Source organism: Felis catus, chromosome A1 (genome assembly GCF_018350175.1).
Source record: "Felis catus isolate Fca126 chromosome A1, F.catus_Fca126_mat1.0, whole genome shotgun sequence".
Classification (NCBI taxonomy): Eukaryota; Metazoa; Chordata; class Mammalia; order Carnivora; family Felidae; genus Felis; species Felis catus.
The window spans coordinates 236,675,222-236,747,310 of record NC_058368.1 but is presented as its reverse complement, the minus strand read 5'-3'; the positions used below and the strand labels follow the sequence as shown (position 1 = coordinate 236,747,310).

The 72,089-nt window shown below is 47.4% G+C and overlaps 2 long non-coding RNA genes across 2 annotated transcripts; one reads left to right on the top strand and one right to left on the bottom strand.

Annotated features, from left to right (window-relative positions):
- Nucleotides 1-51,131: 51,131 nt before the first annotated feature.
- Nucleotides 51,132-54,155, bottom strand: LOC109493157. Its single transcript, XR_002147229.3, has 2 exons — nt 53,975-54,155; nt 51,132-51,395 (listed from the first exon to the last, which is right to left on the bottom strand). It is a non-coding gene; the product is annotated as an uncharacterized LOC109493157 (long non-coding RNA).
- Nucleotides 54,156-54,220: 65 nt separating this feature from the next.
- LOC109493156 lies at nt 54,221-58,645 on the top strand. The gene is made up of 3 exons (XR_002147228.3): nt 54,221-54,384; nt 57,630-57,806; nt 58,409-58,645. It is a non-coding gene; the product is annotated as an uncharacterized LOC109493156 (long non-coding RNA).
- Nucleotides 58,646-72,089: the final 13,444 nt, after the last annotated feature.

Sequence of the window (72,089 nt, the reverse complement as noted above, 5' to 3'; positions counted from 1 at the left end):
CTTGTTTCTCTGTAATTTTCCTCCTTTCAGCTAAGACACCCACGTCCACTGCTTTGTATTTTTAACTCTCGCCTGGGGCTCATAGACAACTGTGTTGGGCAAACAGTGCATAGACCCCTTTATCATGACAAACATTTACAAACAGTAAAGTTATGGCCAGAAATAGGACTGTGGCTATAGCACGCCTGTGTTGCTGATGTGGCCATGTGCCGGGGGACCCGTGTCCGCCACCCAGAAACCCCCTCCAGCCTTCCCCGAGGCCCGCGGAGGACCCCACAAATGTAGTTCTTCTGCATGTTAACTAGGACATTTTTTTTCTGTTGTATTTGACAGTAAGTGACACATAAAAGTTAACCGTGTGTTTGCAATCGGTTACTGCTAGGCGAGCTGATGCAATCGTCGAATGCATGAAAAACAATCCTTCCTAAGAGAGGCTGCTGGTCTCCATGTGCTTTGCAGTTACGATGCCCTGAATGTTCTGCTTCCAGGTCGTGGAAACACACGCTCAATGAGCAGATTGATTCTTAAATATTCGTCCGGCATATAACGAATGGGACATGCTCTCCCAGGAACGGAGGGATCAGTGACAAAGGAACAACAGTTCCTACCCTCAACCAGCCGGACTTCCATGGAGAGAAAGGCCACGGGCAGTTGTCGCAGTCTGGGGAGTCATGCCTCGGGCCGCGTGGCGAGATACACCCGGACAGGCGCGGTTCCTCGGAGAGGGAGCTGAGGTAGTGCTAACCGGGGCCAGCATGGCCGAGCGCTGGCGTTGCTGGATGCCAAGACTGCCGTTTTTGGCCAGCGGGAGCCTCTGCAAGCTGGCTCTGATGTCCTTGGGACACGGCCTCCTTTCTTGCGGGACGAGACGTCACACGCTCCTTCCGTCCCCATCTTAGCCCAGATCTGAGGTCAGCCGTTTCTCCAGCAAGCACGGCTCCATTGTTTGAATTCTGCAGCATGTGGAGATGCGACCGTCAGGGTTACATGCTCTTCCATTTCAAGTGTGAGCATACGTCTTCCCGTAATTGAAAACACAGGAGTTCAGTAAAAGGCGATTGAATGTTTGGGTAGAAAACGTAGTGCTACCGTGGAGCAGATCACCTCTGCATTTAACGGTGACTGCATTTTACCAAAGTCAGTCCTTCCCGAGGCTTCAGCTTGTCAGTTTATCTTAAATATTTTAATTAGCTCCAACTAATAAAGCTTAAAGTTAAATAAGCATTTAGGAAGTTAATTACTTTCCACTTAAATCAGGAAGAGCCACACACTATTCCCCAGGCAAATGTGTGCATTCTAGCAAAGCCATCAGCAGGCCGGCCTACAGATGAGGATCTGGGATGCCGTGCAGTGTGGCCAGGCTGAGTCCCCGTTCGGCAGCAAGCGGTCAGAAGCTGAGGGCTCTGGGACAGGTGGCTTCCTTTTCTGAGCGTCATCTGAAATCAGCCATGGCACCATCCCCTTGAGAGATGGCCGCAGGACTGATGGGACCGTGTTCCTGTTTGACACACAGAAGCACTGAAAGGAATCAAAACGCTCCTGGAAACACACGGAGAATGTGACGATGACTGGTAAGACGTGGGATCTGATGCTTGTTCTGCCCTTACACAGCAACGAGGCTGTTGACCCATCACCGGGTCCCTGGGATTCAGATTCCACATATGCGGAGCGGTGGGTTTGAGCCACCGCATTCAAGGGTAGAAAGACCCTTATGGGCTGTGTGTGTGTGCGTGTGTGTGTGCGTGTGCGGTATGAAACGCGCTGTGACCGCTGACAGTTGTAGTTCTGAGATACTTCTGATCAGAATTGCACTGTGCACAGTCTGCTGGAGACCGGTCCGGAGTGAATGCAAACCACCGGACTGTCAGCTGGTCGGAAGGAAACTCCCAGAGCAAATGGAAACCTGTGGAAAGTCGTGAAAGCTGCTAATTCTTAATTTTTCGTTGCCTGAAATACAGCCTGTATCCGTTCCTTTCTTTTTCTCTCCTTCGGAGGTGATTTTTTGGGGGTGTTGTAAGAAATCCACAAGAACAGCAGTGGATATTGAAATCCCTTTTTTCTTCATAAAGCAGCAGAACTACTGGCAGCTGTAGAAAGCAAAATCTCGTTTCCCCCTAGAAAAAGGGGTCCCTAGAGTGATGTGGAGGAATATTTGGCAGAAAAATGTCTCAGCCAATCTTTGATGCCTCTGCTCTCTATCAGTCTCTTTCTTGTTTCTGCTAGCACTAAATCCCTAAATAAGATTTTTCCTACATCTTCAAGTCAAAGGTTATTGGAAAACCATCCGTCCTTAAGGCCGCCATTTTGTCTCCCTAATCAATTAATCTTCATACTCCAAATGAAAAAAAAAAACCTATCTTGTCTGCTGAACCCTAGGGAGGAGATATACATCTTACATCTCCCTTGATGGGCTGACTTCCCAGCGTCTCTGGCACTGGGTGACTCCCCCCAGCTTCTGTTGGTGACAATAGGTAATTTACAGAATGTGAGCCATGCCCAAGGCCATGTCTGTTAGCATGATGTGTGCGACCTTATTGCCTGCGTTCCAGATGTCTCAGTGGTTTGTGGTCCCTCTGGGGAGTGGTGGCACCAAGCAGGTACCGAGCTGGAACTCATTAATTTAGGATTAATTAAGAGAACTTTAAGGTCTGTATCTTCATTTCTTACTGCCTTTCGGAGCATTAAAAAGAATATGTTATTTGTTATTATTTTTTTCATTCTCAACATGGCTAGTAGTAATTCTTTTGGTAGAAGATCATTTTAAAAGGGCAAGTTAACGACATGTTAGAAGAAAAAAATGGACAGCCGATGTTCTTGGCTGTAGAATCGCCTATAATACTGACAAACCGAGGCTGGGGGCCAGCGTGGAGGTCGAGGGACATGTGAATCCGAAGTCCTTTTCAGACCATGTAAGATTGTAAGAGGCAGAGCAAACAAGCGTTTGAGTTCAGTTTAAATTTTAGAATATTTGTGTATTTAAGCATTATGACCCATGGATGTATTCAAGAAGCTACATGCTGGATTTTAAGATACTTGTAGACATTAAACTACTGAAATACGTTGTAGTTCATTCAGCAAGTATTTTGAGTGCTCGGTGTGTGGCCGGGAATGTTCTGGACACTGGAAATACGCCAGTAAAGATAGAGATCCTTGCCCAGTAAACGTGATGAGTAGTAAATTGTGCAGTCTGTTTGAAGGTGCTGTGGAAGATGCAGGGCAAGGATGCAGGGTATGATGGAGAGAGGACCTGCCTACAAGGAGTTGATGGGTCCAGCGTCACCGAGAAGGGAAATATGCACACAAATGAGAAAAATGGGGAAACAGGCCCCGGGGACACCTGCAGGGGAGAGTCTGAAGTCAGTGCATGTAGGTCAAGGGAAGAGCCAAGCAAAGGCCGAGGAAGGAGGGCCCCTGGTGTGCCCGGGACAGCAGGTGACCCTGTGGCTGGCACAGAGGCATAGGCTAGAGAGGACATCTCAGAGCACCTGGGGCTTGGGGCCACTGTGAAGACCGGACAGCACTGAGTGGGAAGGGCCCTGGCTGGGGTTGGAGTGGAGACAGACAGACCTGACTCAGGTTCTGAAATGGATCGGGCTGGCTGCTGGGCTGGGTGTAGACTGCAGAGCCTGGGAGAAAAGCAGAGACCCCCAGGGTGGCTGCTGAGGGGTCAGATGGGAATGGTGGCCACCGGTGGCCGCGGGGCTGAAGGGGGAGTGCCTAGAAGTGACTGTGGGCCGGACCTGGACAGTTGAGCCAGGGAGGTTTCCCAATCAATGAGCCATGAGATGTGAGAGAAAGAGCAGAGTCAAGATCGATTCCAAATGTTTTGGCCCGAGCTACTGGTTATGTCTATGAGCCAGAAAGATGGCGGGTCTAGTGGGTTTGGGTGTGACTTTCAGAATTCAATTCAGAACATGCTCCTTGGACGTCTGAGTCGAGATGAAGAGGTCGAGGGCGGTGGGGGGTGGATGGATGGATGAAGAGTTGAAGACGGTTCAGGCAGGGATGCACAGGGGTATCTGCCAGAGTAGAGGCAACAAAGTCAGGAGATGGGAAGAAATCATCAAGGAGGTTGGAGAAGAGAAGAAATTATGTCAAGACCCCAGAGAAGATGAAAATTAAGAAAAAAAAAAGATGACCCATGTTCAAGAGGATTTTTTAAATTTTTTTTAACATTTATTTATTTTTGAGAGACAGAGTAAGACAGAGCATGAGTCAGGGAGGGGGACAGAGAGATAGAAGGAGACACAGAATCCGAAGCAGGCTCCGAGCTGTCAGCACAGAACCCGTTGCGGAGCTTGAGAGATCATGACCTGAGCTGAAGTTGGAAGTTGGACAGACTGAAACACTTTGGCGCCCCATGTTCAAGAGTATTTAATGTCCTGAGGCACCCGGGTGGCTCAGTGGGTTAAGCGTTTGACTTCGGCTCAGGTCATGATCTCACCATTCGTGGGTTTGAGCCCCACATCAGGCTCGGTACTGACAGCTCAGAGCCTGGAGCCTACTGTGGATTCTGTGTCTCCCTCTCTCTCTGCCCCTACCCCACTCCTGTTCTGTCTCTGTCTCTCAAAAATAAATAAACATTGAAAAGAGAGTATCTAATCTCTCTGTCCTCTGTTCAATATTCTAATAAAACAATATTGGACAAGATTTTAATTTTTTTTAACATTTTAAAATTTTCAGGAAAGAGCAACCACCCAAAAGGAAGGATAAATTCCTCAACAAGAAGGATATGGTGGATACTTGCCGTCTAGACGTCACAGCTTATTGTGAAGTGCTAACAATTACACGTGTGGTGTTGCTACAGAGGTAGATAAATCCACCAACACAGCACAGTAGAAAGCCTGGTATCAGCCCCACAAATATATGAAAACTTGATATTTGACTATAGCTTTTTGAGATATAATGTATAATATTGTATCTGTGTCTTGTACTGCATAAATATCAGTTTCCTCCGTGTTGTTATTTTCCCGTACTCTCAGTTTGGGATATTGCGTGTGACCTCCCTTCTGGAAAATTAGGATTGAGACTCTTTTTCTCTCTCTGAGCCCCCCTCCCTACCTCACGTAACCCCACACTTTCTTCCTCCTTCACCATCCAGCCAGTACACGTGAATCATACTTACGGCTGAATCATTCTTTTTTTTTTAATTTTTTTTCAATGTTTTTATTTATTTTTGGGACAGAGAGAGACAGAGCATGAATGGGGGAGAGGCAGAGAGAGAGGGAGACACAGAATCGGAAACAGGCTCCAGGCTCCGAGCCTTCAGCCCAGAGCCCGACGCGGGGCTCGAACTCACGGACCGCGAGATCGTGACCTGGCTGAAGTCGGACGCTTAACCAACTGCACCACCCAGGCGCCCCAAAGGCTGAATCATTCTTAAAATGATATAATAGTATTTAAAGCTGAGTCATGTCGTATATGGTTGTTTTCTCTTTCTTAGACAACTGTTGTTTCAGCTAAAAGCCTCTTGTTTTTTAGTTGGTTTATTTGGCTGTGTAGTGATCACTAATCCATCTCCAAACTGCGCTGGCCATCAGACCTTCCTCCATGTATCGGAACACCTGGGCGTCTGGGTGACCCTCGCGATCCTCCCCACCTGAAGAGCCCCCTCGGGAGACTTCCCACCTGCTCCTTGGGACCGCAGGGGCCCCAGGGCTTCTCCGCAGGGTCTCCCGCTCCCACCCTGGAAGGATCCTCCTCTGCCCTTCTCTTGTATTGGACCCCGTTTCCCCTGCTTCTGTGTGGACCTCTTTCTTGGTTTACTTCTTCATTTTCTCGGTGTCAATTTTCCAGCATCTTTCTTTTTTCTTTTTCTTTAATTTTTAAAGTTTATTTCTGTATTTTGAAAGAGATAGAAAGAGTGAGCAGGGGAGGGGCAGAGAGAAGGAGAGGGAGAGAATCCCAAGCAGGTTCCGCACCGTCAGCACGGAGCCCGGTGTGGGGCTCGAACTCACGAATTGTGAGCTCATGACCTGAGCCCAAACCAAAAGTCAGATGCTTCACTGACTGAGCCCTCCAGGTGCCCAAATTTTCCGGCTTCTTGCTGATTGGGAGGGAATGATATTCGGGATCTAGAATGCTTCAAAGTGTCTTTTGGCTCCCCTCTTTATTTCTGGATAGTTTTTCTTGAATATAATTATAAATATATGATTAAATAAAGTTAACTTAATTTAAATATAATTTAAATAAATTTAATAAATTTAAATATAAATATAATTATATATTTAAAAATGTGTACTTATTTATTTTGTGAGAGAGAGAGAGAGAAAGCGAATGCGAGCAACATGATTCTAGATTGAAAATCACATTCCCTTACAATGTGGTGACGTGTTTCCATCACTGCCCTAGCGAAGCCCAGAGCGGTTTTTCTTCTTGTGTATTCTCATGTGACCTGTTTCTGTATACTCCCCTCTGGAAAGTGCTCTTGGAGCTGGTCTGTAACCACAGTGTTCTGAATTCCACAATGCTAGGCGTGGTAAGACCTATCCAGGATGCTCCTGTCACACATGGACTTCCTGGCCTTCGTTTAGGGGATCTTCTGGAATTATCTTGGTGACGATTTTATTCTTTCCACTTCCCTCTTTTCCTGTTCTTCCTAGTCTTGAGATGTCAGACTTTCAGAATGGTACTGTCATCATCATCATCGTCTTCTTTTTTGTTTTTGTTTTTTGCTGTACATTTCACTCAACTTTATCCTTCAGACCTATTTAATTTTCAGTTGCTACTTTCATATATTTAATTTACAGGAGGCATTTTTTCTCTATTCCAAATGCATTCCTTTTTCATAGTTTCCTTTTACCATTTCAAGCACATAGGGCTTCTCTGACCCTTGAGGACGTCACTTAGCTGTTTGTGGACATGTTATCTTCCTGAAATTTGTCTTTGTTTGTGGTTTCACTTCACACATGCACACACACACACACACACACACACACACACACTGTTATGTCTCAGGAAACAAACATGTGCATGTGTGTGTGTGTCTTTTCCTCACATTGCAGAAGCTCCGTGATTGTGACTCTCTACTCTGGTTTAGGAGGGACATGGGAATGATTCTGTGGTTCTGGAAGGTTTTGGGTGTGGGCTGGGCTGGCTCATCTGGCTGGCCTGTGTCTGTGGGGGCTCCTTTCCTCTTGGGTTGGTCGGCTCGCCCAGAAAAGCATCTGCCGGTCTCCTCACCCGGCCCATGTGAGTCTGGCCACTGGTAGCTGATCTGGGAAAGGCTGGGGGGTCTCACCATGACACAGGCTTCCACTCTATCCTGCTGGTTCAGCGTGACAGCATGCTGTGCCTCCTGCAGCGCAGGCCTCTTGGAGATCCTACTGGAGAATACGCCTCCTGGCTTCCACCAGGGTCAGGAGAGCCCGCCTCCACGGCCTTGTGGAGAAGGCCATCTGGGAGTCCAGCAGTCCTCTGAGCACTCTCTCCACCCTTCCTGTAGACTCCAGTCTGCCCTCATCCGCTTCCGGAAAAACATGGCACCTCCGGGTATCGCTGAGGGGCCTGACTGTGTCTCCTGTCGGCCAGCACCTCCCAGCTCACCCACCACGTACTTAGAATTTAGCACACTGTGTCATATTGACGTCTGCTCATCTGTTTCTCAGTCCCCATGGTTTTTCATTTTTATCTCGTTTCCATCTGCTTTGTCCTTCTATGCATCTCTTTAAAACAGTCCCTTAACTATCATTATGGGGAGATTGTGGATGGAGTCTGGCTCCTCATTTTCAATGAGATGTTCTTCGACCTACTTTGCTTTATGATCACAGCCAGCGAAGGTACCTAGGATCATGTTTTCGCTTTTTAATATTAATAAACAATTTCCTTCAAGCGATTCCACTGCAGACATCTATAAGGCATGCTTGCCAGTAGACAAGAGTCTCAGGGTTAGACGACAAGGATGGGAATGAGATAAGAGAATGCCCGCAGCCGAGGCTCAGCGCCGGAAGACAAGAGGACTGCCTGTGGGTGGGGGTGGAGAGACCCCCTCACCCGCCATGTTTCCTCCTCCAGCCGAAGTTCCACTGGAACGTTGACGTCCCCATGCTCACGCTTAACTCTCAGACTCCTGACTCTCGCTTTTTGGAGTCCAACGGTGCCTTTGCTCGCACCTTCTCCTCTTGCCATCCTCCTTCCTTCCTGACATGAAAACCCACACCACCACACCGAGCCCATCTGGGGATCCTTCCAGGAGCCATTCTGAAAACAGTTCGTGTGGTTCTAAAGGATTCTGATGGTCTCAAAGTCTTTCCTTATGTCAACCTAACATTTGCTTCCCTGTTACTTTCACTTAGTGGTGATGATTTTCCTCTTGGGAACGATACAGATTGGGTCCACTCTGCTGCTCTCTCTTAAAATATTTTCCCATCACGCCAGACATCAGACATTGACTTTGTTAATGAATTCCTGACATATTAGGGCTGTGGAATTGGACCAGACACTTACCTTCGTGTGTCTCAGTTTTCTGCCCACTTGAAGAGGGAGATCATGTCCTCTAGTGTTTCTGAATAAAGAACTGTCTGGGCAGCTATAACACTGTATGAAAGGAGACGCACTCTTGGGAAGTACAATTATCGGGAAATGGCTTCAAGGCTGTTCGGCCTTCTGGCCAGCTGCTCTCCACTGTTCCCACTCGCCATTATCCTTCGTGAATTTTGTGGCTGAGTGCGAACCAGTCCAGATACTGTCTGACCGTTACAGTTTTCTATGGGTTCCTTTTTCCTCAGCACACTGCTCCATATCACTCTCTTCCTGGAAACCTCCAGCCCTCGGAAAGCCAGGCACACCAGTCAGTCCTCACTCTCCTGTGGCAGGTAGCTGGCCATATTCCAGTCACCCAGAACAGTCTTGTGGGTCAGCTTATGCATCCTTGCTCTTTCTGATGCCCCCTTTGTGCCTGAGGATCCAGACCAAGCCCTGTCTCTCCGGAAAGTCCTCGTCTTCCACACATACACCACTGCCTCTCCAGCACAGCCCCATCAAGCTACAGGAGGGTTTAGGTGTTTTTCTCTTGAGGACAGAGATGAAGCCAAGTCTGTGGTTATATATATTCAAACTGTGGGCTTAATAGTTGTGATGGTTAATCTTAGGTATCAACTTGACCAGGCTTTGGGGTGCCAGACATTTCATCAAGCATCATCTTGGGCTTGTCTGTGAGGGTATTTCTGCATGAGATTAGCATTTAAATTAGTAGACTGAATAAAGCCTATGATCCTTCCCAGTGTGGGTGGGCCTCATCCAATCAGTTGGAGGCATGAGTAGAACCAAAAGGCTGACTAAGGGAAAGTTTACACACACACACACTCTCTCTCTCTTTCTCTCTGCCTAACTGTCGTAGAGCTGGGAACATCAGTCTTCTCCTGCCTTCAGAATGGGACTCAGAATGGAACCTATGTCACTGGCCCTCATGGGTCACCAGCTCACCAACTATAGATCTTGGAATTTCTTAACTATTATTGATTCTGTTTCTCCAGAGAACCCTGACTAAGACAAAAGATGTTTCTTTTTTCTTAACTTTATTCATTTTTGGGAAAGAGAGAGAGAGAGAGGGAATGAGTAAGCAGAGGAGGGGCAGAGAGAGAGGGAGAATCCCAAGCAGGTTCTACGGTGTCAGAGCCCAACACGATACTCCCAGGAACGGTGAGATCATGACCTGAGCCAAAACCAAGAGTCAGACGCTTCAGTGACTGAGCCACAGGTGCCCTACAATCGATGTTACTTGAGTGCTGATATGGTTTACCTGTTCCCTGAGTTGTTTCACAATTAAAAAAGAATCTAAGTTTTTTAAGATCAACAACTATAATTATACAATACATATGTTCAAATTTTCTTTCAATCAGATACCCCATAATCAAACAAAAATGTACAGAGTATCCAGCACATTCCTGAATTAACATACTCAATAATCACCAATTTTAAAAGCTCCACTCTACACATAAGGGAAGAGAAGATTATATTCACATGTCGATATTTCCAAACATGAGGATTTCTGGCATCTCAGGATGTAAGCCTCTAGAATGTTCAGGGCTTCTTGCTTCTGATATTTGACAGACTTCAGAAAGGTTAGTGTGTAATCAGTTAACAAAACACAAGCCTGTGCAGCTCTGGGTGGACAGGACTCTGCATTTAGGCCGTGCACTTAAAGCTAAGTGCATATTATGGCTCGTGCTCAAGAAAGAGATGAATTGTGTGGTCTCCGTCGCAGTAGGGCAGACCCACTGTTTGCGGTGAGGCCTTCAGGCTGCTCAGAGACAGGAGAGGGCCATCGGGGGGAGCTGGGTGCTGGGCGGACGTCAGTGAAGCCAGGGTTGTGCCAGGGGGCAGGGGCCCATGGGAGACACGGGAGCTGGGTGCAGGGTACTTACGCCGGGACTGTCCTTGAGGTGTTGGCCATTTCCTTGTTTCTGCCTTTTCGGGGCTGGACAGTGAGGATGGCACAGCCTTTAGGAAAGAGTGAGCCTCTATCAGAGAGGAAGTGAAAGAGAAACACAAGAGTGCTTTCTTTGTTGTTTTAAAGACAAAAGAAGCCAAAAAAAAAAAAATCCGCCAAGACGTACGTGTACAGAGAAACGGAATAAAGTAGAATTTCATCTGAGCTGAGTGCTCGCAGACGTTCCTTTCAGAGCTGCCCCTGACTCCTGTCTTCCCGACTTTCAAAAATGCTTTGTTTATTCAAAACCACAGGACAGATCTTTCCTTTGCCTTAAACCCATCTTCAAAATAAATAGAGAGTACAAAGAAGCAGCTATAAAAGGAGCCGGCCTCTGCAGTCAACCAACACAGACGTAGCAGGATGTGATGTCACAGCCACGCACAGCCTTCCCGGTGCTGTGTGGGGAACATGATGGGCGATCCCCGAGTCACACGCTGTGTCCCTCTGCCGAGGGCCCCGAGAACTCGCCCGTTCGCACGTCCTCTCCACTCGGTCTCGCCGAACCTCCCCTTTGGGAGAAAGGTTTGCTTTTGGAGACTGTGTGCCGGGAATGATGAGAACAGAGGACACAGAGGCATATGCAAACGAGACTCCCAGGTTTGGTTGAGTCACGCCCATGGCTCTCAAGTTTCCAGCCCCGACTAGGCGGCCCAGGTGCAGCGGGGATCCCAGCTCCCCTCCCCATACTCACCTCAACCAGGACTACCACCTGGGCACACAGAGCCGGGCCGTGCGTCATTCAGAGGCGCTCCTGGCCACATGGGTGGCGTTAAGCCAACCTTCCCTCACGACAAGCATGGGTCCAAGTGGATGCTAGTGACTTGGGGTGGTGCCCGGTGATTTCTCCCGTGGGGGCGACAGGGCCTGATGGAGGTGGGGCACGCGGAGTGGTGGCTGCACCCTAGCTCGCCCCCGGGTTCAGGGGCGTGGGTGTCACGGGCCTTGCGTCTGGGAGGGTGTGTTGGCCGGTGGAGGACGTGGTGCCGGATGACCCGTCGACACCACGACCCGTGCTTGGGAGATCGCTCGGGAACTGCAGAAAATCTGCCCCAAGAGTAGCCCCTTGGCTGAGAGTCCTCTGGTAAAACCCCAAGTTTCTCCCACCAGCCACTGTGACTCCCCTTTGAGGCTCCAAGTGTCAATCGTCAGGGTTTTCTGGTTCCGGAATTACGGGTTCCTAAAAGCAGAGCTGTCCGAGTCGTGTGTGATGGCCCCTGAAGATACAGCAGTGACGGGCGGGGCTACTTTTGGAGTCTGGGGCCTATTACAGGATTCCCCAGAGAACGTTCCTGAACACGGTCATTCAGTGCCCACAGAGTCCAGTGACGGGCCATGAGGGAGTCTCCCTGTGGACCGCTCACGTGCTGGGCACACGGCCTCCACGGAGGTCACTGGGCAGGGTCTCGTTGGTCCTCCCCTGACACAACTGTGGGGTCAGGGCGCCACCCCACACCCAGGGTGTCGCCACGCAGGAGACGGTAATCGGCAGGCTCCAAACGTGACACCCGAGATACAGCAAAGACTACAGCTGGAGCCAGACATTTCTTTCCGAAAATGCAAATTCTGCTAAAACATCTCTTCCATCTTAAGTGACAGTTACCTTCACAGGTACCTTTTGAGCCTGGTTACCCTGATCCGCAGTCCTAACCTGGCTCGGTGGGGACCGAGCACAGGGGAGGCCCGCCCACACCTCACCGGCCTCACTGTCCTGTGCTCCCACCACTCCCAGGGCGGGCGGGCTGAGCCTCTGCCAGCCCCCGGCCATGACTCTGGCAATGCCGGGGGGAGCCGGGTCCAGGACTGTCAACCAAAGGCAGACGCAAAAGGCAATAATGGGATGAGAAACACAAAAATGAGTTCTGTGGTGTCTAAGCGTTCCCGGAGGACCCCAGGGGCACCGAGACCCTCTCGTGCTGCCTCTTGAGATCACCTCCTGGGTAAACCAGCTACACCCGAGTCCGTCTGTTTCTAGGGAGCCCGGCCTGGGACACAGGCGGCACCCACTCAGTGCTCTGATGACTGGGGAAGGGGGAGGCTGGTGCTGGTTTTGCCACATTCACCCCACTGGAACTTCCCTTCCCACCCGTATCTTTCGGCAGTGGGAGAATGGAGCCTCCTCCTGGGGCCGCTCAGTGGTCCTCGTGAAAATCGCCCTGAAATAGAACATTGGGTTTTGTTACTTTGGGGCCACGTGGACGGACTGTGCCTCCCCCTTCTTCCTCTGCACCTTCCTCCCTGACCCTGCCAGGGAGGGAAGCCGGAAGAGAGAGGGAGGCAGCAGTCAAGGGTGGGCTTGAGGAGACTTTGACAAGGCGTGGTCAAGAGCTGGCCAAGGTCTTAAAGCCCAAGAGCTGTCCTTCAGCATCTGTGGGTAAAGCGGGCTTGGGAGTTGTTAAAAGGCAGTTGCCAGACTACAAGTAACTCTACTATGAGTGATGGCTCATGTTACATGTCAACTGGATTGGTCCACGGGACGCCCAGATATTCAGGTCAACATTATTCTCAGTGGGTTTGCGAGGGAGTTTCTGGAGGAGGCTAACATTTTAGTTAGTAGATGAAGTCCAGCATGCTGCTCTCCCCTGTGGAGAGAGAGTGGGCCACAACAAATCAGTTGAAGGCCAGAAGAGAACAAAAAGGCTCTGAGAGAGCGCTCCTCTGGCCTGGCTGCCTTCAGACTCGAGCTGATACATTAGCTCTTCCTGGGTCCCCAGCTGCCGACTTCAGATGGTTCAGATGGAACTATACCACCAGATCTCCTGGGTCTCCCGATGGCCATCTGGCCCTGTAGGTCCCAGGACACTACTGTCCGTGATCATGTGAGCCAACTCCTTACAGTCTCTCCTCTCTCTCTCTCTCTCTCTCTCTATATATATATATATATATGGCACATGTAGGGTATGCGCTATTTCTCTGGAGGGCCCGGACTAATGCACTGAGTTTAGGCCAGAATGCCAGCCAATGCTGTGGGATATTTGGTGATGCAAAGTGCTTGGGCCCAGGGCTGAAACGGCCCTAGGATTTCATAGTCTGATGAAAGAGTGTGTGTGTGTGTGTGTGTGTGTGTGTGTGTGTGTGTGTGTTCAAATGTACCATATACACATATGTCAATAGATTTATATTTGATGAAACTCTTTATGAAGAAACCGTGTATTTATTCCTTTTATGCAAATCTCAGCCAAGGCCGCTCAGAAAGGCCGCAGCTCCGAGCCGCCATCCTGAAGGGGAAGGAAGTGGTCCTGCCGCGCCTTGAACTCGCCTCTGTGGGACCTCGGCTGAGTTATTTTTCTGCAGCTTGCCATCTACAGAAAGGCACGGTCTTTGCTTTCCCCATCCCCAAGGTCCTTGAATGGAGCAGACTCACGTGCAGGGAAAGGCTTCCTGAGTTAGGGGGTCCTGGGAGTAAGAAGAAGCAGTCGGCAAACCGCGGCCCCGCCAAGCGGCTCTAGCAGAGTTTGCTGGTCCCGCTGACGCTCAGGAGCTGGTGGGCTCACTGTTCCCGGCTCACAGGCTCCGATCGTCTTTCCCAGGCTTCCTGGGATGAGGGGCGCAGCGCCCGTCACCGGCAGCTCTTCCAGACACAAAATGCTCTTGGCCGAAGTCCACTGAGAGTGCTTTCCCAAAAGTTGATGAGGGTAACACCCCAGTCAGTGGGTGGGGGGGGGGTTGGCTGCTTTTTCCAGGAGGGGTCCATGGCCATTCCTCTCCCCTCTTGAAACAGAATGGAGAGACACTCACCCACCCTCGGGGCAGCAAAGCCACCAGCCTGCGTGTCTTCAGACCAGATCGCTTTGATGCACATGACGGGGAGCCTCTGCCCCGGTGACACACCAGGTCAGCCGCACGGTCCTGGTGCCCAGCTGGGCTGTGCCTTAGGTCTTTAGCATCAGGACAATGGGAAATTCCCCTCTGCCCTCATCCATCCAAAGGTCTCTCCGGAGACCATGGGACAGATATCACTGTGACGGGGACATCACTTGTGACTCCTGCGTGCTAAGATCCATCTTGCTTCACGGCCCAGAGCCTCCCAAGAAGAGTGTGGCTAGACTCGCACCGACAGGACGGAAGGAGGCTCACCCTCGGGGACGTCCGTGGGAGATCTGCCGGAAGTCACTGCGGTCTGCAGGTAAGTGTCAGATGGGCTTGCCTGGATTACACCTGTGAACACAGCATTCGGACTCGGCAGATTAAATAAAGTGTTTCGTACGGTCTGGAACCATTACAGTCGCCAGCCCAGTGGCAGGGACGCCTCCGTGGGAGGATGTTGTTCTTCGACATCCTGCCCAGGAAGGGAGCAGGTGCCACAGCCACGGTGCCTTCCAAAGCTGCAAAGCTGGCTCTTGGGGCAGAAGGGAAGACGCTGTTTCACCCAGAAAGACAAAAATGGGGAAATCTCACTTTCGCTGGTTTACCACCTTTGTCCTGTCTTGTCTAAGGTCTGGCTCACTGAGGGGGCACGATGTCCATCAACCTGCCCCAGCTCTCTGGAGTGTCCGGTGAGGCTCTCCGAATGTCTGTTGGGACAGTGACTGTTTGCTCCACCCTGCGAGGCTGGGCCTCTGTGTCCGTCTCTCCTGGACCAGCTGCCCCGGGAGGGCACCTTGCTTCATGTCAGCCTCCTGTTCCAACAGCGCGACTGCGGCCTCCTGGGCCTCCCGGGTGGGTGCGAGCTGTTCCGGTAGGCCCAGTGATCCCAGTTTCTCGAATCAGCCTCATGGTGCCCTTGAAACCCCACAACGCTGGTGGGACAGGGCCCCCCATCCTCAGAGGTCTTAGGGTCCACACTGTGGGGCTTCTCCCCAGGTTCCTGAATTCAGCTTCCTCTGGGGCGCCCGGGTGGCTCCGTCAGTTAAGCGTCTGACTTCGGCTCAGGTCACGATCTCGCAGTCCGCGAGTTCGAGCCCTGCATCGGGCTCTGTGCTAATAGCTCTGAGCCTGGAGCCTGTTTCAGATTCTGTCTCTCCCTCTTTCTGCCCCTCCCCTGCTTGTGCTCTCTCTCTCTCTCTCTCTCTCACTCACTTTTTCTCTCTCAGAAATAAATGCACATTATTAAAAATAATTTAGCTTCTTCTGTTTGTTCCCCGAGTCTTTGGGGTGGTGGCTGCTTTCGCAGCTGCTACAGCATGGTGGCGTGCTGGCCTGGGCCTCCCTGCTGTTGCCCAGTGAACGGTTCTTCATGGCACGTCCTCCCATAGGGTAACTGATGTGGTTCTGTGTCCTTCCTGGCCTCCTCGCCACAGCTTGGCTTTCTGAAAGCAGAGGTGAGGTCACCCCTCGCTCCTCTTCCTGACCCTGCCATGGCCACCATGATCTGCACATCGTCACCCCTCCAGGGCAGTGGTACTCTGTCCACAGTCCAGCATGGACGTGTGCACGGGTGCTGGGGAGGGATAAACTCACCTTAGGACACGGAGAGCAGACAAGACTGGGGCTTGGGGACATTTAATTATCCGTTAATCCTTCTGTGTTTAGAGAAGAGATTTTTCATATAGCTCACCTGGAAAGAATGTTCTTTGGTGTAAAACTCTATTCTATTCATAAAAAGCTCCCTTGGCTTTACTCTGGCAAATGCCCAGGACCAGGTTACATGTCTGAGGAGAGCTTTATACAAATAATACAAACAGTGTAAAATTCAGCTTCAGCCTGGAACACCCAGCCCTAGATTTTAATGCACAATAATGACTCCAACTGAGAGCGGATATTTTATGCCTTCTGGTAAGTTTTCTGCCACCTGCCGGTGGAAGCTGTCCTCCCTGACCTGCTTCTCTGTACAGGGGCTCTCGTTTGCTTCCGCCTTTTGTGACCATAGCGCCATGAGATGGCTCCTGGTTTGCCATCCTGGGGTCTCGCAAAATGAGCTTTCTCCCCGCGTGCCCTATTGGAAAAATGTCCTTGACGACGTGGTTTCAGCGATGGTGACTTTTGTCTTCCCTGTACCGACACCTAGGGATCTAAGGTCACAGGGCTGTTCTATGTGTCTGAGGAGTCTGGTCCTAATTCTTAGGATGCAGCCATGCTTTGAACACCAGCCACGCACCTTGGATGAAGTGGTTTCAGAACAGGGTGACTCCGGGACAGCACGTCTGAAAGCAGCCGTGAAGACTTTATTTCCTAATGAACTTTCTAGAACGCATCTACACTTAGAGAAAAGCTGCCACCATAGCCCAGGGTGTTCATTTCTCCTCGCTCTCCTTGTTCAAACCCTCCACGGCAGTACATGTGACACGTCTGTGAACGAACATCCCTGTGTTACTATGAACCGAAGCCCATGTTTTATTCAGACATCACCAGTTTTCCCCCAGTGTCCCTGGACCTTAGCCAGAGGTCACTTTCCACTCAGTTCCCATGTCTCCTTGCCCTCTTCTGGTCTGTGACAGTCTCTCAGGATTCCCTTGTTTTCAGTGGCATGGAGAAGCTTAGGGAATATTGGTCAGGTACTTTGTAGAATGTCCCTCCGCTTGAGTTGGGTAGTGTTTTTCTTAGGCTAGACAGGGCATAGGGATTTGGGGGGGGAGAGCATGGGAGTAAAGTGACTTTCTCCTCATATCATACCTGGGGTATGTGCCATTGATGTGACTTATCATTAATTGGTGATATTAATCTTGGTCAGCTGGCAGAGCAGTGTCTTACCAGATTTCTGTCCTGCAAAGTTGCTTCTGATCCCACTTCCATGCTGTCTGCACTGTTTGGAAATAGGTCACTGATTACAGCTCACACCCAAGGGGAGAGAAGAGGGATTCTTTTTCCTTTCTCTAGAATGACAATGACCCTTCCTAAACCCCTTGCTTCTCCATCATGCACCTTGATGGTCCAAATCTATCTGGCAATGTCATGAGGAAAAAGGTTGATCCCCTCCCCGGCTCCGATCTGTGGATTGGGTCCCCAACTCTGTAACCTGTGTAACACATCTACTGCCCTTAGAAGACATGTCGTGGATGACTCCTGTCTTCTAGTGTGGGAAAACTAACCCTGAATAAGTCCCCATTTGGGACGAGGAAGATGCATAGAACTGGCCGCAAGGTAAGTAAGAAAAGGTCAACGTAGACAAACAGAACAAAGAACGTGGACAGTTCAAGACTTTTTTTAGGAAACGGAATTATAGCCTCAAATAAAAATCTAAAGGGAGGCACCTGGATGTCTCAGTCAGTTGAGGGTCTGAATCTTGATATCGGCTCAGGTCTTGATCTCAGGGTTGTGAGTTCAAGTCCTGCGTTGGGCTCCGTGCTGGGCGTGAAGCCTATTTTAAAAAATAAACACAGGGGCGCCTGGGTGGCGCAGTCGGTTAAGCGTCGGACTTCAGCCAGGTCACGATCTCGTGGTCCGTGAGTTCGAGCCCCGCGTCGGGCTCTGTGCTGACAGCTCAGAGCCTGGAGCCTGTTTCCGATTCTGTGTCTCCCTCTCTCTCTGCCCCTCCCCTGTTCATGCTCTGTCTCTCTCTGTCCCAAAAATAAATAAAAAAACGTTAAAAAAAATAAACACAAATATAAAGAAAAACCTGAAGTGCATTTTCTCATTTGTTTTTCTGTTCCATGCAAGTGTGCACACGTGACTTGATACTTTCCTTCGAGAACCTTGGGTCTTCCTTGGAATGCTTCCTCCTGGCTTATCTTCATCTGGCATCATGGTCACTGACATCAAAAGGCACGGCAGGGGAGGACCACACACCTCAGGGCAGCCACTTGCCACATGAAGGGTCACAGACGCACACAGCCCTGCCAGCCCTGCCCCCAGGCTGGCTTGTCTCACGGGACAGCGGGAGGACAGCAGGCAGAACTGGTCTCCCAGGGACCATGTGAAATCAGTGTTACCAATTTCTTTCAAAATAAGTTGCTCACTTCCCCTATTTCTTTCCTAATTAAAAGGAAAGCAAATATCAAAGTTCTTTTCCATTCACATTATTGAACACATTATAATATTTTGAACTTCAAGCCTAAAAGTTTATATGTATATGTGTATACATGCCTCTATATATGTCTATATGCATCCATGCACACATTTCTTTTCTTTTTCTGGGATCACAAATTGATGTATGGAAAGTCCATGGTTTGATTTTTTGCAACGATTTTCTCTTGCTTTTGGGATCTAAAAAAGCCCACAAAACCCAACTGTCCATCACAGCCCTGCTCTCCTAGGGTTTCCATGAGGATAAGTACACAGCAAACACTCAGAACAGCCCCTCACGTGGTATAAACACTCTGCAATAGGAACTTTTATTTTTGCTCTGTTGCATAACCACCTCTGTCAGCTGGGACTTCTGTCACTGAAATACCATAGACTCGGGGCTTAGACAATAGACATTTATTTATTTGTCACAATTCTAGAGGCTGGAAATTCAAGATCTGGCTCTGACGGGTGCTGTGTCTGCTGAGGGCCCCTTCCCGGTTCCTGGATGACCATCTTCTTGCTGTGCACTCACAGGGCAGGAAGGTGGAGGGGGGGTTCTCTGGGATCTCTTCTCAGGGCACTGATCCCACTCATGGGGGCCCCACCCTTGTGACCTAATCACGTCCTAAAGCCCCACCTCCAAATACCAACTCATTAGGGGTTAGGATGTCAACATATGAGTTTTGGGGAAGACACAAACAGTCAGCCTATAACACCAATTAACCATCATAAATGGTGGGTTGTAAGAAACTAAAATTCCTCTCTTGCCCCTGGGCGATGATCTCAAGAGCAAACACAGCAGATTTCACCACTCTTGGGGAGTCTACACGTATTATTGCCGCAGAACCATCCTAGAAAAAAGACACGTGGGGACCAAGACTCCTCTCATGTGTCACTGAATATAAAATTTCAAGATTAACTACAGTGGTATTTATTTGGATTATAGATCTGAGAGCTGAAAGAGCCCCTCGATGTTAGAATGGTATGGAATAAACATATTTGGCTTGAAAGTTCTTTTTCTCGGTATCGTGTAATAGGAATGAGTGATAAAAGTGAACAATTCTTCCAACGTCGGCCAATGGTGGCCCGTCTCCCATCAGGGACACTTGCCCTCCATGGCGCATCACCCAGCGATCGTGTTCAGTGAAGGAAGATTGATGCGCATTAACCACTCGCTGTGGGTGCCATGACTTTCCTTCCAGGCGATGAGCACGTGGCTGGGAGAACCCAGCGGGTCCACAGCCAAGCACGCCAGGCTTTGGATGGAACTTCAAGCCCTTGGTCAAACATGTCAGGCACCCTGGCCCCTGATCACACGTGCTCATCTTGACTCAAACATCCCCTCGTTAGCACCTCCTGTGTGCGAGCGCCCGCAACCAGGGCCTGGGAGGGTCTTTCAATCAAGGAACGTTTCATTTGAGGAAAATGGCAATAGCTGCTGGTGATTGTGGTCCCTCACCCACACTTGGATGACAGACTTGGCCTTGTGGATCTTAGCACATGGGAAAGACTCTCACGGCCCTGTCCCTCCTCCCCTGCCTGGCTTCATTTCATTCTCCATTTCCTTGGGGCCTCCCCAGCATCAGGCTCTGGGTGGGTCCGTAACGACCCTCTGAGTCTCCTCCTGGGGTGACATCAACTTCTTGTTCTTCAAGTCCTTGCTTCTAAGTAGAAGCTCTCTGGGGCCTGCTCTGCCAGCCTCCCTGTGGTACAAAGCACCTGTTGTCCTACAGAAAGGCAGTGAGGCTGAATCCCCTTCTTCAGGGCTTCTGCTGAGATGCGAGAGCCAATGTCACTCATGCTTAGAGCTTGGAAGAAGTTGGCACATCCTTCCTGGAGAATCTGCCTCCTGCCTTCCAGTAGCCATGGGGTCACCTTGATTTAGAACTTGGCTCATTGTCTTCAGGCAGAGGGAAAACAGCACGCCCATCCCTTGACCGTGGGTTACCTGGTGAAGGGGCAGGACCATGGGGTCAACCTTGGAGTCAGGATAGGTCAACCTTGTTTTTATTTCATTTAGTTTTTAATGTTTATTTATTTTTGAGAGAGAGAGAGAGACAGAGTACAAGTGGAGGAGGGGCCGAGAGACAGGAAGACAAAGTCTGAAGCAGGATCCAGGCTCTGAGCTGTCAGCACAGAGCCCGACACAGGGCTTGAACCCACCAACCATGAGATCATGACCTGAGCTGTAGTCAGACGCTTAACCGACTGAGCCACCCTGGCATCCCAGGATAGGTCGACTTTGGAAGATAAATCCATGCTTTCTGATTAGGATCCAGATTTATTTATTTGTCACTTATAAAAATCAGAGGCCAAAAGTTGCTTTTGTTTGTAAAAACAACCAAAAAAACCCCTCCGTTTATAAGTTTATCCGATCAATTCTTATTGAGCATTAAGTAGGGATACACCAAGGGTTAGGACCTGGGTCTACAACAATGAGCAAACCCAACACCCTCGCTTTCTGAGGGTGGGGGCCGAGGTCTCTGCACCCTTGGAACCCAGGCCCAGTGCTGTGCTCACACTTGGGAACAGGAACCCACTAAATGTCCACTGAATGGAGCAGCTCGGTTTTCTAACACCAAGATGTTCATTCTGGGTCTCCCTCTGACACTCTCCAGAGGTAGTGCTCTGATAAACTGGGAAAGCCACGGATCTGGGATGCAAGGGGAATGTTCAGAATGCAGGAAATGGCCCATTTTTACACCATTTCAGCAACCACAGACACGGAGAAGCAGGATGGTAAGAGTGTTTGCAGGCAGTTCGTGATATAACCTGCTGTAGGAACCATGACTTTAGGAGCAGGGGAAAAGCCTTTCGCTAGTGACGTTCTGTGAGCCTTCATCACCAATAACACGTGAACCGGTGGGCATTCGTGTTACCCAAGACAGCATCGTGTAGGCTGGACCTCACACCTTCACATCAGCCACTGGGGATGTTAAAGGGAAAGTAAGCAGGGGAACAGGTGGTCATTTGCATCTCCATTTACCACAAATATTTTTAATTAACTCCATATCCAACGCCTTCTAGGTAATTCTGCAGGTTACGTCGTAAGTTATGCAAATGCTAACTCAAATTACTATTTTCAGCAGAATATGACTAAAGTGTAATAACAAGACAGCATTTTTAATTTTAGTCTGCTTTTTATATGGATGCTCTGTAGCAATTTGTAGGGCCCAGAGTTTTAACACGCTTATCCATCCCAAACCCGTATTAGCTCTTTTCTGTGTATCAGGTCATAGACTTGGTCCTGTGGATGTAAGGCCCCGTTAACTACAGTCACTGTTATTCATCAGCTCAAGGCGGCAAACTCAGGGGCTTTAGTGGTCAGGGTCCATCCGAGGTCTGATGGGGTCAGTGAAGCCACGGCCGCACAGAGTGTCCTAACTGCATCTGAAAGAGGGAGGCTACTTCTTCCCATGCAGGTAGCAGACCCGACAGGGCCGGACTGCATGGGTTGTTAAGAGAAGGTTGGCATTTAGATTTTCATATATGGAATATCTCGCGTAAACAGTCTTTCCAGCTAATGTAAATGTGCCTGCAAGAAACCACTCTGTAAGTCAAATCAAACCTGTCACTGAGCTGGAATGAACTCCGGGGTAAGCCGTCACTTTGCAAATTCTTCAGGGTTGACGAAGGAGGAGGGGAGGGGAGAGGGAGGGAGGAGGCTTGTCCATGGCAGCCTGGAGCGTCTGTGACATGCCAGGGCCGACCTCAGGACTTGGCGGGATAATGGCGAACACACTTGTCCTGACCCTACAGGGTATCACGGACTAAAGCAGCAAGTTCCAGTGATGTATGGACAGGCTTATGTTGAGTATTTGCAAGAGTAGGTCCGGGTCCCTTGGGGTGAGCAGGACAGATGGGCTCTGCATCGGGGATGCACTGGCTTTAGCAGAGAAGATCCTATAGGACACAGATGACACTAGTGGCTAGGTCCTGGAAGGAGAAGCACGGGCACCTGCATAAGTGTGCGCCATCGATTAGGGGTTTGCTCACCGCTAGGTCTCCAGGGAAACACCACTTGGTGGCCACCTGCGTGGCAGTGCCCCTCCACGCTGTTGACACGGACGGCAGACTCCAGAGAATGCTTGTGACGCTTGTGCGAGGGAGTCTGGAGCAGTGAAGACCCGGGAAACCTTCTTCCTTCAAGAGAAGATACTTTTCTCTCTTTTTAAAGTTTATTTATTTTTATTTTTTATTTTTGAGACAGAGAGAGACAGAGCATGAGCAGCAGAGGGGCAGAGAGAGAGGGAGACACAGGATATGAAGCAGGCTCCAGGCTCCGAGCCGTCAGCATGGAGCCTGATGTGGGGCTCGAACTCACAGACTGTGAGATCATGACCTGAGCTGAAGTCTGATGCTTAACCGACTGAGCCACCCAGGCGCCCCCTAAAGTTTACGTATTTATTTTGAGAGAGAAAGAGAGAGAGAGAGCTTGGAGGAGGGGCCGAGAGGGCGGGAGAGAGAGAATCCCAAGCAGGCTCTGCACTGTCATCGCAGAGCTGGACACGGGGCTCGAACTCACAAACCTCGAGATCGCGACCTGAGCTGAAACCAAGAGCCAGACGCTAAACCGACCGAGCCCCCAGCGGCCCCCAGATACCTTTGTCTTGATTGGCCATTAGTAGGTGCTCATACTGAGCACATGAATGAGTCACAGAGTACTAAATAGCACTGGGTACCTCCCACCACCCCCCTCACACACACACCACGTGCACACACACTCAGCAATGCACACACACACACAAAGTGTGTGTGCACATATTTATACATACACTGATGTGTATTTATACACATTTATACATACACTGTATTACAGTGTATTTATACATACACTGATGTATCCACACCCTGCACCCGACACAGGTGTCACTCAGCTGTTTGTACACAGAGGCAGCGGGATCTGGGCAAGGTGCTTCAATGGTCAGATGTACCAAAGTGCAAACTGACCTTTTTTTTGCCTGTGTCAGGCATGTCGAAGGGTTGGGAAATGGGTCCGTCCGTGGAGGCATCTGCTGTCTCCTTGGCCGTGCCGTTTAAGGTCCTGTAGTACACAAAAACGAAATCCGAACAGCGAGCCAATTGGGTCTGATCAGATTAGTTAACAACATCGGCATCATCGGCGAAGACGCACGTTCGGGTCTTTTCGGCGGTAGTCGTGAAACAAACTCCCCGCCGCTCTGCTACGGCGCAGGCTGGGCATGAGATAAACCGTTACGTTTTTCCCAGGCATGCGGAGGGTGCATTAAGTCAATCTACATGCGGCATGAGCTGGGAGGCTCACCTGCCCGGTCGTCTTCCAGGCTTCATTTGTGGAGTGGCCCTCCACGGGCCAGTGCCCCAGCCCCCCCTCCGCGGCCTCTGGGGCTGCCGGTGCAGAGGCGAGCGCCTTCCAGATCCGATCCACAGAGCTGGGGACGATTTGTTTTCTTATCCAGGTTACTGGAGTGGCTGCCGGAGCTGCATATGAAATCTACTGTGGCTGATTATTAGAGCATTAGAGATCCCTTTTGGTGCCTGCATTTTATTCCCCGCTTTCATATCAGTAACCCTTTTTATTTCCTAATATCCCCTGTGTCTGACAGTGCGTCCTAACCTCTGACACCAGGAAGTCAGTCAATAAACCCAGTGCTCTTTGATCCGCAGGATTATGGGATTGCTGTTTATGCAAAGGGAAACATCAGGATAAGCAAATACGGAAGGGAAAAACCCCTCCGGACCAGGGGAGTTTGAAGACGAAGAAGAAACAATTCCACAGCATTTGCAATGCAAACCGTACTGGACATCTGAGCCTAATTTATCACTTGTGAGAAAGGAGACCAGAATCCAGACTAGAGGGGGCATTTCTGCACAATTCACGATACCATGTGACTTCCGGTGATTTGCGGCAAACGTGCTGCCCCTGGTTATCCATCTGTGACCCTTCTGGTGACACAAGGAAGTGTCTATCCTTGTAGCATTTCTCGACAAGAATACCCTTGAAGACTCAGCAGCTGGAAGCGATATTATGTTCCCGGCGCCGCCTCTCACCACAAACCCAGGGATGGAGAGGCCATCGCGGCGGCTGCACCTTTCTATCCGTGCTCCTTCACCATCAACCGGGGAAAAGAACGCCGATCTCTTCAGACATGAATGGACGTTCCTACAGCACCTTCCTTAACTCCACAGGCTCTGCTGTCTATTTCCCGTGGCCGCACACTCCGCTTCTGGTGAGGGGGGCTTTTACCTCTTCTCTGACACTTCAGGTATGCACGCTTCCTCAGTGATCTCCAGAGAGAGACCTCTCCGTGGAGGCCAGTGCTCTGCACATAGACTGGGCTCCATTTGTCTTTGCGGTGTTCCCCAATGAGAGAAGGTGCACTGGGTAAGGGGTGAATACTATTTTGCGAGGTAGCATATTTTTTTTTATTACTGTGCATTCCATTTACCTCTCACCCATAGAAATGCAGAGTGGACCCATGCTTTTTCATCTCCGGGGAGATCTGTAGATGGGAAGTGTGTTTCCAAGAACCCAGACTCACCCTGAAGATTATACAGGAGCCCCTGAAGGGAAAAACAAGGAGCATGAGACGCGGTGTCTTAGAGGAGGCAGAGAGAAGGTGGGCCTCATTCTTCCACCTGGCCCCGCCCCACAGCCATGGACACTGCTCTCCACCGGGCATGAGGGGACTGAGAATGGCGGACCTGTCCCGTTGCTTGCCGGTCCCCTGCAGAGAGGGTGAGACCGGGAGCGAGGACCTGGAAACATTTCCATGTTGGAAGGCTGGAACCTCAGAGAGCCACCAGGCCTGTAGGCACTCACTACAGGCTGGGGGACCTTGTTGGTGACCTCAGGGGGCTGACAGGACATTTTGCCTCCAGCCAGCTCCTTTTGCCACCAGGGAAGTACGGAGAAGCAAGACAGTCTCCCAGCGATGTCTCTGTGGAAAGAGTTGTCAACAAGCCGGTCCCACGAGGCGAGGGTGGAGAAGGGGTGCCCCAGTAGGGGACCCTCATGGGGCCCACACGGCATGCAGTGCGTGCTTATGACTTTCAGTCATGCTACCTTAAATTATTTTCAAATTACTTTTTCAAGGAAGAAAAAGGTAATTGCAAAAAAACACAGAGAAGTCATGATGTAGATATTCCTTTAAGAAGCTGCATCAAAAATAATGCTTCTCAAATAAGGGCTTCAAATTACTTTTAATTTCAGAAAAAAATTTACAATCATTTGCCAACTGCTTTATGACGGACAAAACATCAAACTTGGTTGTATTTTTGAATGATTTTATATTGATTGCCAAGATCTATACTTTGAGAGAACAGATTCCTTTTTCTGTATTAACATCTATCTACTAATTATGTCTGAAAATGTTTACTTTAAAAGTTGTTTTCTTACATGGGAATTGTCTTAACTTTGCATCTGATTTTTTAAAATGTTTATTTATTTACTTTGAGAGAGAATGACAGCATGAGAGCCCAGGAGGGGCAGAGAGAGGGAAAAACAGAATCTCAAGCAGGCTCTGCACTGTCAGCATGGAGCCTGATGTAGGGCTCGAACTCACAGACTTTGAGATCATGACCCGAAACAAAACTGAGAGCTGGACGCTTAGCTGACTGAGCCATCCAAGTGCCCCAAGTTTGCATTGATTTTTGAATACCACTGATATAACATGTTATATGAAAGTACATGTCATATATATAAATTAATAATCATTTATTTTAAATAGGCTTGCTTTGCTAATATTTGTTAATATTTTTACAAGAAACTTGGAAGCACAACATGAGCTTTTCATGATTACGTATTTAGTTATATTGAATTAACATACATTAAGTTAATTTTTCAACAAATCTCAAAAGAAGCTTACTTTTAAGTGAAAAAAAAGAGCTACCACTCATTTGAATTATATAATTTGGAAGATTCCCCTAGAATTCCTTATAAGTTAGTAAATAATATTATCAAAGACACGTATGTCATCTTCCTTGATATATTTAAATACGTATGCTATTAGAATATGAAAATGTCAAAGTAAAATCACAAAATAAGGGCATGACCCATGATCTTATTTTCTAGCCGATTTTAAAGGAAATGTATCCTCCCTTCTTGTCAAATCACCGAATGCTAGAACAAGCGTGTCAGACCTGCAAACCTGTTTGTGTGGGAGGCATTTGATTGCAGAGGTGCTGAGAGCATGTCAAAGCTTCAGGATCAATCTGTGGGAAAAGCGCCTTACTGCTCATTTATGGGCAGTGCCATCAGACCCCAGAGTTCTGTGGTGATCCTACCCACTCTTCACAAAAGGACACCGTGGGGTGATGCCTCACTGCCTGGGGAACCCTAAGGGGCTCAACTGTCTCCCTGTCCCAGGGACCTGGCTCCACAGTGACCCAACCTCAGGCAGGACCTTCCACAAGGACGAGAGCTATTATTCAGCCAGGGCAGCACGAGCCCCAGCCTGAGGGCCAGGAAGCAGTCAAGTTCTCTAAATCTTAGTGTCTTCCTTTGTAAAACAAAAGGATTCCGATGCATGCATTCAGGTCCATGCCGCTTGAAGACACGATTGAGGAAGGGGAAAACCGGCTGGTAACATGTGTGGGAAAACTGATGGGTCATAAAACAGCAAAAACAGCAATAACAACTATGCATCTCCTTTTCTCCATGTGGCAGTAGAAATTGCAGGTGGATTAGTGTTTGGTGTCAAATCTGGAAGCTGAAACCTTGGGGTTGACAAAGCCATTCTAAATACTAGAGTGAAATCAACACCTCCAAATGAGTTACTGAGGTTTAACATTGTAAAAATGTAATATAATTTGTCAAAAATACCATGACCGATAAGAAAATACTACAAATGAAGTTTAAAAATGCTTTGTGTATAGGAGCACTTGGGTGGCTCAGTTGGTTAAATGTCCAACTCCTGAATTCGTCTCAGGTCATGATCTCAGTTTGTGAGTTCGAACCCTGCTGACAGCACAGAGCCTGCTTGGGATTCTCTCTCTTCCTCTCTTCCTGCCTCTCCCCTGCTCACACTCTCCTCTTTCTCAAAAGAAATAAATATTTTAAAAAGCCTCTATGTATAAAAACTCATAAAAACAACAAAAACACATATGAATAAAAAAAACCCTAGCAGTCTGTGAATATTGCATTTATAAAAGACGACATACAAAGAGGAAATAAAAGCATGTGAATGATTTAATCGTAGTAGTAAGCCAAAACATGTGTGAATGCAAATAATGGGGATTACCCCAGGTCACCCATCACATCAGGAATCATTTACATTTTTTATATTTGAGATATCAGGAAATGTAACTTCTCATATATGGATACCTGGTGAGGCAAAGTGAGGAAAAAAGTAATTGAGGATGTTGGCAATGTTAATGAAGAGCTGCAAAGGTAGACTTGTACTTTGCCTCATAAGCTCTACTTCTAGTAAGTTTTCTTAACTCATCAGTTATACAAACCTCTGGCACAACACAATTGTATTGAAAACAGTGGCATAATTCATAATGACCTTTGCATTTAAGGATGAAATATCCCGTTAAGACATTTGTACTTGTGTTCTCTGCCAGAAATGTTCTTCCCCCAGATACATGCATGGCTCGTGCCCTCACTTCACTGTTCTCTGCTCAAACATCATCTCTTAGAGACCAAGTACCCTTGCCCACCTACTTGAGATAGCACCCTCCTGCCTCCCGTCACCACCTGACACCCGTGCACTTTATGGCCAGCCTTGTGCACCCACACGTGAACTCCCCCAACGCTGGGCTTGGCCGTGTCTGTTCCTGCTCGAGCCTTCCTGCTTGGAACAACACGCAGCGGGCACTTGATGAGTGTTGAATGGAGTCAACACCATCTTAATACATTCTCTCAACTTGCTGAAACGTATCCAAGGTGCATATTATCAGACCCGATTTATGAGAAAACAGAGGCTCGGAGTGGTGAGCAGACGAAAGCAACATCACACACCACAATCCAGCAGAACTGAACAGTGGCCCCCGCCATGTGATTCCAGGTCAGGGAAAGAAGGGGTATGTGAGCTTCTTTATGGGGTTGCACCATATCCGTAGGATTGGCGGACCATGATGGGTGGTGGGCTTGCGGTAAGGAGTGCCATTTAGGGGAGTTTTAGGAGGATTAATCTGGTAGAACATAAAAGATGAGTAAGAGTGGATTAAGAATAGAATCAAAATAAAGCAAAATCATTTTGCTTAACCTGTCAACTCTAGGAGTTGCCTCAGTCTCTCAAATTATTTAATAACGTTTTCGGTCTTATGTAAGCATGCACAGAATTTGTCAATTTAGCCAAATATCTAAATAGTTCCAGATATGTGAATAGGTAAGAAGATGTTGAAAAAATAGCCACATATCTAATTACCTTTTTGACATTGCTTGTCATAGAACGTGGAGCATGATTTTATCTCTGTGTTATCACCGCATAGCTCTTATTAAATGGTTGCCAACTAGTTAATGTCTTGAATAGAGCTAGATAATGCTATATTCTTTTGAGACAGAAATAAAAATTAGGTTATCATGTGTTTTCACTTATGAACATGACCAAATCGGTAGGGGCAGGGTATGGGTGGGCCAACCAGGGAAACCTTTATCAGGATTTGGAAATTATTGGAAAAGGGCACAGAGGTGTTAGGATTTTTCATTACTTACTTTCCCCCCAAATTATCTCTTTTCTTTTTGGATTTATTTACCTATGTTTATGTATCTTCTTAATTTTTTTCTGTCTGTTGAAGCTTGAGAAGGAAAATCTGATGCACTTACACCGTCAGCCCACTGGATGGTTTAAGACTTACCCACGTGGCCAATTCCCATCTCCACGGCATGAAATAACCGGCTTAGCCGGTCTATTTCCCTCTGTTTTTGCTTCAAACTCAACCTGCCGAGTACCTCCTCACACACGAAGGGGCACCTCCTCATTGGTCAGGTGACATGCAGTATGACTCATGGGGAAGATTCCAGAGCAAGGGAAGCACAAAATCTAGTGTCAACAGTCAGCTTTGTCGCTTGAGGCGGGTCTGGGAAGCTGTGAAATCCTAACCTTTCGCATCTCTAAAACGGGGTCATGGTGCTTTTTTACCACATGAGGTTCCCGTAAGACCGAACAGATGGCACGTATGAAATGTGTGGCCCGTGTCTGGACACAGCGTGTGTGGAGAAACGTTAGCTCTGTTGGCTGTCCGGCCCCTTCTGAGGTGATCTGACACTTCAGGTAGACTGCCTGACATCTGCCACGTTATGTCTGAAGAATTCATAGGAAAACCCAACAGTCTAATTCAAGATTCCACTGCACAAACTGCAAGTCACACACTTTGCCCATTGTCCAGATGGGAAGTGTTCAGGCCTAAGGGAAAGAGATATTCACTGTAAATTGAGAGACTCGATCTTGTTGGAGCGTTGAGACAGTAATTTGCTGAAGACTCGGTAATTTGGTTCAGAATTTATTGAAAGCTCTATTTTATCAAAGATCCGAGTTTATTGACTATTGGATTCACTCTGTGTCGGGATGTAAGAACCGAGGTGGGTGCAGGGAAGGAGGGATATGCACCTGGGGCCCGGTGCTGTGTCGGCCCCTCCCCCAGCAGAGCATTGGGTTCCAGCAAATCCCCAGCACTTCCTTTGTTCTTGGCCTCCTGGATCCCAAAGTCACCCTTCAGAACTCCAGCTCAGGACAGCAAAGGCTGGTTCCACATCTTCACGGCAAGAGCTGGATGCAACATTCAACTTTTAATTTCTCATGGGAAAGAAAAAGCAGCATGTGAGATAGATATGCCTGTACCCCACGCGTGTGTGGGAAATGCCCACAACCCATAGGAAGGGCTTCTCCTTCCCACAGGCCTTTGATGGTGTGTCTGAGTTCATTAAACACTCAACTGGCTCATTTATTTATTTTTGCTCCGAAGCATGAATGGGGTCGATCTCGGGGTCTCTGCCGTATCACAGTAAGAACAACAACGGACATCTAAATTGATGCTCAAAGCCTTGAGCGGAAGAGAGCCTTCCTGAGGGTCCCCATCCCCACAGCGGATGCCCAAGACCCACACCCACACCTCTCGGGGCTCTGCCGGAGGATTTTCTTCCAAAACCTGGTCATATGTGTATAATACACTTCATAGCTGCCATTTCAAATGCAAAACTCATTCTTGAGGATAAATACCCAAACACTGGCCAGAAAAAAAGAGAGTTTCCCTCCAGGCAAAAAGTTTTCATGACTGAAATATCTCCTTAATGGACACTTCACGATGTACTCAGGGATTTCCAACCCCCCCCCCCATCAGATACATACACATTGTAAAATTTATTTTGAAGTTAAAACCTTTTCTTTCCTAGTGTGTTGTAATTGGAATGTAACTAGGCACTGTTTGATTATGAGTACACATGGGGGTTGGAAACTAGACATCACAAAGTGCTCCTCTCCCTGGGGACTTGCTGAACTCACCCATTCTCTCGGGGGCGCAGGTGATGCGGGCAGGAGGGTGGCCACCTTTACCTCAGGCAGGGCACCTGTCGTGATAAAACCCTGGGCCCAGCCTTGCTGCAAAACCGTCGCTGCAACTGATCATTAAAATAATTATGGAAGGTGGGGCACCTGGGTGGCTCAGTCCATGAAGCGTCCGACCTCGGCTCAGGGCATGATCTCACGGTTCGTGAGTTTGAGCCCCGCGTCGGGCTGTGTGCTGACAGCTCGGAGCCCGGAGCCTGCTTCGGATTCTGTGTCTCCCTCTCTCTCTGCTCCTCCCCTGCTCGTTCTCTGTCTGTCTCTCTCTCTCCTTCAAAAATAAATTTAAAAAATTAAAAAAAAATAAAATAATTATGGAAGCGATAGGAAAGCATAATAAGGAAAAAAAATCTAAGAAGTGATTCAGAAAATATTAGAAGCCACTGCTCAGGAAATATTCCCCTTCGCTAATTGCATCTCAATATGTGAAAATATCGTGCAATTGTTCAAAGATGAAAGTCTCCCCACAGTCTAAATTCCATCACTGTGTGATATTTTTCTTTATTTAAATGAAGTAAATGTGGCAATTATCACAACATAAAAGAGATGCTTAGTTTTAATCTAAAGAAGTGTCGCCATGCACTCTCAAGGCTCCGCCGCACAGACTGTTTTCCAGATGCGGCCGAGCCTCCCTCATTCGCCCAAACAGAACAATCTTGGGCACATTGTGGAATCGTGTTTCATACTTCGAGAGGAAGGTGTTTTTTTGTGTTTTGTTTTGTTTTTTGCTTTCAAAGAGGGTTCACAGGGCGTAACTTCATTCTTCTTCCCTGTGATTCTGTCATATTGCATTGAAATCTTGCCCTGGGTCCCCCATCAGGCTGGTGCCCTCACACTCTGGAGGCGGTGGGGAGACTCCTGGGTGGACCCTGGCTGAGGGCAGGGACAGCAGAGCTGTGTTGCAGGGGGAGCAGGGAGGCGGCCACCGCCCGGAGCTGTGGCCCGGTGAGCAGTTCCCCGGGTTGGACACAGAGCCTGGCGTGGCCAGCCCCTTGAGCAGTGCTCTGCTCAGATGCAGAGCCCGGCTGGCTCTGAAACCGGGGTCTGGAGTAGAAGTGCGAAGTGGAACAAAGCTCCGGGGTTCTGACTGGTGAGCGGTGGCCCGCCATGGCCCTGTGGCCTCTGTGCTGGCGATCCCAGGGCCCCGCGTCACCCTGGGAAAAACCAAACACTTGCCGTTGTGTTTGGAAATGTTATAGCAGAGTCTTTACAGATGACTAAACACAAAAGCACTTAAGCCTTCAGCTTGCTGATGGAGAGGGGGACACAGGAGAGGGGCGGTGGCCACACGGTGTCAGGGACCCCTGGCCCTGGGTTCGGCTGGGTTTGGCTCTACAGTCCAAGGCAACTCCTTACGGGGTCTCAGCTACATGGGGGCCAGCCTCAGGCTAAGGGTTCCCGGGCCACCGCTGAGCCTCATACCCACTTTGGGGCACAGGTCCTTGTCTCCTGGTGCTCCAAGGGTGCCAGGCAGAGGTAGACAGGACAGTGAGCTCTCTTCAAGCCCCTGCTACTCAGAGCCCAGCTCGCAGGAGCCCAGGCCGTAGTATGGGAGGGGCCAGCACTTTCTCCAGCACAAGCCCCTGAATTGGTCCTGACTGGGCCAATGGCATCAGCTATGTCCTTGGTCCCTGGGTCTAGAGGTGGAATCAAGAGCCATCAGTCACAAGGGGTGTGCAGTCAGACAGCTCCGACAGGGGAACATCGGCAGAAGACGTTGGTTCTCCAAACCAAGGGTGGTTCGTGAGCTCTTCTGGTTCTGTGGTTTTGGCTTTAATCTCACTGAATTAACACCTCCCACAACCTGGCTCTAACTTCACCTGAAACCTTGAAATCTGTTATCCATCCCAACACGCACTCATAATTTTATTGCATAACGAACTGACTCTAACTGAATGAGTTTAGTTCGCATATATGCATATCTTCATCTTGAGGACATTTTTTAGTATAAATGGTTTTATCACCAGAAACACCATGGCTTCTATCATTTAGAGATGTCAACAGGAATTAAATAATGTAGGCACATTCTGTTTTGTTTGGATCCTACAGAGGAATGATCTATGGGGTTGGCTACTCTGGAAATTCTCCTTGGAGGTGACCCGGGTGCCCTGTCGCTCTCAAAGGCTCGGGCCAGACAAGCCTGTGACTGCAGCCTGGTTCCAGACCTTGTGTCTGGCCCAGGAGCAGGGTCAAGTGTCTGCTGATGTCCATAGGGACCAGCCCCTTGGCCCTTGGGAAGTCACATTAAGACCTGGAACATGGAGTCTTCTGTGCCTACTTTCCTTGCCCTAGTGTTTCTCTTCATAGTTTGGGGGTGTCACAGAGAAAAGCAGAAGGCAAGTCCCTCTGTTCTGTCCAGATGTTTGCTAGGGTCCTGGCTAGACATGGTCAGTTCCATCTTGCCTCGGTGGTTTACAAACAGGCGTAGACCCAAGAGAAAGGTGAAGACCCAGAATTCAGTCCTGGAGAAGGAAACCCCTTCGGTGTCCTAGGGCAATGCTTCCTTCCTCGGGGGAGGCAAACTTAGGGGCTGAGTGGCACCCTCAAGATCTCCGGGTGACAGTGTTGTCCACCTGCCTTTGGGGAAAACGGAGCTGGCTCTGGGCAAAGTGCTGGAGTCTGGACCACCTGCCCAGGACAAGAATTTGGGGGCGCCTCTCTCTTCTGCTCTTATCCCCAGAGAACTCAGTCATGAGAAGGGAAGGCAGCGTGAAGTGTCACGGGGAGGCCAACGAGATGGTGACAAAGGAGGAGCCGGTGGGGGGGGGGTATGACATGACCTTACTTGCAAGGAAGTTGTTTGAAATTTATTTCTTACAAAAACTGCCTTGTTAGATTTTTCAAGTTGATGCTGAAAGGCAGGTGATGTAGGGCGTTAAGGCTTCATCCTCCACACCTAAAATGCTGCCTACATTTAAAACAACAGTGGTGTGAGCCCTTGAATTCAGCTCGGATGTGGGAACGTTTTGTTTCAGGGTGAACAGCGCAATGGAAATCTGAAAATCCTCACCAGCAACGAGCTTGGGGCGCGGCCCGCAACTTAGCCCACAGTTTTGCCCTGTACATATATTCCCGTCTAAACGTGACCCCAAAAAAGTGGTTCGTCCCATCTGTTCGTGTCAAGCAGGCAGCCCGCCTTTCCCACGGAAGGCAGCTCTCCGGCTGCGGGCGCAGAGGGAGGCTGTCCTGGGCCCGGGCTCTCCTCCGGGCGGGCGCGTCCCCTCCGGCCCCGTCCGGCCCGAGATAACCCTTGGTGGTCCCTCTCGGTGGCAGTGCCATATAATTCTGGCAAATTAATGTCCTGCAGGACAAGTTTTCACAGACTCCTCATCCATTACTGAATACTTTTTCTCAATAAGAGCACTCCGTAAGTCAAACAAAGCCCGCGTGCGGCTCAGGGAGCCGCTGCGCTGAGTGCATCAGGGTTTATTTTTCTGGTGAAGAAAATAAACTATTACTTTGACTAATAACCACAGTGGAATGCGGGTCAGGAGCGCCGTTCGCTGGGCCTTGCCAAAAGAAACGGGTGCCGTGGTCCTCTTGAGATCCACGCTGGATCTGTGGTCACACAGACAGGCTCTCAGGCCTGGCCTGTGTCAGGACTGGAAATCTTCTACATCTGCAACGTGGGAGAAAACCACTGTGGTTTCGTCGGGTCTGGAGACACACAAGCGACCACAAAGGTTTGTTAGTAAAATATGTCATTCTTAAAAGAAAATTGTTGATTCTCCTGCTTAACCTTTAGAGAGCGTTTAATACTTAACATTTTTTTAAATGTTTATTTCTTTTTGAGAGAGAGAGAGAGAGAGACAGAGAGTGAGCAGGGGAGGGGCAGAGAGAGAGGGGGACACAGGATCCCCAGCAAGCTCCAGGCTCTGAGCTGTCAGCACAGAGCCCGATGCGGGGCCCCAACCCACAAACCACGAGATCATGACCTGAGCTGAAGTCAGACACTTAGCTGGCTGAACCACCCAGACACCCCATAGAGTATTTAATATTTTAAACTGTTAAAAAAAAAAAAGTGCATCCAGACAGCACCGTGTGTTAGGTAACAGTGCTTTGGAACAAGAAGTTTGCCTAAAAAATGGAGCTTGCTCGAAAGGATGTGTTTTTTTTGTTGTTGTTGTTGCTGTTGAAGAAGAAGAGACTTTGACAAGCCAACCCCTTGCTGAGGCCCTCTGCTGGCTTTTTACGCAGAAGTTTCCAGAAGGCATGGACCCCTCCTCTGAACTGGAAACACTCGCCATTTTTTCTACAGGCTTTTCCTTTCTGTTTCCGGAAGACTCTTTTCTGAGTTATTAAAAATGGGCTACAGATTGAGAAGTCTTGGAGATGTGTCCTCGCCTCAGACTTCCACGACATCAGCCTTTTACTCCAGGGTGTGGAGCCGTGAGCCCTTCTGCCAAATAACGCGGCTTTCCCCCCCCTGTTGTTTTACATACAGACGTCCCACTCCGCAAGTTCAAGCGTATTCATCAAACGACGGGCCCAGTTTGTATTTTTTGTACGAGAATAAACACGTTGGCTGCTTTTCCACTTAATATCCTCTCGTAAATGGGGTACCAATTATGAAATCTCGCCATTAGCGCCTTTCCACGGTACTCATCATCCTCTCATGCCCATTCATTATGATCCTGTCTGTGTATTTACGGGGTCTTTGTGTAGTCTGTTTGGTTTTGGTTTTACCAACATTGATTTTTTTTTTAAGTTTATTTATTTTGAGAGAGAGAGAGAGAGAGAGAGAGAAGGAGAGAAGGGGAGGCACAGAGACAGAGAGGGAGAGAGAGAATCCCAAGCAGATTCCAGGCTCTGAGCTATCAGCACAGAGCCCGATGCAAGGCTCAAACCCATGAACCATGAGATCGTGACCCAAATTGACATCAAGAGTCAGATGCTTAACCAACTGAGCCACCCAGCTGCCCCTCCACCAATGTCCATTTGTAAAGTGACCGGTGATCCCCCCCCATGAGCTAGCAGGGAAGGACCAGTGGAACATTCTCCAAAGCATCCCGGTCCCCATGCAGATCTGGAAGCGGACCGACTCTGTCACAGGTGGTAACATCATTGTTCTTGTCACTCCTGATCATTCTTCTCCTCTTCCAATATTTTCCTTTTGAGAACTGATAAGCCAGGGGACTTTCATATATTGCTTTATCACATACTGTTCCCTTTACTTCTGACTTTTTGGTAATTCTCTGTGACCTTCCATAGCCAGCAGCAAACACTTCATAGTGATTGTCACATGCCACATGCTTACAGACGCATGTTCAGAGTCTTTAGAGCCCGGCAGCAATGTCTGTGTGACTCTCCCCTCCTTACAGGTGAGGAACCAAGATGGAGGGCAGCAGGTGTCTGGTTAAGGGTGGGATGCCACGGTCTGTGACCACGTGCGCCCTCTGCTCTGAGACTGGCCCCCTTGGACGTCGCTGGGCAAGGGGCTCCCCAGCACAGTCTGAACGTCTCTGCACACACGTAATGTGGGTGTTTTAGTTTTTCTGCGTTGTCGTGTTTTGAGGTTTGGAGGAGAATGGGCAACCTGATGCATCTGGGAACCTCTGGACTTTTGAGACTCCTTGAGTGGTTTCTGTTCGCATTGAGCACAGAGTCTGAGGTCACTGTGCTTCCTGCTAACATTTGTGTCACTCCTATCGGTGCTAGAGGTGGAGCCTGGGGACCCAGTGGATGATTTTCTTCCCGTGTTGGCTCCTTTTGTGAGGCGGCCAGAGTGACGCTGACATATAGGGTCAACAGTTTCCCTTGAAACATGGCAGCAGTGGCCGATCCCCTAAAACATAACGTGCTGAAGAAACACAGAGGGGAAGCCATGTCCAGTAGCTTGAAATGATGGCAGATTGGATCAGCTGCTAGTAGGTACGTTGTGATTTCATCGCCACCGAGAAGCACTGTATCTTTGCGCCTGTAGAAACAGGTAACATCAGGCCACAATGTTCTTATGACATGCACGTAAACAGACACCTTAACTCTGAAAGTGTCATCACCCTCACAAGTGCCTCTGAAAGGGACAGCACAAAGTACACTCAGCAAAGAGAGTACGCATTCTTCGGCGGACATGAATACACAGGAGTGTTGAGTAAGTGCTGTGTAATATGAGGGTGCTCAAAGCTTGAGTGTCCGGGTGGTGAGCATAGCAGAACTGGGTCTCTAACCCAGACACGGTGGCCACCTCTCCTCTAGGAGGGAAGACGGGAGAGGAGAGCTGAAAAACACAAAACGCGATCTTGCGCGGAGACGTGCGGCTCCGGAGCGGAGGGGGACCCGTGAGGCCGGTGGGGCTTCACCAAGGCTTCCCCGTCTCCACCCTGTCCTGGGAGCTGTGCCCCCCCCCTGGTTGCTTCAGCCCCTTCGTGAACTTCCAGGTGGTCCCTGGGCCACCCTGAATGCACATTATTGGAACCTGCACGACATAAAGAATGATTCCTGACTCCCAAACCATAAACACACAAAAACACTCCTTAACTTTTGAGAAATAAATAAAACTAGGGCTGTTCTTTTTAATTGTTTTGTTCAGAGTGATATTTGAGATTTTAATTGCCTGCTTTGATAACACCATACTTGAATTACTTCCTGGATTTTGATGAGCACACAGAAGTTAAGTTATCTTGCTCACAACACCGCTCCTGACTTTCGATGATCTAAATGACGAACCAGTACTTGTGTTAGGTGACAGCGGGTCCCCAGTAGAGGCGGGACCACTTACACCAGACCGATGCCCTTCCCTGTCTGGTACCTGTGTATCTACCGGGGAGAGATCCACACTGAGTGAACAAGAGGAACCCCCTCCCCAGCCCCTCCCACGGCCAGCCAGCCGGGGGCTCCGAGCCACCATCCGATATCGGTGCACTTGTTCTGATTTGATTCCTGGTCTATTCTCATTTTATATGTATGGGGTGTTCCTTTAGCGGGGCAGTTAATAATGCTGTCCCCAAATCAGGCCTATGGAATGTCAGTCCCCACGCCCCAAGCATGAGTCCTGCAAGCAGGCCCTACTGGTCCCAGCCCTGCCAGGACAACAGTGGGGGCACCCGGTGATGCCAGCCCAGGGAGGCGCACGAGCCCCGCCCTCCTGGCGCTGTCCCAGCTGCACCAAGGACTCAGTCACAGCCGCGACACGCAGCCCAGTGCCCGGTGTTGGCTGGATATCTGCACTCAGCTGCAGCCCTGATGGCAAGTCCTTGGCGACAGGTTGTTCAAGGGCCAGGACTGAACAAACACCCTGGCCCTTCTCGAAAGTTCGGAGAGGCCAACGTTGCTGCTGACGAGCAGACAAAAACAAAATCATTCCCGTGTGAGGAACGGGGGGGGGCGGGCAGAGCTCTGCACAGAAGGCCCTTCGCAGCTTCACATAAAAACAAGCCCCAGATGCCCGCACCCCTGTGCAGACAGCAGTGCGTGTGTGGTGTGTGAGGGGGGGCCCTGCCGGGGTCACACGGGGTCGCACGCAGGGCGCAGGCAGCCCATGGTGACAGACACGTGGTGACAGACACGTGGTGACAGGCCTGTGGGCACACGAAGGAGCCCATCGGGGTCACGGAGACTCAAGACTGTGGGCTTCCAGAGATGGCATTCAACTGGCTTCTTTATCACTGATTTTAAATGCTAGTGATGTGTGCGTCCATTAAGCCAGTTTGAAAGCCGTGGGTTTGGAGGAACACGCGGTCAAGGGACTTTGGTGACAAGATCTCAAGCGGCTGGAGGACAGCGGGAGATGAGAGCCAGCAGCCACATGACCCAGTGGCAGGCCCTGGTCTCCCAGGCTTTACAAGTCCTTTCCTGAGAGTGCCTGGGCTCTCAGCTCGTTCCTTCACAAGCAGATGGGTCCCCGTGTGTCCTTCTCATCATGCTATCGATGCCCTACTTCTCTGGGCAGCCCTTTGTTGTCCCTGCCAGGGGCTCAGTCACAGCCACTCTATCTGGAAGCAGAATGGTTGATTGATGGCAAGTAGGCGCCATTAGAACGAGTGTGACCAGTAGCAGGAAAACTTAGTCAATCACACCCTATGTCAGTAGCTGTGGGCGGTGTCTCCTTCCACAGTTCTGGGGACCAGACGTTGTGGATTCCCTCCCATACAGAGGGGACAGGGCCCACCCCCCCTGGTTCCACCACCCGGTCAGCAGTGGGGCCAGGATGTGGCCACTTTGTCACGGAGCAGGGGAAACAGTGTCGAAAAACAGAGCGGCCCCCACCCAGAGTGGGTAATCTTCAAACTCCTGCAGGCCAATGTAAAGGGACAGGTGTGATGGGGGAAGGTCACACCGTGGCTGCAAAATTCTTTCTGAAGAAGTGGCTGTGGGGCTGACAGCTGGGGACCGTCCGGAGGGATGGGGATGGCAAACACAAGGTACGTCGAATGTCTCCAAGATGTCCTGTGTAACATGGCGCAGGACCGTCACCATTGAGAATGGTACTTCCAAAAAGTTATCATCAATGAATCGATTAAGTTGCAATATGGAGAGAGTAGGACACGCAGGGATGTGGTGGAAAAACAAATTAAGATACAAGCATCCTTGAAGGATGCAGTCTGACCTGTGAGTCGGCTAGCATTGCTTCCGATTATATTTTTGAAAAGGTCACCCCTCGTCCCTCGTTTCAGGGTAGCTCAGGTGTTTACATTCTGGTCTCGTGTTTGCTGTGCATTTTCACGAACTCTGAATTTTGCTAGCTTCTGAATACGCACAGAAACCTTTACTTGTTCTAGAGAAACGTCCCCCTGAAAAACGGCTTTCTGAGGCTACCGAGACCTCAAAATTTAATTTTGCTCCCAGATCGGGCTGTTAAGCAGTAAAAATAAAGCCAGCAGAATTCAGATTCTTTTTGCCCACTTCCTGTCATCACAGGTTTAATGTATAGCGAAGAGAGAAAGTAGCGAAACTAAGGCCTGTTCTCATCCTTGATGGGCGCATCCTCTAAAGTAGAAACAGATTCTTGGGTTTATGTTTTTTTTTTTTTTCTTTTTATGCAAACTTCTTCAGAAAGACATTTCTTGGCACAATAAGTTTGATTTTCAGCCAGCACCCATTTAGAGAACAGTAAGTCCCTATTTTTTTGCTTTTTAAATAAACATCATTTACGTGCTTCATCGGAAAATGTGCAAGAAATTTTCTAAGACCTGGAAGGAACTCATGAGTTTCTGGAACTCAGCCTCTACCTGAGGGACGCTCTACACAAGGTTACTTCTTGGCGGGGGCTGCTCGCGGCCAGGCGGGTGGGCTGAAGAAACAGAAGTGAGTGTTTAACGGTGGGGTTTTCAGGACTCCGGACATTCTCCCGGAAGCCTTTCCTCCAGGGTGCCTCCCAGGGTTACACTCCCCGAACACGCGTGGGGAAATGACGGCCCGCCAGTCAGACAGGAGCTGAGACCCTGCCAAGGCGAGTGCACGTCCTGTGCTGAAAACCAGCCTTGAACTCCAGATCGCCCTACTCTTAGCAAAACCCTTTTATTGGTGCTGAGAGATGCACTTTCTTTTTCTTTGAAGTGGCTTAAAACCCATCAGATAGATGGTCAGTTTAGTCTGAGACCTTGGGAACTGCTTTTATCAATGATCAAAATGTACCTCCTCTAAGTACTGTCTGTCCTTCAGCACTGGAACGTGAAGTTCTGACAGGTTTTCATAATAAATCAGAGAGAAGTGATCCTAATGTTTCCTTAACGTCACTTAAAACTAGAAGTGTTTGTAAAAAACTTTAAAAAAAATAAAGAAAAACTTTTTAGGCACTTTTTTTTTTTCAATTTAAATTCAAGTTAGTTAACATAGAGTGTAGTCTTGGCTTCAGGAGTAGAACCCGGTGATTCATCCCTTGCATACGACACCCTGTGCTCATCCCAACAAGTGTCTTCCTTAATGCCCAGCCCCATCTAGCCCATCCCCCCACTCCCCTCCCCTCCAGTAACCCTCAGTTTGTTCTCTGCATCTAAGAGTCTCTTATGGTTTGTTTCCCTCTGTATTTTTATCTTATCTTTCCTTCCCTTCCCCTATGTTCATCGTTGTGTTTCTTTGAGAAGGTGTCAGGTATTATAAAAATCCCCAACTGGGCACCTTCACCTGCTTATGCTTCGACTGAGTGACCAAGGACGCTGTTTTTTCCAACCTCTGTTTTTTCATGTTTACGTGGCAACCGGTCCCAACATGGTGACACTCTGGCTCTCGTGGAATGTGACCCTTTGGCAGCCTCTGGCCCTTCCAGAGACCCAACCTTGGCGGTGCACCACATCTGAGGACACTGCTTCCCCTTCTCACAAGCTACCCCCTTGAGGGTCAATCCTGCTCTTGTCATGGCAGCCGAGGGGCCCATTCAGCTTATTTCCAGGATCTCCCGTTACAGCTGAGCCTCCCTGGGACTGGCAGTTCCTGGATGATCCACTGACATGAAAGCAGGACCCTACCTTTCTGGGAGTTCCCCATGGTCCCCTACACCTCAAAGCCCACATTTCCCAGGACTCAAGATGGGGTCTGTGTTCTAGGAATAAGGCATGGGCTGTCATTCTGATCCTTTCCCACCAATGCAGGAAGACTTGCAGGTCTCTCTCTGGGGATCCTCCCTTCCCCATGGATCCTTCCATAGTCTTACCTTACTGTCCCCATGTGGATGTCTTCTGGCCACAAATAGAGTTGAAGACTCTTGTGCACAGCACCCTAACTCCATAGAGGTCTCTGCCAGGGCAAGGTCCCCGGGTGCCCTGAAGACAATCTTAATGCACCTGTCATCTTGTGTTCCTCACGGAGGTAGATGGAAGAACCCCCTGTCTCCATGTCAAATATTGTCACTAGGTACCATGGGCTGAATGTTTGTGTGCCCCCAGAATTTGCATGTTACAACCCTAATCCAGTGGGATGGTATCGGGAGGTGGGCCTTTGCGAGTTCATTAGATTTACATGAGGTTGTGAGGGTGGAGCCCCCAAGATGGGACTAGCGCCCTCACTGGAAGAGGAAGAGAGACCAGAGCTCTCTCTCTAGCTTGTGAGGATACCCAGAGAACGTGTCCATCTCTTCAGAAGCCCAATCAGCAGGCGCTTGATCTTGGAGGTCTAGCCTTCCAAAATGTCATAGGTCAGTATCCGTCATTTAAGCCACTCAGTCTGAGGTATTTTGTTATGGTGGCCCCAGCTGACTGAGACACCGAGAGCCAGCGGGCCACACTCCTGCATTTCTGCTTCCTCCGGAGGACAGTGTCTCTGCTTGCCCAGAGCCTGAAGTGCTCGTGAGGCTCACTCAGAAGCCCGCATTGCTGGGGATGGAGGGCCCTAGCCCCAACTCCCCAGGGTGGCCTGCTGACCCCAAAGGCCATTGTTTCTTGAAATGCTCTCTCACCCGGAGGACTACCTTTTCTTCACCCAAAGAGAACTTTGGTGGGTGGGGCTGCGTCAGTGATGTGCCAAGTAAGCTGTGACATATGACCTCCATCCAGGGGTACCGTTTAGGCACACATGAGGCTTTACACCATAGAAGGATGCGGGATCACAGTTGCCGTCGGAGTGTCCTCTTGCAGAGGATGATCAGAGATGATGGAGGGAGGTGAGGCCAGCGGGTCACTCCAGTGGGAGGAGCTCATAGGTTCAGTAGAACAAACTTCCCACGAGTCCCAGGGGGCCAGGTGCACTTTGACGTGAACTGGGGGTATGGCCTCAATGACCAGAGAAGTGGACACATTCTCATGTCACGACCACGGTCAGTGGTTGTGAGGCTGTGGGAGAAGACAGCAGGACAAAGAGATGAAGGTGAATCTCTAGGGGCAGAGCCAGAAATAGAGGCAAGCGGCTGGAAATGAGATCCATGTGGCCATAAGGAGTCACATCTTAGCGCCGCGTACTGATGGACTCTGTACGTATTCTGAGGACACTTTACTTCCTGTCTGTGCCAAGGGTCCATGCTGATAGCCCTGCAAACATGTAGGAAGTGTTTATTCATAGGAGTCGCTGGCTTAGGATATATGGAATGGACCTGTAACACTAAGAGGAAATATAGGGGTTGGGTTGGAAATTTTGTGTTCCTGAGGTGATATTGAATAAAAACCCAAAAAAAGCATTGTTTTCACTTTGCTAGCCTCAGGGTGGGCCTTTGAGTGGCTAATGAGGTGGCCTTGGAACTTGGCTTTGGCCCTTGACTGCCCTTCCCTCCCCACACACCTGGGCCTGGTTACAGCTCATTTAAAAACGCCATCCCACTCTCCACTTAACATTCTCAGTCTCTGTCGAAAATTCTCATTCGCTTAAAATGGCATACATCTTCTGGCCCTCATGTAATAAATGTTTTTGACAAAGATAATGCTTTCTACGAGCACAAATGTTTCTTAGCAGAGATGCACGTCCCTGAGGGCTGACAAGCTTTTTCATGGCACCCATCTTGGACCTCTTCATGGAAACTCTAATTCACACTGTGTAAGGAGCACTAACTATATTCAGCTGTTCTAGAAACAGAAAGAATAAGTGGGTCTATTGGATTAGCCAGCAGATGGAAAGATTTGATTTATTTTACATTTTGAGATCTGGTCCGCACAGTACTACCGAAGCACTTGAGACTTTATCAGCCTAATAGCCTGACCCTTCTGTCTCTCAGAATGGCTAGAAACAAGGACAGAAATACACAATTCTTGTGTACAAATAGTTCTGTGGGAGACTTACTATGGAGCTTTCCTGAAGTTTGAAACGTGAGCTACAGCAAATGACCCATTTTGTGCTCTGACTTGGTAAACAAGTAGGCAGGTCTAGAGCTGAACCCCACTGTAATTTCTATTCTGATGGATTCTAATAAAAATCTGCCAAATCCAAGAAATTTAGCTCATGGCCCTATTAGCCATTGACGACTTACAACTTGAAAAACCCAGGGTTATTGCCCCAATGGACAGAAACAGCAAAGTTAAACCAGAGGAACATTTCAGAAACAGAACCCTTGAGGAGGACATCTGGCTGAGTGGCCCACATGAAGTGGTTGGTTGATTTAGTGGACGGCCATGTTCGTCTCCAGGATCATTTTTATTTTTCTTGAGATATATGCAAAACGTGCCATAAAACGCGCCATTTGAAAATGTACGATCCAGTGGATTTTGGTAGATTCATAAAGTGGCACAACTACCGGAACGATCTAATTCCAGAGCACGTTCATCACCCCGAAAGACGCTGTGCCCATTTAGTCTTGGAGATGAACCATTAGGTACACGCCAGAGGTATCTGACAGTGTGCGTGTCACTTCATATTTCCTGAGAAGTTTTGATAATGTTATGTGAGCCCTAAAATAGCTAACCCGGAATAGGAAAATCTATACTGTACATTGTCTTTTAAAATAGATCAGAAACTGACACAGGTTTATGGCATAAATATTTAACATTGTTGAAGAAAGCTAATTGTTTTCCTTTCGGAGATCTAGACTCACACAAATGGCCGGCAGGCATCTAGAAGTATTCAATATGCTGCTGGAGATGACTCATGGAGGCTACTGGATTCCGACGTCACCAGAAACATTATCTTAGCAAATACTAAGTGGGAAAGAAATGTCATTAAGGTAAGAAAGCAAGTGGCCCATTGACCAGTGACAATTACGGATTATCCACTCGTGCAGTTCGGAGACTGGTTCTTCTTTGCCTTCATCCCTGAGCCTCGCAGAGAATTAATTTAGTTCAAGTTTTGTCTCATAATTTCCAGTCAGACCCCCCGCTGGGCATCCATCCCAGGCCGGCTTTATCAACAGCAACAAAACTCTGACAGTTTGAAGCTTGCCTCTAAAAACACACAGCGAGTGAAGCTTTTAAAAAGAGGGAGACATTGACTTTCAAAATAGCTCTGTCTATTGCCTGTGATCTTGATAAGGGAACTTTCCAGCAAAGAATTTGCTGGGTGGGTGACTGATAGCAAAGCTGTCTTTCCTGGGGAAAAGTGTGGCTTTTCCAGGTTACATCAGTTCCCTCTCATCTGAGACAAAAAGTGTAAGTGAAAGGCCAAAGTTTATCCTTTACCTCATCCCCATGGCCCATGAGAAAATTCTTCTTATGCTCTTTATTTAGTTACCTTGAGAGAGAGAGAGAGAGAGAGAGAGAGAGAGAGAGAGAGAGAATGAGAGCAGCGGGGAGACAGAGAGAAAGAGAGAGAGAATCCCAAGCAGGTTCCACACCATCAGCACTGAGCCCAACCTGGGGCTCGAACTCACGAACCGTGAGATCATGATCTGAGCCAAAATCAAGTAGGACGCTCAACCAGCAGGGCTCCCCCGGCACCTCTTCTTACGCTCTTTGAGTGAGAGAAGGTGGTTGGAACTGGAGAAGGGAAGTCTTCAGGGAAGTCTTCCATCTCTGTCCCCAGGTGACATCGCCTTCCTTGGAAGGTTCCGGCAGCGCTGGGCCTGGGGGCTAAATCATGCTCCAACGACACGTGCAGCCGGTGCCAGGCCAACGGGGACAGCCATAGCCACCTGTTATTCTGCTATCTCTGCAGGTTCAGTGGCAAAGTTTCCTAACTGAGAAATTTCCCTCCATTTGGAGGGAATTTACACACATACCAGGAATGGCTTTGGGGAGCAGGTTTAAACAAGGAACGATCCGGCCCTTTGCCCACGGCTGGCTGTCTGGTGACAGAGATTGTGTGGAGATGAGCCATCGAGGGAGGAGAACGTGGCCTTCATACAGCATCGCTGGTACTCCTGGATCCGGTGTCGAAGCAGGAAGTTTGGCAAATGGGGGCAAAGAGCTGTGGTGTCAGTAGGGACACAGCACCCAGCCCGGGACATCTGCTTCCGAGGGCTCTGCAGCTGTGGGCCCTCCAGGATTAGTCCGGAGTGGGGGGTGCCTGCCAGGGCGGAGGACAATGCCCTACAGAGCAGGGGGTAAACCAGGGCTGTGCGATACACCCCAAGGAAGTGCACTAGCTCATGGCTCCCTGAGCAGCATTTCCCAGACCGAACACTGGCTTTCAAGGAACACATTGCAAACATGAGCTCACCCAAGGCAGGATACTAAGAGCATTTGCGTTCACCTCACCCTCACGGCGCTGGTGGAGATGCCCTGGGATGTAAGTCAACACACATGTTTCAAGTTGATCACTTTGCCACATGGCTCTCGTCTGCTTCCAGAGAAGCACCCCCTGGCTTATTCGAGCCGCAGGGTGTCACTGCTTGTCTGACCCCCTTCCTGGAAGAGCTCCGCTGGGGAGTGGGGGCCGAGAGCCACCTGTGGCCTTTCCCCACTCCCGCAGGGAACCCCGCGTCCCCAGGCTCACCCCTTCATGAAGCCTCCGGTGCCCTTAGCCTCGACCCTCGACCCAGAGTACAGACCCAGAAGTTTGGCAGAAGGGATGGCAGTATCTGGAAGGCCAGAGTGCGGAGGAGGCATCCGCACGCCTGACACGGATGGCTTGCAAAACCAGCGGATATTGTTCAGAAAACAAGTTAGAAATCTTGAATATGTGCTCTGCTTGTGTTTCTTAACGTAAACGTAGATGATCTTTGGAGAGGCTTCTGTGCCAGGTCTTTAAAAATCTCCACGAACTCAGGAAGGAGCCAAGATGTCGTCTCTATACCTTGGTGCCCATGTGGGAGGACTCCAGTCTACCAGTCAATCCCAACCAGAGAAAAGGTGTTTTGTTTTTCTGTACGAAGATGGAGTATGCATTTGGAATTGGGCAGGTCTGAGTTTGAATCTTTACTCTGCCACCGGTTAGCTGAGGACAAAGTTTTAGTTTTATCATCCCTGAAATGTGGGGCTATGATATTTAGTTTGTAATGTTGTTGTTGAATCAAATGAGAGAAGGCCTTACACACACTTACGCATAGAGCGTCTAGACATCGGATTCGGTGGTCTCTCCTAAGCAACTGCCAGGCCTGTGGACCATGGCCACAATCTTCCTGAGTTCTAATGGCAGCGAAGACATAATTATCACAAATAGATTGCCTATGATTAATAATATATTTAAAGCAAAGATACATTTATACTTCCCTCAGAGAGAATGTGACCCATGTAACTGTCTAGGAAGGTTGGTGAATCTTGAACCTCGGGATCCCCAGAATTTGGGGAATTCTAAAAATACGTGTCTGTTTGCTTTTTCATGTTTCATTGTCCTCCCTGCTATGCCACATCATATATGTCTGAGGATCCCATGGCATCATGGTGAGATCTGGGGACCGCCCAGGCACGGTGACACAAGGGTTGGGCATTGCCACCAGTGTGTAATCTGGAGCTGGTTATATGAAAAACTGGGAATTGCTGAAGTAGCAGCTTTCTGGGCTCCCAGATGGAAGCAACGATCACCCGGGGGACTTTCCTCTAGTGCGAACCCCTCCCCGGGGGGAGGGCAGGTGAACTCACTGATATTCTCAGGCTCGGTCGCAGGATGTCTGTGACCCTCACCTTGACTTTAATGGTAACTCATGGCTCACTGGCTTCCCATTCAGTTTGAGAAGCCTTTCTGGAAAATCAGTGTAGCAGGTGTTCCTACAGCACTGTTTCAGAAAGGAAGCTGGGCCCCTTCCTGTGTGCCCTGCAGGGTTTTACCTGGAGCCTCGAGGAGACGACACTCGTCTGTGCCTCGGTGAAGCAGCACCCCTCCAGTAGGCACGATGCACTGATACATCAACCCCAACGTGACAGTGGGGGTGCCGTCAATTTCCCTCAAACACGTGTCACGCTTTTCAGGTTCAGGAGAACCAAGGCCACCGTGACAGGATGGACAGACAGACCGACCATAGCAGGTAGCATCTTTTCTGCTGTGGAAAAGGACAACCTACAATTCATGAACCTCGTTGGAGGTTGGCCTCCTCCAGAGGCTTTCCTCCAGAGTTGGGACACTGTTCTGCTTAGGTGTGCCTACAGTAGATGGGCTGAGAACATGCACAGTAGAGCATTTGCATTATTTTACATGACTATGAGAAAAAAAATAACATAATAGAGTAAGGGAGACTATGAGACTTTGGGAAGAAAACACTGGCGTGCTTGTGACACTCCTCCTTCAAAAGGCTGTCAAGAAGTTGAGATCCTTTGCTGTCAGTGCTCAGTGAAACCAAGGGTGTTCTGGAAGCTTGGTTAGCTCTGGGCTGCCTATGGGTAGTTCCTAAAATATGCATGAGGCCCGAAGACATATTTGCAACTTAGAGTTGCCATTTTACAAGTCTTGGGGTTAAAAAAATAAGATAACATCACATGGAGTGGATGTTTTTTTGGGCAAGATAAAAATATAAAAACTACTAAAATTTCACTGCTCATTTCAGCCAGATGCCAGAGAGCCCTTCTTTGGAAATCCGGTCCTCACGCTGCCTGGGAATACAGACAGATGCTCGGTAGCACTCCATCAGCGGGATTGCCAGTGCATCGATGCCGCATAGAGGGCATCGCAGAGGAGGTCTGCTGCCATGCTCCACGCCAGCTCGCGGCACAGATGAGGCTCGACTTGTCCCGAGATCCGCTCCGTTTCCTGCGACGAAGAGCGGCAACGATCGCTTTAAGTGCTTTTTCAAAAGTGACATCCTTGATTTGCAACATGCATGAAATGTATGGTGGGCATTGCACGGAAGGGTAAGAAATGCTTAGGTGTGCCTTTCATTTGTCATCTTTCGAGGACGAGACCACACACCGTCTTCTTCTCAATAGGGTGTTTGTGTGCCCTGGGTCCAAACATCATTTCCGAGAAGACTGCCTTTTCTCCTGCAACCAGGGAGGGAAGCTATGTTCGGCAGGAGGAGGGGTGGGGACTCTTGAAGTCTCAGTCAGCTGACAGGGGTGACGGTTGGACCTCGGAGCTGCGGAGAGCAGAGAATAATTCCTTTCCATGAGACTCTCCCCCCATCGAACTGTACAGCTCACGGCAGTGGTTAAGAGTCTGGGGTTAGAATCTGTCAACCTTGGATTTAAAATCCTGATCTCAACACTCACAACTAACTCACTAACACACTCTGGTGTGTTACTGGGCGTTTCTTAGCTCCAGGGTCCCGTTCTCACCATCCCATAATAATTTCTACTTTGCGGGGTTACGTGGGTCAGAGAGGCTGGGGAGGGTGCTTAAGTTCTGTTGCTGGGTGTGTGCGTGTGCATGCACGTGTGCGTGCGAATCCACATAAAGTTACCAAGTGTTACTGCTAAGGAAATATCTAGCATTCCAGAAGCTTTTTCTTTACCACAGCTCTCATTTCTTAATTTATATAACTTTTCCTCACAGATGAGCAATTTCTTTTGTGGCAAATGTTCTCATAATTGGATTAAAGAAACACTACTAGCATAACCCAAATATTTCTTTTCTGAAAAATTTTTTAATGTTCATTTAATTTTGAGAGAGAGGGGGACAGAGTGCGAGCAGGGAAGAGGCAGAGAGAGAGGGAGACACAGAATCCGAAGCAGGTTCCAGGCTCTGAGCTGTCAGCACAGAGCCCGACGCGGGGCTCGAACTCATGGATCTCAAGGTCATGGCCTGAGCTGGAGTCGGATGCTTAACTGACTGAGCCACCCAGGTGCCCAATAAAACCAAAATATTTCTAATCACTTGTATTTTGGGCACATCGTGCTTTTTATGCACTTTCTCTTTTTTGAAAGAGAGAGAGAAAGAGCACGAGCCAGGGAGGGGCAGAGATAGAGAGGAAGAGGAAGAATCCCAAGTAGGCTCCACGCTGTTAGCGCAGAACCCCAAGTAGAGCTCGATCCCATGAACCACGAGGCCATGACTGAGCCAAAGTCAAGAGTCAGATGCTTAACCCACGGAGCCACCCAGGCGCCCCCAACACTCCTACAGACCAAGGGAAAACAGCTCCTTCGCACTAGCGTGAGTGGGTTTTTCTGACGTGACCATCAATGAGAATGTCAGCTTCAGTCTTCCCTGAGCTTGTAACCCTGACTCTGATGTCCACAGCGAACAAACGTGAGTCAGTGACATCTACAAGCTTATCCACATCTGTCCCATTTTCTTCAATGGGAGCAGTAGTGTGGAAAATTGCAAATATAATTTTCATATTGGGAAAATGGAATTGATGGCTGTGCCGATGTTGAAATGTCCCAGGGGTGGGTGAAGGTAGAATTCCACTGAGCATCAGGCCCGAGGCAGGCAATGGCCGAGCCCAGGAAACAGATTAAGTGGCTTCCAGGCAGAGTGTTGGTCAGTCCCATCTGCCCCCATTGCTTCCATGACGAGCTGCTGGGATCAGGGGTCCCCATTGGTCAATCCAGTGGCATCGGGAGGCCAGGGTCTGTTGTGAAAGGGAGGTGCCAATGCCCCAGTGGGAGCCGAGGAGGCTGCCCCTGCAGACAGACCCCCGTGGAAGGACCGACAGCAGTGGCTTCTCTAGAATTGTTCAGTAATGGGTTTCTCTAGGGCACAGATTTTGTCATCAAAGTAGAAAATGTTCCAGTAATCGTATGATTATTTTATGACTAAACTGTTTTTTTTTCCCTCCCACATTCCCTTCACTAGATTGTAAGCAACGTGAGAGTAAGGCCTGAACCATATTCTTCTTCAAATGCTCAGGGTCGCAGTGCTGTACCCTGAATAGAAAGTTATGAAGGTTTCACCAAACTGAGTCACTAGCTGCATCTGTATCTGTATTCATATCAGTCTCTGTGGCTAGATTGATATATATGTATATATACATATATATATATATATATATATATATATATGAATCTATTTCCATCCATATATCTATGCCTGGACCTATTTATATCAGCATTTATATCTACCTATATCAATGTGAATATCGATATCGTATCTCTATCCATATCTATAGCTGTCTGTATCTATCTGCATCAACACATCCATATCAGTAACTAAGTCATATCAGTATCTGTCTCAGTGTTTATATCCACAGCAGTATCTGTATGTCAATATCACATATATCATGTATAACTTTATGCGCACCTGCATTTGCACGGGCACCCACACCTACATTTACAACACACCTACACTGACATCTATATCCACAAATGCAGTAGATATACCAACTTCACGTTCATAAAAGTCATGGCTGAGGAAACGGATACTAATTTCTCTCTAACAAGTGGCCCTTTAAGAGTTTTGCTTTTCCTCGTTGGTATCGATTTAAGTAAAAATAGAGTCCTCTAAAGGCATGGGATTTCTGAGACAAAGCTAATAATCCCGGTCTTCCCAGGTGACTGGTGGAAGGTATCATTGCATCCAGGTATATATTTTGGGCCGAGTCTCGGAGTGGGCTGGAATCTCACCTGTGGGGCCTGGGCACCTTCTACCCATTGCTCCCAGCTGTCCACACCCTGCCTTCGGTCACGCATGGAGGCCCAGGACTCAGCATGTCGGATCCACCACGAGGTTCAAAGTGCATTCAGGGGAAATCTGCCAGCCACCACGAGAAAGGAAATGAAAACTCAGGGAGTCCCTGGGACACTTTTAGTTTCTGTGGGAATTTTATTTGGTGAAGTTGTTTACATCTGTCTCTGTAAACCCGCCCCAAGGGGGAGGGTGAACTCCATATCTTCTTCAGCTCCTTGGAAATCATGGTCAATTCCACAAGCCCTCTGTTCCTTGACACAGGGGATACGTACGTCCACATGGTTAGTGGTGTTCAGAGCTGGTGTTTTCTGGACCGAGGAGGAGACAGAGGCCGCGTTAGTCCATCAGGCCATCCAACCAGGGGCTCCTTCTACCTGTTTCGGGCAGAAAGTCTCTTAAATTGAATAATTGTCATTTTCCAGCTCTCGGCGAGGCCAGAAATCACTAAAAATCTCATTTAAACTTCCCAGTGTAGTTCCCAAGCAAATTCACAGCAGAGGTCAGTCCTTCTGCAAGATTGCTGGTGAGAATTCCTCATCAGAACAGAGGTATTTTTCTCCATTGCCGAACCCACTACCTTCCATCAATTTTTCTCATCACCTCGCCCGCCTTATTATGACCTTCATGGGATAAAGGAAGTACAGTTCGAACTCTTTTTTTCTGCAGACGGCGCCTCCCTGTGTATGATGTGGTTAATATTGATTATACACTGCAGTCAACTCAGGGAGCCCGGTGTATCCCCCCTCCCAACTTCCCTTCCTCCCTCCGGAGACCATTTTCTGCCTTTTACCTGTTCTCAAATGCTACTCTGGGTATTTATTCTTTTAAAATGGAGTCACCACTTCTAACTGTATTTATTTAGAGCCCAAACCCACCAAGACGACTTTATGTCAGTGACAGCATCCAGAAGCGGAATCCGATGAGAACTCCTGCCGCTGACAGGGAAGCCGGGTGATCTAATTTACCAGCAACTAAAGATAATTCTCTGCATGGGCTCTGGGTCCCCCTGGGTTACTGACTCAGAGGTCAATTGAAGGAGAAGCAAGGCAAGGCTGGGGTCACCTGCTCCTTTCTGATCTGCGTTCTCTCGTGTAGACGGTTTAAAGAAACACGCGATTTTGATCCAGGACGTAAAATTCCTTAATGAGTTTACGTACAGATGCCCGGCATATAGGGATGGATGAGAATATTGACAATTAGTGACCTTGCTTTCTTCTATATGCTTTTCCAGTGATGCTAAATTCAACTTCAGTCACTTGGGTTTTCGATGTTACTTTAAAACTCCCCATCACCATTAGCTTTTTCGAGGCTGATTTGATTGTAGGGACATTATTCCTGAGGCTACGGGCGTATACTCTTCTCCATCTAGCTGACTTTAGCATAAAAATAAAATTGAATCATAAGCAATGAAATTTTATCTATTCAACTCTCTTCATTCCCAGCTGGAGTTAATAACGCTTGATTTTACTCCTTCTCCCTAAATGGCATGAAATATATGAAATTGAAATTAACACATCTCCAAGATGATTAGGTCACAAATAGGTTTTATTAAATTTATGTGCTCCGTGTTGGTTCTTTCTTAACCACACAGTGAATGTGGCACTAGACCTCCTATTTTTATTATCGAGTTATGGTAATAGAGAGAAGTAATTTTTTTTTTTTCAGTTACACACTAACAAACAAAGCAAAGGAAGGCAATGTGAAATGATAGCAGAAAAGCAGCGATTGCCATGACATCAGTGGCGGGAATGAGGGTGACAAGTTCTTATCAATCGATCCATTGCTCTGTGCTAAGTCCTCCGCTAAGTACTCGAGCGCAGACTGGTTTTGACTGCATAATCCTGGCGTGGTGGGGAGGATAATTGCATTTGAAGAACCAAGGCATGTCTGCCATCATCCGTCAAGGAACACGGGAGCCATGCAGGGCGAGGCGCTGGCCAGGGGAGGAGGAAGAAGGGAATGTACGAGAGGCACGAGCATGTACAAGAAAGGAATTTTTGGAGAAGGTCAAGGAATCTGTGAAGCACAGTCTGGGGTTTGGGGGGGACAGAGGTTGACAGCAAATACGGATGTTGGCCTTGGGTGTGGAACCTGACATTCTGAGGGGCTCAGGATGTGCCCGGGTGCCCAGAATGGGGGCGTGTGGCAGCCCCGGGGGGCAGGAGCTAGGGTGTGCAGAAGTCCTGTCCTATGGAAGTCTTAGAAGCTGGGCTGCCTGCGCAGGATTTCCGGCAGTGACAGTTGGTTCAGGGAGGTGGGAAGAGACGCGGGGGGTTGGAGGTTAGCTCAGGCATGCCGTGTGGAGCAACTGATGCTGAGGGAGAGCAGGGGCCTGACCCTGACCCGGGGAGTTGATGCACCCCTGACCAGGCAGCTCAGGTAGGTCGTGCCCCTGGGGGAGGGGCGCTGTCCCCAAAGGTGAGTTTCTGGAAAGCAGGAAACAAACGCCCCCGTGGGTGAGCTCAGTGGGCACCGAGTCTCGGGGAGCTGCGGGCCGTCACTGGGGCACAGGTGCTTGCTGACTCACGTGCCCACCGCAGTTTGGAGTCTGCACTTGACCGTGACTTCCCAGTGTCGTGGGGGGACAGTGGAGCCCTACGGTACATCCCTTTACACCGAGAAAAACAAAATTTCTCATGGTAAAGGCAACTTCCTGCTCCAGGATCCAGACGGCGCACGCCCTTTTTGGGATCTGCCAAGAACAGCTCGGAGAGGCCCAGTGCATTCAACGAGAGCTGACGAGCTTCGTTTCTGGAGCCAAGACTGACGGCCACCTTGGTGGTGGAAGGTTCCATGCACTACGGGCCCTGTTCAGACAGCTTCAGTGGGAAGACATTTCGGGGCTTTGGTCACATTGTGCAGATCGTAGTACTTTAGAGCGGAGGGAGGGGAGAGGGACAATTTCGCGGCCTTCCGGGCCAGTCACGTTTTGTTACCGTCACAAAGAACTTACCTGGTGTCCAACAGGCAGTTCCCTGGATGGGGCTGGTACTCAGTCTCCCTCTGTCACTGGCCCGGTGAGGGGTTAGCGTACTCTCTGAAGCTGAAGCTAACAGTTTGCGTTTTCCTCGGATGAGGGTGGTTTGGACTGAGATGGTCTGCTGAGCTGACCACTCTCATGTTTACTGGGCGACCCACGGATATCTGAGAACATTCCAGAACCTAGAACAAGGAGAGGCCCACCTGAGCCCCTCAGGCTTGGCCGTACCCCCCTTGTAGGACGAACCCGTGTGGCCAAGTGCCCCTTCAGGAAAGCTGTTTGCCTCACCCGGCCCGCAGGCTGGTCTGTGCTCAGTTAGACACGTCCTCACCTGGTCAAGTTCTCAGGCGAAGGCACCCGGGCACAGAACCCTGAGGAATCTGGTGAGATGTTGGCAAAGTTCAGGGGCCCTCAGGTGGTCTGACGCTGACTCTTCTCCTCCCCTCACTTTTCCAGGGAGACTGAAAGCCGTTTTCACTTCCTGGGACCTAATTCCCCTGTAAAAGGAAGCATTTGCTCCAAGGGCCTGGGAAGCCATCGCCCCACTCACCACACTCAGACTTTAAGGGGGAGTCTCGGTTCTTCTCCCCTCTTGTCAGCGAGCTGATAATCTGCGTGTATTTCCCAGTTTGGTTCTCTTGAGCCGATGCTACCGAACACGGTCACTTGCGGTGGAAAACGTTCAGGCTTCCACAGGCACAGCCTTATTTTGCCACATCCCGCCCCGGCAAACTGGGGGCAGTATTGGGAGACTTAGTACATCGGGGAGGGGAAGTAAATAAAAGCTGCAGTGCTGTTAGAGTCAGGCTCAAAGCCCGGGGGGGACTTGGCCACCTGTGTGACCTCAGACAAGGCACTCTCTCTCTCTGAGCCTCCAGTTTCCTCCCTTATAGGTCAGCAGCAAGACCAGAATCTTGCAGGGTCACCCGAGGGACTGACGGAGAGACTGCATGTGAAATTACTATACACTGACTGTCGAGACGGTGGGGGCATTGTCACGGCCATGCTTTTCCATACAAGAGACACCTGGATTCATCACACTGCGCAGGGGCAAAATCAGAGTCAGCAAGCCTTGTGCAGAGCATCAAAGGGGCTTCAGATTCCAGAGGAGAATAGACAGGGCGGGACGCAGCAGGGGCCGTGCATCACTTACGTTCTCCAAGTGACAAGATGGGAAGTGGGGGCCTCTGCTGAGCTCCTCAGCCACCGGCAGGAGAGCGTGGTCCCGTGAGGGTGGGGCTCAGACCGACTCTGCCTTCTGAGCAGATCCTGAGCATCATGTAGCTGAAAGAGTCAGGGGCGCACAGGAGGCTGATAAATTCGTGTGAGCGTTTCCTTCCCCAAAATCTGAGGTTCAAAAATTAGGGAAACATGAAGCGAGAAGATTAGACGTGTTTTTAATTGTGCTATTTCAGTTTGCAAATTGGCAAAAGAATAACACTATCACCTTGTTGGAGACAAAAATAAGTCTTATGTACGTACGTATTTACTTTTGAGTGGAAGGCCAGGGTGTTATTTTCAGAACCAAGAAGTTGCCACATCTACTGTTAGTAACACACTGAGAATCTGTGTTCGCAATGCTGGGAGGCTCAGTGAAGACCTTACACATCATATTTTAACAACTATATTAATGTTCTAAAGATGAACAACAGACAGGGGCTGATCATAAAACAGATAGAATGATGTATATGCGTTGTTTAACATCCTTTCAGTTAATAAGTATGAGCTTTAATAACATTTCCAGGTGTTTTAATTTTTTTTAATATTTATTTTTGAAAGAGAGAGAGACAGAGCATGCGTGGGAGAGGGGCAGACAGAGGGAGACATCGAATCTGAAGCAGGCTCCAGGCTCTGAGCCATCAGCACAGACCCCGACGCAGGTCTCAAACCCACAAAGGGCGAGATTATGACCTGAGCCGTAGTCAGATGCTTAACCCACTGAGCCAGCCAGGCGCCCCAAAGATTTTTTTAATGGTCACTGTTATTGTGTGGATGGATTCCTTCAAATACAAATTTTTCACGTAATGTAACTTCACATTCATTAACTTACATGTTTGAAATTGAGCAAATAGAAACTGCCTCAGGTGCTTGATAATCACTGAGTCAGTCACACACCTAGGATTGTGCTTGTGAAACAGAGGCTTTTCAGTTCTGCACCTGAGCAAATTCATGCTTCTGGAGGTTTTGCAAAATTTTTCAAGACACAATCTGAGCATCTTCAAGCTAGCAATAAATGTTCAAAATGAAGAAATCTCCCCTATTCAGTAGCAGTAAAATACCCCTTCCTCTCCCCACGCCACGGCTTAGAGTTCACTGCACACACACAATTATGTTTGAAGGAAGAACAAACTTTCTCCTTGTCTTGTATTTAGAGTGGAAAATCGATCTGATTGGTGTTCTAAATTACACATTGTTTGAGAAACAGGTAAATAAGTGATTATTTTATTTGGCTTCTAAATAGCCCCGAATATGCTGGGTGAGTACAAATGGTTTAGAAGTGATTGCAGGGGATTTCTGTAAAAGAGAAAGATGTTATTTCTAATTATGTATTTTAACTTGTGTGGGCATGAAAACATCAGATTGCCTTGAGGTTGCCACGGAAGCATTTCTTCGGTTGATTTTTTAAAAAGTTAATGAGTAAAATATATAGCATGGCTGAAAGAGAATATGTGTAATTAGACCTTGGAGACCAAATGCCATTATGACAACATTTCCCAGTAGAAAAAAAAATATATATATGAAATCAATTATTTAAAGTATATAAATTTAAATATATAGAGCTATATAAACCTTTTTACCATATGTAAGAGAGAATAATTAGTCAAAAACAGATTTTGCTAATTGTGTCATGAATTTCTTTTTGTTTCTCTGAATAGGGCATCCAAGGAGGGGGAGGGGGAGGGGGAGGAATTCTGGTGACATTTTGTTTAGTGAGGAAATTTAGGTTTACTGTTTTAAGATAAAAGGTTATGATTAGGACAGACACTCAAGGCCTGAAAAAATAAAGACTATTGAAATTGTTGAGAATATGAGGAAGATGTAGCACAGTCTCTGGGAGCTCTGCTTCCGGAGTGACGCGGTATCTTCTGGTTCTGGGGACCCCCGAGGGCTGATTGTTCAAGCCACCGATGGCATCGCCATGCAAGATATTGACTCAGGCAGATGAAACAGACATGCAGAAATTGAAAGATCTGCTACTTCTTCTTCCCTTAGTCTTGTAATGGCACGTCCATGCACGCTCTTCAACCGTGTCAAGACCCCCCACTTCCTCCTTGGACTACCCTGTAACCAGCAACGACCTCTCTCTTGTTGACCTCCACATCCACGTAGGTGATACACCGCCTTCCTTTCTTTTATTTCCCCGCCTCCAGTAATCTGAGTCTGTCTCTCACCTAGGCCTGCCTGATAAAGACATTACTCGTCTGTAATCACCTCTATCTTTCCAGAATACCCTTCAGGTAGCCATGCTCTGCAAAAACTCTCCAAGCCCGTCCAACCCTTTGCTTCACCGGGAAACAAGTTCCTGGGTGCTGGCTTGTTCTTCTGTCTACACGAGTCTTCCTCAGAGAGGGTTTCCCCGACCACCCCATCAAATTCTAGCCCCGTCTTGCTTTGTTTTTGCTCGTAGGAGGTGCAAAGAAGCTCCCAGGCTCTCATCACACTGGAAGCGTGCTTCACTGAGATGAGAGTCCCTCAGGGCAGACCCCTGCTCCCTGCTCACCAGCCGGTCACATCCCTGTGACAGCTCCCTGTATAAGAATGACTAATTCCATAAAGAACCCACACAGTGCCTGGCATATAGAAGGTGAACAGTGTTCATCCACTTTCCTATTTTTATTTAGTGAAAAGTTGTCCGTCATGAAAAAAAAAATATTTCAGTAACAAAAGGAAAAAATCTCCTATAGAAAAAGCTGTGCAGTGTTTCAGAGTGTAACTCAGACGTCTGAGCCATGTGCCAGGTGGGCGGTGTAGACAAATAGCTGACTCACTATCTCTTCTCAAATGGCCAAGTCCACATAAAAATGGAAGTGTCCATTTTTCCTATTTATCAATTGTGTAAAGCTAAGCACATGAAAGATAATGAAGCCACATCTCTATGGACACAGATAATCATATGAGAGTAGAAGCCAGATAGGTGCTGTGAAGAATGTTGCGGATTGAGTGTTGGCACTGGTCCCCCTCCATTCATATGCCGAAACCCTAATTCCCAGTGCGGTGGTACACGGGGGCGGGAGGTGACTAGGTCATGGGGTGGAGTCCTCGGGGTGGGATGCCTGCTCTTATAAGAAGAGACAAGGTGCTTGCTTCCTTGGTCTGCTCTCTGCCCGTTAAGCACGCAGGGAGATGGTGGCCATCTATGAAACGGGAGACACTAACCATGCCTGCACTTTGACCTTGGACTTTCAGAATGCAGGACTCTGAGAAACAAGCAGCAAATAAAATCTACAATGACTTGTTGAAGCAGCCTGAGCAGAACAAGACCAAGCCATGCATATTTGGAATCCAGATAGTGTGCATGTCCAGGGAGGAGGCCACACGGCTTACCAACCTCTCCTCGTATGTTGGTCAACGATCCTCGTTTAAAGTTAAGGGAGATTTTCTCTAATTGGCTTTTTCAGCAAACAGTAAAATTCCTTATCCGAATTGTGTTTTCCTTACCTTTGGCTAATGAGGTGAACTAGTGGCATGATTCGTTATTAGGAATTAGGAGATGGGGGCATGTTTAATAAATGATGTAACTCACACGATGTGTACCACGGAGCTAGGGCCTTTTATCTGAGCTGTGAAATTACATATTCAATCATCAGCTGCTTTGCATATTCTCTAGGACTTGGGTTTTTTTGCCAACATTTCAAACATCCCATGCTCAGAACTGTATTTGAGGCTGTTGTCACCCCCTCTTTCCCTGTCCCCAGCCTTGCCCAGCCTTCTGAGTGGCAGGGCTCTGCACCCAACTGCAGAGGTGGGCACTGGGGTCTTTGAATGACCCTCTGTGGTAGTCCTGGCAACCGGTGCATCACTGGATGAGTCTGCCGGGCCATCACACTCCGTATTGACTCTCCCTCCTCATCGTATCCCAGGCTGGCTCGTCTTCCAGCTTTGACCTTGAGCAGGAGCGTTTGGTGTGTATGTGGGAAACCAGAATGAACTTTTAGATGTTATAAATATAAAAATTAGAAGACCTTGCTCCATGACACCGCACCCTTCAGTCATTTCTCACCTGACTTTTAATAAAGCGAAGAACTTGGGGCCCCTGGGTGGCTCAGTTGGTTGAGTGTCTGACTGCGGCTCAAGTCATGATCTCACAGCTCGTGAGTTGGAGCCACACATCGGGTTCTGTGCTGACAGCTCGGAGCCTGGAGCTCGCTTCGGATTCTGTGTCTCCCTCTCTCTCTGCCCCTCCCCCACTCGCACTCTCTGTCTCTGTCTCTGTCTCTGTCTCTCTCTCAAAAATAAACATTAAAAAATTTCTTAATAAAGTGAAGAACTCTCCACGGCTGGGCAGACCCCAAGGGCTCTGGCAGGATCACTCTTCTCCCTGTGCCTTACTTTTCCACCATCTCGGTTCCCACTATTCCTTGAGTTTCCCAGAGCTGTCTTCATTCAGTTCCTTAAAAATGGTAAGTGGCTGTCCGCTTCATGGCACCCTCCGTGCTATTTCTTCTGTGTCCCACCGCCCCAGGTCTGAGTGCAAATGTTACTCCCCTCCATCCCAGAGCTGGTTTGACCGTCGCCCCCCCCCCCCCGAAACCCACTAAGTATCTCATGTCCTTTGTATGATCTTTTCATCATGTCTGTTCTTTCCTCCCAAGTGCTTATCACTGTGCGATGCTCTAACAATGTGTGGCCTTACGTGTGTAAGTCCTGTGCCTCCTAGAGCCTGAAAGTGTCAGTTTACTGAGTATGTCACCCAGTGCCTGATAATGGGGGGCATTCGATGGTGGGGGGATGTCTAGAAGGACGGATGGGTAAGTGTGTGGAGAGATAAAACCTGAGGGGACTTCGAGACAAAAATCCTTTAGGCCATCTGAAGAAAATCAAGCTTAATCACCTGAGAACAAGAGGAAGATAATACACCTTCGTGAGTTGATTTAGAGTGACTCCACGCTCTGCTTTAATCACCTCTTCTTTTATTTTTTGTACACATTTTGCAACAACTGGTCTTGGAAGCTCAACAATATTCTTCCAGGAATAGTGTCAGACAACCCCAGGGCATAATTACGTAGAAAACACAATTTCCCTTGAATAAATACGTCTCTGCAGGTGCTGATTTGGGCACACAAGAGAAATGTGCGGGACGTTGCATTTCCTCGCTGCTACTGGAAGGAACTTATTTAACGTGGAAAGCTGGTTTCCGTCTGTCCTGGTCCTTGAGCAGGGAGAACACGGGGTGCCCGCCTCTTCTCCCGGGAGCTGTCACTTGCACATTATCGCACCAGCCACAGTTCAGATCCTTATCACACACTTAGGCTTGCCATGTTTTCATCTCGTACTCAGACATATTTTTCCCCCTTGGATGATAGTAAAGGGCATCTTCAGGCACCCTCACCTCTCATATTGAAGTGTGAATTTGTCGTGGTGGATTAGATTAATCAAAATGGCCTTAGAAGAAAAATCTCCATGTGTGCTTCTCAAACTCAATTTCTGTCAATTTTTTTTTATAGAGACACTACTTTCTGTAGTCTATTCTCACATGCTGTTTTCATATTTCTCATGCAGCTGAAGATGTATTTATCCCAACCCTTGGTGGCTTGCATTTAAGCTACTGTTTAAATTTATGCCCAAGCGGTGAAGGCAAGGGTTAGAAAAATACCATCAGAATTGGAAGCAGGCAAGATTTAAGCTACTTGTCTTCAGTAGAGGAAATCTTTAGAACATTTGAACTGCCTTCAAACTTCTAAAAATCGTGTATTTGGGAAGTTTAATACAAGCTTATTTGAATAATGGTGCTACAAATCTAAAACACTAATATCAAAATAGTTTACCAAAACTTTATCCAAATGAATCAATGTCTCGGAGCGTTTGCATTATTCCTACATTCTCATCTATTTCCTTTGTCAAAGAAAAAAGGACCAAAAAAAAGGAAGGATAATTAACCAGTAGGATAATATATGGAAAACAATTTTAAACATATATCTTATTAACAAACAAAAAATCAAAAAAACACTTTTAATGTTCTCTGCCCAAACTCAGAGAATTTTGTTTATATTATAATTTGGCATTTGAAAATGTTCTCTTTGGGGGTGCCTGAGTGGCTCAGTCAGTTAAGCGTCCGACTTTGGCTCAGGTCATGATCTCACAGTCTGTGAGTTCGAGCCCTGCGTCAGGCTCTGTGCTGACCGCTCAGAGCCTAGAGCCTGTTTCAGATTCTGTGTCTCCCTCTCTCTGACCCTCCCCCATTCATGCTCTGTCTCTCTCTGTCTCAAAAATAAGTAAACGTTAAAAAAATTAAAAAAAAAAAAAGAAAATGTTCTCTTTGGTAAGATAAAATTGTTATGATCTTTTTTTCTACCTACAATAGATATTTATTATGAAAATAATGGGAGTACTTGCAAAAATAATGTAAAATCACCTACAGTCCTTCTATACATATTTATTTATTCCCTCAAAATGAGATCATAGAATAAGAGATTTTACAGTTTCCACTTAACAAATGGAAATTTTCCTATGATGAAATTCATTCTGAATTTCACATTTATACGCTCTACTCTAATAAGGAATTTCCTTCTCTTTAAAATATACAATAAAGGGATGGACGCTTTATTGCCTACAGCTTAGAATACATGCTTCACTAGCTCCTCAGCAAAACTCTTACAAATGGAATCATTTGTACAACAGTATTCATATCTTGAAAGAAATGAAATATCTGTAGCCAGATTGCCCTCCAGAGAGGTTGCCTTCATTCAGACATTGATTGAACCACAGAAAAGGAGAGTTCCCCAGTTTTCTCCCAACTTCATCACCAACAGGAGTTATAAGCTCTGTAAGCCCTGATTGACAAGAGAAAATGAAAATGAAATGCCCTTTAAAATGTCAGGACCTTTTCTTTCAGGAGATAATAGTTGTCTGTTTATGTAATTTGCCTTTTTGGGGGGGTATTGATATTGGTATGTTTTGGTATTTTGGATATTGGTATTGGGCATTGCCCAAAAGAAAAGAAAAGAAAACAAAACAAAACACTTTTAGTGTTACAGTTATTCACTCTTTCCTGGTCTTCTGCATATCTCTGATGTATGTAACATCCAAATAAGTGTGTGGGACTTGAGCTACTGCCATGACAGGGAATTTGGTACTAGACTTACTCTGTGGCAATCAATAGGTATAAAAACACAGAAACTATAAGGCAGAGTCAGCAGACATCGGATGATAACCCATGCAGGGCTATAGTATTTGAGAGAAGTTTTCTCCCCGGGGGTGTCTTCTAAACTCTCGGTGCCAGCAGACAGAGCCTAAGCAGAGTGTGGCTTTCTCACAGGATGGTGTGAATAAGAATGCAGAAAGGCATGCTAAGGTGACCATGATTTGCAGGGGTTAGGTTACCATTAAAAACAACACCACAGAGTGAGCATGAGCAGGGGAGGGACAGAGAGAGAGAGAGAGAGAGAGAGAGAGAGAGAGAAGCCCAAAGCAGTCTCCATGCTGCCAGTGCAGAGCCTGATGTAGGGCTCGAACTCATGAACTGTGAGATCATGACCTGAGGTGAAATCAACAGTCAGATGCTTAAATGACTGAGCCACCCAGGTGCCCCCAGATTGACATTTTAGAACTATCAAATATGATATCTAAAAGTTAAAGTAAGTCAGTGGATAGGTTTAGTGGCAGACTGGGCACAGAGAAAAATAGAATTTATGAATTCAAATCCATGAACATTAAATACACAAATTACAAAACTGAGATAAAACCAAAAGCATAGCCTATGGGTGATGAAATGAGATGGGTAAGTGGTCTAGCACACATATAAACAGACTCTGCATGCGTGCGTGTGTGTGTGTGTGTGCGTGTGTGCGTGTGTGTGTGTGTGTGTGTGTGTGTGTGTGTGTGTGTGTGTTATTTGGGGGGTATTTAACAAGCTGATTCTAAAACTTACACGAAAGTGTAAAGAACCCAGAATAGTCAAGATACTTTTGAAAATTAGACAACATGGTCTGCTGGATATCGGGATATTATTCTTGACCTTGGATATTATTCCAAGGGTATAATAGTTTGGATGGTAAAGACAGGAGCCAAGACAAAGAAGAGTAATGGATCAGAGTAGGGACTGTAGAGAAAGATGCACACCTGTGCCAACAGTTGATTTACGACAAAGATAGCCATTTACATAAATGGAGAGATGATCATGGGTACTGAATGATGCTTCGGGCTTTTGGTGGGGGGGAAAACTTAAGTAACGTTGTCTTCTCTTCTTCAGTCAGGATAGTTGCAGTTTGCTCAACTGTCTAGTGGTTTCTATCTTGTCGTAGTTTCTGTGAGTTGTTTATGTCTGTGATGATCTCCTTTGAAACATCTCCAAAAATGTGGCACCCAGAATATTGCAGTGTCAACGTAGTGCAGAATAATTGCTTCCTTTCGTCTTAGAAAGATATCCTCCACAGTAAAAGCCTGGCTTTAGGAGGGCTGGATGGCCCCCTTAGCAGTTCCCTCGCCCATGCCCATGGGTCTTCCTCATGTATCTGCAGGAAGGTGCTCTGCACAACATCAGTCGTTAGCAAACGAGGCACAGAAATGTTCCAAATTGCCCCACATTTAATATCAGGCATTATCTCAACTAGTGACGATGTTTCTCTGTGACAGAGACCAGGTTCTATTTTTCCATTCTCCATGTTCTTCTTCCCTCTTACCTCTTGCTTTTCTTCCCTTAGGTCTTGCGTCATGCATGACATTTGTGCCTTTTCTTGCAGTGACTGAAATCCACTTTCTGAGTCAGCTGCCTATAGCCCATCTCCTTAGAACACAACAGTTGGGTCACGGGCCATCTATCACCTTGCTCAAATAATGCTGTTACGTGATTACAATGGGACAAGGACTGTGTTTGCAGTAGGGAAAACATTCCAGTTAAATTCCGCATCAGTTGTTCATTGGCTAAGTCTTCTTTAAAAAGCTCTTTGATAGGCCATTTGTAGTGAAAGCTTGTTAGCTGTGCTGCAAACACCCACCCCACTTCTGCGAATCAAAATACGACATTGTTGGGATAATGGTCTGCCTTCCACTATGAGCAGTCTTTGTGGGAAGGTAGTGAATGCAAAGGGGACAGTTGTGTTTTCTCCTGTTTTGGTGACAGTCTCTAAGAGCATGGTGATAGTCACATGATTTGAGCTCAGCCAATGGGATTACCTCCTGGGATCTTGCACCATGAGTCAGAGATTCAAGAACTGAGGAGTGAATTGGGGGTTATTCATCACACGGGTACAAGCAGCCCAGCCATTTTCTGCCACGTGGCTGTGGCTGTGTTTTCTGCACTGCACTCTGGTGGAACAGTTGTGAAATCTCTGAGCCATTTCCCCAACAGTTTTACTGTGAAGTCCCTTTATTTATTTTGGACAATCTGTCTCTGCTGTTTGCAAATAAGGAACCCTAAGTAACCAATGCCAAATGGTCCCCTTTGAGGCATTCAGAAACCTATGAGCCACCACCACTTGAGTCTATTTTCTTTCTTTTTTTTTCTTAAATGTTTATTTATTTATTTGAAAGAGAGCTCAAGTGGGCAAGGGACAGAGAGAGACAGGGAGAGAGAGAACCCCAAGCTGACTCCGTGCTGTTAGTGTAGAGCCCAGTGCGGGGCTCAGACTCACAAACCCTGAGATCATGACCTGAACGGAAATCAAGAGTCTGACACTGAGCCCCCCAGCCTCCCCAAGAGTCTACTTTATTCTAGTGAATGTCATCTTAGGACAAGTATATCCCAAGTTTACTTTCCAGTAAGTTTTTGACATCAGTGTTTCCATATTTTCTGTGATCTGTCGCATCAAAAATGCAACTTCAAATTAGGTGTGTGTTGGGGCGCCTGGGTGGCGCAGTTGGTTAAGCGCCCAACTTCAGCCAGGTCACGATCTCGCGGTCCGGGAGTTCGAGCCCCGTGTCAGGCTCTGGGCTGATGGCTCAGAGCCTGGAGCCTGTTTCCAATTCTGTGTCTCCCTCTCTCTCTGCCCCTCCCCCGTTCATGCTCTGTCTCTCTCTGTCCCAAAAATAAATAAACGTTGAAAAAAAATTAAAAAAAAATTAGGTGTGTGTTAACCTATTTGGTATTGATTAGCCAATTGATTGGCTATATATATGAACAACATGCAAGTTAAGAAGTGGAAAGTATCTAGTATCTCACCATCCAAAATTTCGCCACATTTCTACTGGACTCACTGTGACGTAATCTTAGTGTGCGTTGTTTTTCTTCTTTTGAAACTGGGCCAGTCCTTGGCGTCTCTGTCGATCTGGTCCTTTTACTTTCTCCGTGCATTCTCAAGTATTTTTAGAAAGTCTATCACTGAAATTGTGTCACTGAAACAAACAAGAAAATGGGGGGAAAAAAACTACCTACAATTCTTTGTCCTGGAAATCATATTGGACTGGCTAAACAGTTTCATGTTTTAAAAATGTGTTCTTTGTTCTGCCATTTTGAAATTGAACACTTAAGTTTTCCCAGAGAACTTCTAGAGGAACTTCTGGGGGAGGTGGGTGCTGTAGGAACACTCCACTACCTTTTGACTCCCCAGGCAGTGGCTCAACTTGCTCGTCCTTTGTTCTGCCTCCCACACCTGTGCTTTTTAGACTCCCGTTCATTAGCGTTAACATCTTCTGATGAATGGACACAACCTTTTAGCTTGTCACCACCCTTAGAAGCAAAAGCACTTTTAAAACATAACAAATTATTGCTAAGAACTGGGCAATACATTTACCACTAAACATTTCTGTGTCAGTTTATCATTTATGCAGAAGAAGTGCTTTGGATTAGAAGTGGATCCTGAATTACTCTAAAGACGGACAATAGAAGCACAGGGCTGTATCACTGGGTGGCCACACCAGCTCTTAGGCTTACGTTAGAATGGAAACGTGGCTGGGGATCAGTGTTGCTTTAGTGTATTTTCCCCACTAAATTGAATTTTATCAATAAGTGGTTTTCTTGTTCTGAATTTCATGGATTAGCAATCTTTAGTGCCAGAATTATTTTTCTCTAAGAGTGTGGACATAGACACTATTATTAATTTGTTAAATCTTAAAGGTAATTTTAGCCCATTTTAAAGAAAAGATTGTGTTTGGAAAGTCACAATATTTCAACCTATTGGTACATTCTTGGTGCCCCGAAGCCATAATTGAATAATTATGCATGGCAATCCTGAAAGCGTTGATTAAGTTTCTCAAAGGGCTTTCCTCACAAGGAACAGTTACAACAAGCCAGAGCCTAATTTCATACAGAGAACTCCATTGTCTCTAGGTCTTTCTTGAACAATCAGCTAAATGATCCCTTTGTGCCCTTGGATGAAGCATCTAGTATAATCCTCAAAGACACTGAAAGAAATATTTGCATCCCTTTGGGAATGTTTGAAGCTCTGACCTGTATTATAGACCAGCTAACCTATAGCAGATTTGTTAGAAAAATCATCTTACCTACAGTTACAGTGTTTATGGAAATACACTCATATAACCTTGACAACAAGACATTTTCGCCCCAACTAAATCTCAATAGTAATTTCCTCAGGGAGTGCTTTAAAATGTATACAAAATAAGTACACGTAAAAGAAAGAGTTGAAGGGCACCTGGGTGGCTCAATTAAGCATCTGACTCCTAATTTTGGCTCATGTTCTCATGGTTTGCGTGATCGAGCCCTGTGTCGTGCTCTGTGGCATTGGGGAGCCTGCTTGAGATTCTCCCTCCCTCCCTCTCTCTCTCTCTCTCTCTCTACCTGTCTCTCTGCCTCTTCCCCCCAAAAATAAATAAATAAATTTAAAAAATGAGATAGGATGATGACCTTGTACATAAGTTAATACTTTGGTTTGGGCGTTGCTAATACCTAGTGTCTACAAAAAGGAAAATGATACCACACCAATCAATCATTAAGTCATTCATAACAATAAAGTCAATCTATGGAACGGGCCATGATCTATGGGAAGGGCCAATGATCTGCAGGAAGGATCCCTATCTTTCTTCCAATGACTAAGTGAAGTTTTGGCATCAGTCCATCTAATTGACACAGTTATTGGCCAACATCATCTACCCTCGAGGCTCCATAATTTTGGCTTCTTCTTTGATTTTCTTTTTGACCAATTAACTTCAGTGAGATTTTCTTCAGATTGTGTGATAACTGAACGATGTGTGATAGTCTCACATCTCGGTGAGGCAGGAGGAGCCTGGAGGGACAGAGTAAACTGGAGACAGTGTATACAGCACTCATAATGATGTCACTTTTGCTGAATCCACTCTACAGCTGGTACAAAGGTTACCCCATGGCAGATACAGTCCCATAAATCCTGGGGGAAGGGTCCTGTTAGATGACAAGGTTACAAGTCACCACCCTTCTATTTGTACCTGGTAGACTCAAGAGGAAAATGCAGAACAACCTATGTAGGCTGGCCTTCAAAATCAGTTCCACGACTGGGGTAACTGGGTAACTCACTCAGTGAAGCGTCCGACTTCAGGTCAGGTCATGATCTCACCACTCGTGAGTTCGAGCCCAGCATTGGGCTCTGTGCTGACATCTCAGACTCTGGAGCCTGCTTTGGATTCTGTGTCTCCCTCTCTTTGCCCCTTTCCCACTCATGCTCTGTCTCTTTCTCTTAATAAATAAACATCAAAAAAAAATTAAATCAGTTCCAAGAGAAAGCACAGGGTCTGAGTGAGAGAAGCAGGTATCTTGACAGAAAAAGGACAAATGGAGTCAGAATATTTACAGTGGAATTATGGCCTTATGGGCAAAGCATGGAAAAGAAATATAGATTTTGATTTCCAAACTTCATCCTTTTTTAAAATAAATTTTAACATTTTTATTTATTTTTGAGAGACAGAGTGTGAGTGGGGGAGGCACAGAGAAAGAGGGAGGCACAGAATCCAAAGCAGGCTCCAGGCTCCGATCTGTCAGCACAGAGCCCGACTCGGGGCTTGAACCTACGGACCGTGAGATCATGACCTGAGCTGAAGTCAGATGCTTAACTGACTGAGCCACCCAGGTGCGCCCCAAAATTCATCCTTTCTATTCACAGTTTAAAGTATAAATTGTTGAATTGTTTATTTTAAAATATTAGTCTTCTCTTAAATGCTGGCTAGAATTACAACTGATGGTAGCCTCTCCCTGCTCCTAAGGGAGCGACGTGATTTTCCTTCTCAAGGCCATGGCCATTTTTTGGTAACATGTCTTACTGGGCTCTCTGGGTAGGAAAAAGGAGAGAAAAGAGCTAACAAGTCTCCACATGTAGGGAATAAGTAGAAATTTGGAGTAGGAAAGGGAAAAGAAGAAAGGAAGATGGGCAGTTCTGGGGGGCTCAGCATTAGTCCTGGAGATGGGGCTGTACAGAGAGCCGACAACCCAGGGGCGGTGGCCAATGCTTCTGTGGCCCCACTATCTTGTGGCTCAGGCAAAGGCTCCAAGCACACAAACACCTGTGGGCTCAGTGTTCCTGAGGAAACCCAGCTCAGTGGGCTGGCGGGCAGCGTGGGCCAGGCATGAATGCATCCAGGCAGGAGTTGAGAGGACGATTCATCAGGGTCATAATCCAGAAGAACTCTGCACAAATCTCTGGCAGAAAAAACATTTCCCATTAGGCAGAGAAATAGGAGTTTGACCCAATTAGATGGACCTCCCTATAAGAAAATGGTTCCCACTGATACCGGTATTGAAAAAAATTTTTTGAGAAAATTTAAATCTAGTATTCAAATGAACATTGAAATTAAGATCATATAGACACAGCCGACGTGAAGGGAGATATTTGTATCACATGAAGCTAAGTCAAGTATTTTGCTTATATTTTGTTTGGTCAAGCAGACTGGCAAAATTTCTAAAATTGTGTAATTATTTTGATAACATATCTCCTATTTTACACTTGAAGCCAAGCACTTGGAGATTATTAAAGTGTATCAAAGTTACTGAGTTAATGCTCCACAGCACTCCTGGGAATCAGGTCAACCTTATTTTCAAATGTGAGATGAAAAAAACAGACAGTGTAACTGCTGATGTTCAAAGTCATCTCCCAAATGTAATGTAGCAATGATAAGGAGTTCTTGATTTCCCTAATATGTTATTAGGTGTGACCTCCACCAGACCCACTATCGTAGACTGTAGGCTTCTACAGTTTCAAGTTCCAATTATGCTTTCTTTCGAACATGCTGAATTCTTCTATATCCTTCATGGTTGTGGTGGAATGTTCCTGTGAACCACATGTTCTCCTACTTAACCTTCGGAGGCTCCACATATGCAGAACACCAGACACTTTGAAAGAATAATCGTGGCACACGAAGACATACCTCATACGAAGCAAAGAGTGTTTGTAATAAATTTGGTATCAAACTTGTGTTATTACGCAATGTATCTTTGCCTCGGGATGAAATGACTTTGCAAATCCAACTCGTAATGGGAAAATGCCGTAGATGCACAGAGGTAAGGGGCTGCCTGTGTGTGTATGCGCGCATGAGTGTGAGTGTATGCGTGTGCCCAGAGTGTAAAAACATGAAATGTATCTCTAGTTTTCAAAAGTCATTTGGCCGGCCTGAGTCACACTCAGCAATCTCTCCAGCTATCGGGACAGTGCGCACATCAACGCACAGAGGAAACTGCCATGCTTTTCCCACGAAGGATATTTTCACAGATTTCTCAAGTCGACTGAGCAGTAAACTTAAGAAAATTATATTCTTTTGTACAAACTTTCTTGGGCTTAACAAGAATATCAGCCCAACATTTCCAACAAGGTTTATTGATGCTTGGAGTAATTGTGTGTGTGTGTGTGTGTGTGTGTGTGTGTGTGTGTGTGTGTTTCTTCCTACTGCCAGATGATTATTTTTAGTAACCTATTTCATAATCTCTCTTTATAGAGAAATAAGATATCAGTTTGATTTCTGCAACCAACAGGGCTGTGCAGTTCCTTTTCATCAGCTTTAATACCATCATCTACAAGGATTTAAAAAAAATGTAATGTTTATTTTTGAGAGACAGAGTACGAGCAGAGGAGGGGTGGAGAGAGGGAGACACAGAATCCAAGGCAGGCTCCAGGCTCTGAGCTGTCAGCACAGAGCCTGACCTGGGGTTTGAACTCACGGATCATGAGATCATGACCTGAGCTGAGGTTGGACGATTAACCGACTGAACCACCCGGGCGCCCCATCATCTACAAGTTTTGGTAAAATGTGGTGAGATGTGGAAAATAAAGTATAGCAAGAATATAATTGCACACTGACTGAATTCATTTAAAAATTACTTTGTGTATATTCCTTACACCAACTGTTCCGACTCTATTGTAGGGGAATTCTATTATTCCTAAACGAGATTTTAATGATATTTTCTGTTTTTAAAGAAAGCCAGAAGAGTGTGCTTTAAAATAAAACTGGCAACAGAACACCTCATCAGTATCAGATCATTTAACCAAGTAAATGGAAATAAATCCTTGGGAGAAAAAAAAAAGCACAGAAAGGTGTATTTAGTTACCCTGGATCCCGCAATTACAAGTGCTCAGGATTACAGTAATGCCATTTCTCAGACAGCATTCAACAATGTGTTCACACATTGCCTTTTATCAAAGGTTCTCACATGCTAACTCTGAAATCCAAATCACGCCTTTGTGCGACAAGAGCCTGGCTCTTATCACCACTCCCTCCACTTGCTGATGGAGGTGAGGCACGGGAGGTTAAGTGCCTTCCTGAGGCTACAGTAATAGTCGGATTTTGGCTTAGGAGGACCGCCTTGCTCCTGGCGTCCGTGGTTTTGCATGTGGCCTGCTTCCCAGACCGTCATTTATGGCCATTCTTCCCATTAACCCATCCTCCCTTGGGTAGTGGCTGGGTACATAAGCTAAAGCTGGATTCTTAAACACTATCTTTGACGGATCCGGGAGACGTGACCGCAGAGTTACAGACACTATTGTACCTGTGATTGAACATGTGGTTTTGTTAGCACCTCACCCAGCTTATGAGTTGTTTTTTTTTTTTTAATTAAATAATATTAAGTGAATTAACACTCAGGCACTCCTCAATTCATTCACATTTCCGGGTTCACAATGTTCTCTGGTATTTGAAGACCTTGACCAAGGTTAGCCCCTCCATGCTGGCTTGTTGTTGGATGGCGATCTTGAAATGTTAGCAGACATGACAACCATCTATGTGATCGAGGTGTTCATCTGCCTGTCTTCTTAATCACAGTGTTTTACGTCTTCTGAAGGACTGACTTGAAAATACTGCTCATTTTTGTTATTCATGTTTATTATCTAAAATTTATGTAATCCGTGAATATAGGTTCAATAGCCACCATCAGTCACATCCGGGTTCTGTATGCAGTTATGTAAATTCTGATCTGTTTTTAATCTTTATGTTAACTCATTGTGCAGATGTTTTATGTGGAGGGTTTTGTTTCTTTTTCAAGGGAAGTATTCATGTTACAGAATATAAATAAATACATATCCTGGAATTTAGTTGAAGAGTAGAATTAAAAACAAAGATATTTAATATATTTTAATGATAGAGATATGGCCAACACAGTAGCAACGGTTACATAAACCAGTCTTCTACCCATAATATGGATTGTTACATAGCCATTCAAAGGAGAACACTAAATAGTTTGATATTGCTGTGAAAGGATTACGGTATATTAAATGAAAAAAAATCTACATGTAGTATGATTTAAAATCTCGTTTGAAAAATAAATGTGGAAGGAGAGAGAGGAAATTATCCCTCAAGATGTTAAAACCCTCTGAGTAGAGAGACTAAGGGTAAAATTAGTATTTGTCCTATAGGTTGGTTTTTTTTTTTTTTTTGTATTTCTAAATATTCAACCATGAATATTATACTTGGAAACAAAATCAGTGTTCTAAGCACAAATCCAGGAGATGAGTTTCATCTCTATTTCTCCATTGTTAAGAGAATTATACATAAGAGTTTTCTGAAGCCTCATGTGTGCTGCTAT